Source organism: Podarcis muralis, chromosome 14, assembly GCF_964188315.1.
Source record: "Podarcis muralis chromosome 14, rPodMur119.hap1.1, whole genome shotgun sequence".
NCBI lineage: Eukaryota > Metazoa > Chordata > Lepidosauria > Squamata > Lacertidae > Podarcis > Podarcis muralis.
The window spans coordinates 6,877,697-6,949,540 of NC_135668.1; the positions used below are offsets into that span (position 1 = coordinate 6,877,697).

The window sequence follows — 71,844 nt, forward strand, 5'->3', positions numbered from 1 at the left end:
CTGGCCCAAGAAGACCGACCTGCGGGCGACATTGTATTTTGCCAGTCAGAGGGACCTCCATGACAGGACGGCCCGGGAAGAGTTCAGAGAGAGTCCGCATCGCTGTGGGCTCGTTCCTGAGCCGCTTGCCGCCCCCTTTGAAAGGCTGGTGGAGGAATCAGGAGCTCAGGCATGGCTGGTCTCTCCACGTCAAATGCGGGGGACAGAACGAGCCTTGCTTGCAGTTTTTCAGCCAGCAAGGGAAAATAGGTTCCGGGGCTATTTCTCCTTGTTGTTGTTGTTTAGATTAATATTAAGTGGCAACAGTGTGTAGCAATACACACACACACACACACACACTTCCCCCTTGTTAGCCAGCAATACTATACCAAAGGGTCAACGAAAGGAAATTCTTAATTACAGCAGTTTATTATTATTATTATTCATTAAATTTGCATACCGCCCTTGACCCTAAGGTCCCAGGGCGGTTCACAACAGAAAGATACAAAATGAGAATACAAAATACATAACAAAACAATAACCCCCCAGCCACAAACAAATTTCAAAAGCAATAGAATGTTAATCTTATGACGATTCCCTATGAAGACATCCACGAAGAAAGCTGTCAGGAAAAGTATTGGTGTCTTCTAGTCTGAATGGTCTGGTTTGTATGCGTCTGTCCGTCGCTTACAGAGAGACATTATTCATGACGTCACAAGCAGCAGATCAGCCTTGAAAACCAGGCTCCGTTTACTGTCACGCGCTGCTGCTGCTGCTGTTGCCACTTAGGGAGAGAACTGAGGGTAGAAGGACTCCATGCTGCGATTCCTCACTTCCCAGCTTCAACAGTTGCAAATCAGGTGCTATATTATATTATATTATATTATATTATATTATATTATATTATATTATATTATATTATATTAGCACGTGCCATCACAACAAATAATAATAATAACAACAACAACAAATAATAATAATAATTTATTTATACCCCGCCCATCTGGCTGGGCTTCCCCAGCCACTCTGGGCGGCTTCCAACAAAATATTAAAATACAGTGATGCATCAAACATTAAAAGCTTCCCTAAACAGAATCTTTTGTCTCGTAAAGGCTGGGCGAGCGCTGGGCTTCCAGCAACCAGGAAACTAAGACGAGAAGCCAGAAGACCACCACTCCTACCACTGTGCTGGCTGGAGTGGTGGTCTTCTGGCTTCTCGTCTTGTGTGGAAGACGGGGGGGGGGGGCAGCAGCATTCTGCCAGAGCCACGTGGCCTCTGCTCACTGAGAGAGACAGGTGAGATGCGGTACAAAAAGGAGTCCCTTGGCCGCCCAGCTGCTACTCATCAGCTCTGCTGAGACAGCCACATCGCTTGCTCTTTGTCTCCTGCGAGGATTGTACTCTGGTTTTGGTCAGAAAGGGGCTTACCTCCTGTTGCTTGGAAACCTCAATATGTGGTGCACATGATGCACTTCAAGAAAGGAGACATGGTCATGTCGCCCAATCATTCATCCTGGTTGCTTCTAGTGATGTTTTAAAAACAGACTCAGCAGCTGGATCCTAGTACAGTGGTCCCTCTAGTTACAAACTTAATTCATTCCAGAGGTCCGTTCTTAACCTGAAACCGTTCTTAACTTGGGGTACCACTTTAGCTAATGGGGCCTCCCTCTGCCACCTGCACATGATTTCTGTTCTCATCCTGAGGAAAAGTTCTTAACCTGAGGTACTACTTCTGGGTTAGCGGAGTCTGTAACCCGAAGTGTTTGTAACCCGAGGTTACTGTACTTGTCTCCCAATTGCTAGGTCACTGGGCCCCCTTTTGTCTGGAGGAATCCAATGTAGGGCTAAGTTAAAGTTGCTTCTTCTCTTCCTCACTCTTCCGGTGAAAAGTTTTGCGCCAGTGGAACATTGTTGCACAATAGAATGCAGAAGCAGGTTGCTATTAATGTTTGTTGCACAACAGATTTAGCCCTTGTGCCACGAGTTCTATTAGCACAACTGTTGCGCTGGATACCTCTTGCATTGGAGTCCTTCGGCTTGTAGACACAGAGCACTGGATTCAGCCTATAGTAACTAACAAATATCAGCCATACCTAGCTAGCTAGCATTTTCTGTGTCTGTGTTTCTGCTTTTAAAATAACTTGATTAAGTGCACCTTTTGCCATGAAAGCAATCACCCTCTGCCTCCTAAGCTTTAAGACACCACCAGTGTCATGCTACTAGACAGTTCCATGGTACTGAAGGAGGTGGCTTATCTTCAGGCTGACAATGCCTGGTAACAGAATTAGACCCTTGAAACCCAAATGTGTGGGAGAAATATGAGAGTAAACAGGCTGTGAAACCTTTTTAGCAGCGTAAAAACACGTATATGCTTTTGCAGCTTACTGGAAGCTAGTATTTAGGCAATTCCTTAAAAATTTATTCTTGTTTGTGGCCTGCTGACCTCCCCTTCTTTGTCCCCATTGCTAAGAAGGAACCACACATTTTAGTATGATAAACAAAAGAGTTTACTTACATTTAAGTGCAGGCAGCAAATACATCAGAGTAGTAGTATGCAGGTAAAATTACTTCTTAGTTATAAAATACAAAAGGCGTTTGCAAAATGGAGTCTGGGCTCTGAGCAGAGCCCAGGCATGTGTGTCTGCTCCCATTGCTGGCTTGAAAGAAGAGAGAAAGAGCTCAGACAGGGAGGAAGTACATAAGATTATCTCCTTTGTTAGAAATTCCCACCAAAGCACTAAGGAAGTGACCACATACAGTCCCTTCTCTGAGCGTCAGCCCCTCCTCTGCCTGTCTGGCAATCATGCATTTGTGATTTTGACTGGAGACCCCACACTTTTCAGCATGGCTGGTGTTCAAGTCCCACTGCAAGGGAAGGTCACAGCTGATTCAAGTGGGGCATGAAGGGCACTGCTGGTCAGATGGTTGGCGCTGTGGACTTTAAGCCCTACTTTTGGCAGGAGTCAGCTCCCCTTGGCAGCACCCATTAAGACTGAAACCTAACCCTAATGGGGCTTGCTTTTGGTACCAAGTATAAAAAGTGCCGAGGACAAGCCCCACTTTTCAGGGACCCACTGAGGACCTTGTCTTTACTTGCTTCACACAAGATATCATAAATGATTTCATATGTATGCATGGCTTGGGGGAAATGGCCTAATGGACCAAATTAATATCTCTGCCGGACCTCATTTTGCTGGGCATTTTCCATCACTGCTCCAAGGCTTGCATGGTTAGGAGAAAGAATGAGCTCAACCTTGTTGGTCACTGGCCAGTTGTCTGCACTCATTGCTACATGTGTCAAATGTGGGTACCCTTCCCCCCCCATTTGTTCCAGCCTCATAAAGCTCCCATTTCTGCCCCTGACCATTTCCCCTCCTCCTCCTCCTCAATGGGGGAAAGTGTCAGCAGTGCTAATCTCCTTCTGGCATCCGTTGGCTTTTGGAGTCTTCAAGCTTCACCTTTGACATATCCTTCTTTGCAAAGGGAAACAACCTCTATCTACTGACCACAGCAAGCTGTCGCTATCCCAAGCACAGCAAAGAAGCCTTTTATCAGCTGTGAATAAATAGCCCTTGCAAAACCCAGAGGCTGGAAAGGCCCGCTGATTTCGGAGAATTGCACAATACCCAGGCTTCACTTCCATTGAACTGACTTGCCTTGCCCTCCACTACCCCTTTGTCTTTGCACTGTTTGACCCTCCTTCACACACACACACACACACACACACACAGAGAGAGAGAGAGAGAGAGAGAGAGAGAGAGAGAGAGAGAGAGAGAGAGAGAGAGATTTTCTGTCTCCCCTGTGCTGTGGTTGTAATAATAATAATGAATAATAACAACCTGGATGTTTTGTTTCCTTGCTGTTCTTTTAAGCCTGCCATCAATTGAAATTCACATAGCAACATTGATCAGTTTCAAATGGAGGAATTGCAGGCTCTGGCTGGTCACTCCACTTGGGTTTGGCAGCAGAGAAACTCAAAGCTTCTGCATTCAGGCTTAATCAGGTTCTTCTCAAAGCTGGTGATCAAAGAGACCCTCAAGCAAGGTAAGGGCATTCTATTAATTGTATTTCACTACTAAAATAGAAATTGGTCCAAGCAACCAAGTGAGAAGTTTGCGCTCTTTGATCAGTCCCATAAGAGACAGCATCAAGACTAAAATATTATGAAAGCACCATTTCTTCCCCAAATTAGCCTCACCATTGGGCAGCAGTCAAGAATACTACTAAGGAGCTTCAGCCTTGAACAATTTTCCTCAGCATGGATCACAGCTCCTTGCTTCCTTAACATGGAGGGTGAGAGAACAAATGGGTATCTCCAAGAACAGGTACCATGGCATGGGCACTATGGGGCCAGGACAAGAGACACGGAAGGGCACAATTCCAGCAGCTGTATCCTTTCACCAGTAAGGCCAGGGAAAGTCAATGGCTGAAGCTGTCCATTATCACCAGCCTCTTGCCTGGAGAGGATGGACCAACTACCTCCACCCACAGGAGCCTTTGTGTACGTACAAACAAACAAAGAAAGAAAGACATACACAACAGTTGGAGAGTGAAGGAGTTAGTTGAGGGAGGGGAGCACAATTAGTTTTTTCAGTGAAAGCAATTGTTTGTGGAAAACTAACCTGTAGAGAAACTTACTTGAAATGCAAATTGTATGAAAAATCCACTTTTAAAATAACATCGACTGCAAGAACCTCTTAAGGGTCTTTGCAGATGTTCTGCGTGTGCTCATGATGGTGCCTGCTTTCCTACATGTGTATGTGATTTATTATCTATTGATCAGGTTTTATAGCTACAGAGCTCCACAATATACTCTTGTGGATTTTCCCATCTCTTCCTGAGGAAGAATCAGCTCAGCTTCAGTTACGGGGAAGCCCACCTCACCAACATTTCACAATTCTTGTTAAGTGTATCAGCAAACATTTAGATAGGGGATGATGATGATGATCTATTACCTGTCCTATACATTAAGGAAGGGTGGGTTACAATAATGTAAAAAGGCAATATTAAAATGTCGAAACAATTCATAATCAAAATACGTTGAGTTCTAAAATATCTCTCTCAGATGTCAAAGGGCAGAGAAGTGTGTCTTCAGCAAATGACAAAAACTATACAATGGAAGTGCAAGGTGTACATCTGCGAGGAGGTAATTCCATAGCAAATGCTCTCTCCTGAGCCCCCCCCCCCCAGCCACCAAGGGAGTTGGAATTACCATAAGGCCCCCTCTACTGATTTTTACACCTGAGGTGGTGTATAGAAAAGGAGCTGATCTATATTTGTGGTTTTAGGCGCTTAGGACTTTAAACACTAATGTGCGCAATTTGAATTGGCCCCCAAATAAACGGGTTCTAAAAGGAACCCCGGGGACGCGGGTGGTGCTGTGGGTAAAAGCCTCAGCGCCTAGGGCTTGCCGATCAAAAGGTTGGTGGTTCGAATCCCCGCGGCGGGGTGCGCTCCCATTGTTCGGTCCCAGCACCTGCCAACGTAGCAGTTCGAAAGCACCCCCGGGTGCAAGTAGGTAAATAGGGACCGCTTTCTAGCGGGAAGGTAAACAGCGTTTCCGTGTGCTGTGCTGGCTCGCCAGAGCAGCTTCGTCACGCTGGCCACATGACCCGGAAGTGTCTCCAGACAGCGCTGGCCCCCGGCCTCTTGAGTGAGATGGGCGCACAACCCTAGAGTCTGTCAAGACTGGCCCGTACGGGCAGGGGTACCTTTACCTTTACCTTAAAAGGAACCCCAGCCAGTAGCCTGCCTCCTGCATTGTTAGACCAGCTGGCATTTCTAAGTTGTCCAAGGGCTGTTCAGAGTTGAGTGTATTGCAATAATCCAATCTGAAAGTTACCAGATCATAGAGCACAGTGACCCAGTCACTTTCATTCAAAAGGTGCCACGAGTTCTCCACTTAAAATGTTGGTTCCAGGAGTGACCTAAACAACAGACCTGCTTCTTCTAGGGCAGTACAACCCCACGCAGAACAGGCATCTCCCCACCTCTTGGACCCAAGAACTTAGGAAGCATAACATCTTCATCTTATCAGGCTTCAGCTTCAGTTTATTGGCCCATATCTAGCCCATCACTGCTTCCAAGCACAGGTCTATCACCTGAGCCACCTCTCCTCACTCAGGTGGAACAGAGAGAGGGGGGGTGCTGGGTGTCATCTGTGGTGCCTCATTCCAAATTTCCTGATGACAATAGATGTTTAACCAGCATGAGGGACAAGATGGAATCCTGTTGGACACAACAGGACGACTCCCATGGTGCTGAGCAATAGCCCCCTATTCACTACTTTCTGGAAACACCCCCCGAAAGAACAGAAATATAACCACTGCCCCAAAACCCCCACCTCCTGGAGCCACCCTAGAAGGATAATGTGGTAAATGACATCAAAAGCTGCTGAGAGGTCAAGGAGAACAAGCAGACACACACACACACTTCTGACACAGATCATCAGCCAGGAGGACCAAGGCAATTTCAAAATGAAACTGAAATCTGTCCAGATAATTAGCTTCCTCCAAGCTTAACTGCAGGTGGGTCACCCCACACTCTTGAGCACCTTGCCCCCAAAGGGGATATTCACCACCAGGAGATCATTGTCAAGTGCTCTGAACTCTAATGAGGTGTTCTCTCTCTCTCTCTGATGAGGAAGAGGGCGCTGCCCAATTGTTTATTTATACATGTTAATTAATTTTACAATATGCAGCTCTAAATTTGCCGAGATTCAGAAGACAAATATTTAAAAATACTTAAAAGCCAGGACAGAATGCAATAAAGGTACACACAAAAATGTAGAAGTCATACCTAATTGTTCTGCTTGGTTTAATGCAGGGTCACATCTTAGTGTAAAATATGCAATCTAACAGAAGCACAGGGCAGAACAAGGGGGGGCGGATCTGCCCCAGGATAAAAATGAATTAATCTCAAGGGGTGATATTCAGCCCATGGAGTTCCGAAAATTCAGCCACGTCCTAACAGCTAATACACTTTCTTTCTTTCTTTCTTTCTTTCTTTCTTTCTTTCTTTCTTTCTTTCTTTCTTTCTTTCTTTCTTTCTTTCATGCCTTATTCTCACCTATCCCTGATGGAAGTGTTCACCTTATTTATTTATTTATTTATTTATTTATTTATTTATTTATTTTTAAATTAATAAATGTGCACCCGACCCCCAAGACTATTCCATTATAACTCTCCAACCTCCCAAAATTTTGAGACCTCTTGCGCTGGTTTAACCCCTTTCTGTTTTAACAACACAAATTCTACGAACACCCTCCATATTTCTTCAAAATAATTTCTCCTACATATTCCCCTTCTTACCTCAATGGCACATGCTAATTTATCATTAATCGCTATATCCCAAACAAACCTCTTTATACCATTCTTCCATTTTATATTCTGCTTGCCCCTTCCACTTCCTAGCTATCATAATTCGTGCAGCTGTCAATAATAACAAGGTTCTCTTAAGAAGGGGAGGCACCACTAGCTCCTTCAAGGTGGATGGTACCTCCCTGCCCCATTTTGGGGAGCTCTGGTGAACTAAGATGGACAAGGATACAGAGGGCAGGTGGTTGGCTGCACTCCTACAAGGAGTGAGTCTTCATCCTCAGGCTGCAATAACTGAAACTGATCCTGTACAGATGGAACAGGCAATGCTCTGGATGTCTCTGTAGGACTTACTTTAACTGTGGCATCCATTTCTCCCTGAATCTGAACAACCTTTTTCCTAAAGCAGGCATATCCAAAGTCTGTTTTGGGGGCCTAATCCAGCTCGCCAGTTGGTTTGATCCAGCCCCTGTGGCAGTTTATTTCCTGGGGTAAAATCCTAAAAAAACCTCAACAACTTCGATCCTAAGAAAAAGGTCAACAACCTTGGTTGGCCCTTTGGTCGGCCCTCATGGCCCTTCACTTCATCAAATCTGGCCCTCTTTGAAGAAAGTTTGGACACCAGTGCCCTAAAGTGCTTTGCAAAATTGTCATAGCAAGCTTCAGTAGGGAGCCAGAGCAATGCTTTCCCAATCAGATGGCAAAATCCCATTCTTCACTTGAAACAGCTCTGCCAGATACAATGGTGGTGAAAAAGTAAGCTTTCTTCACCACCACCAACATAGTTATGAGCTATAATGTGCTCTCATCCATCTTCGGTCAGCTTCAGATGGGCATTTATGTGGGAAATTGCAGTCAAACTAAACAAATGCATACCCTTGCTAGTTAGTAAGTTTAAGGGCAAACAACCAGAGCAGCTTGATTGGCAGACTCAGACCATAGGAATGTAACTGATGGAGAGAGAGCTCTGTGTGATGTCATTTCCCCTGTTTCTAGTAATGGGAAGAAACAGGAGATATAAACCCTTTTCCTGTTGTTCTCTCTCTCTGTGTCTTCTTTTCACCATGATTCTGATGCTGATTGGACATGTTCCTGGGATCCAGGCACAAAGACGGACTTTAGAAACTAACCTCTGTATTGTTGTAATTAAGAATGCTGTACCTGCGTATTTTTTACTGCTGCCTTTGCTGTGAACCAATGCAAGAACATTAAGTAAGAAAACACTATTTTTAAGACTTACTTCATAAGTTGTTGCCTGATTCTTTGTTATGCAAGGTAAAAAAAGGAAAGCTAGCTGATTTCATCAGCTGCAATTGCTCAGAATAAAAGGAGGCTTTGCGGCTTATTTTCCTAAGATTTCATGCTGTCAAGGATGGGATTTTAAAAACTTGGTTTAAACCCACACACCTGGGAGACTGGAGGGATAAATTGTAATTATTATAGCCACTCCAACCTAACAAAAACCCCATTCCACAACTTACACCAATTTTGCAGCCATTGGCCCTCCTGTTTCATCAGATACAAGTCACTCCAATGTGCTCTGCATGCTCCAATGCAACAGGGATTGCACTCAGGAGCAACTGAATCAATGGTCCTATGCATCTCACCATTCCATAGTGAGACAATAGTCTCAACAGAAATGCCAGCCACGTCAACTGGAAAATCCCCCAAAGAAATCAGGAATCCATCAGATGCCATAAGTCTCTGTGGTACAGAGCATGGAGAGTGGTCCCCTTGAAACATTCAATCCAAATGTCACCAGGGAGTGATCCATCCATGACAACAGACAATAGTATCCATTCAATATTTGGATTTTGCAAATGGTTTTGAGGAAGCCTCTCACCAACTGCTCCTAAGAGAAACCACAAGGCTCTCTTATGGATCAGTAACAGCTTAAATTGTACAGTGCAGCAGCAAAAATTAAACCGACTGTTTTCCTAATAGAAGGGAGTGTGGTATTCAACTCATGCATACATGACATGGAATTCAAAGCTGATGGCAAAGAACACCAACTTGGCCACTGTGGGAAGGACATTGCAAGACAATAGTCAATGCAAATAAGTGCAAGATGATGCAGGCAAAATAAACAAGCCCATACTTCACATTATGCTGATGGGGTCTGGACTGCCTGTCTATGCAGGAAATCGGTCTTGTGTTTCTGAAGGGAGGATCACTGAAAACAATGCAATACAGCACAGCAGTGAAAAAATAGAAAACTGAGGCTTTCATAGAGGACACAGGGCCAGCCCAACCAAGAGGCAAACTGAGGCGACTGTGATTGCCTCAGGCAGCTGGATCCACTGGGGCAGCAGATCCCCAATGACTACCCTTTTTACCCCTTTGTCCCAATGTAGATTTACCCTCACCCCTTCTTCTCTGGCAGGGAGGAGGCACCATTTTGGGGTCCATCTCAGGTTCTCTTTGGCCATCCCTGGGATAACAGGTCTAGCACAGCCATTGGCCATGACCCTTAACTGACTTGGAACCCCCCATCCACACCAAATGCTCTTATTGTCCAACTGAAAACCTTGTGCTCTCAAAATTTCCTGGTTGCCCCATTGTTGTGCTCATAAAATAAATGTGTTCCACATGTGGAATGTCCCCTTTTTGCTGTGGCAAAAGGAAAAGTGCTATGGATGCCACATGGCAGCATCACACACCCCACATACACTGGTGCCGATGCAGCGGAGACTGGCCCAGTAAGGAGAATGGGGGCACTGACCCACCAGCCTCAATTTGCCCTCAGCCAGCCCCCTTCCACCTTCCTGCCTTCCTACAATCAGCCCAGGAGGTGGTCCTGGCTGGCAGCTTCCTCCTCCTCCTCAGTCTGAGTCTTGCCCATGCAATGGATTGGGTTGGCTCCCCACTCCGAATGTGCCTGCTCCCTGGGAGACTAGCAGCCAAACTTAATAAATGCACATTCTTGCTAGTTAGCATGAGAAGGGGCCAGGTCCACAGAGCAGTTTTACTGATAGGCACTCAGACCATAGAAATGCAATTGGTAGAGAGGGCTCTGTGTGACGCCATTTCTCCTCCTGGAAAGGAATAAGCATATAGCAGTTCCTGTTCCTCGCTCTCCCTCCCTTTGATCAGCACTGGATGCAGACATTCCTCTGCTTGCTCCAGCTTCAAGGCATCTGGCTGAAGCTGGTTATACTGCAAATATAAGTGTTTTGCCTGCACAGTTTTTAATGCTATTCTTGCTGTAAACCAAAGTAAGTAAATCTTATTTTTAACCTCACTTCACAAGTTATTGCCTGATTCTTTGTTAAGTGGGGTAAGAATGGGGAAGCCAGCTTACTTCATAGATGGACTTACTCAAAACAAGGTTTTACAGCCTGATTCCTATGCTTTAAATTTTGCTGCCAATGAAGGGAATTTTGAAACTCTGTTCAACCCACACATGTGGACACCTGGAGGAATGAATTGCAGTTAATATATCCTCTCCTACCCATTAAAGCCCATCCCACATGTTCCTCCACCACAACTGAAGCACCCTTGCAAAGAGGACTACACTTCCCAGGATTCCCTGGGGGGAAAGTCATGTGTTTCAAAGTTGGCTGAAAACTCTTTAAACATGTAAGGTGGAGGCAACAAAGGCTCATTCCTCCAACCTGGCGCTCTGAATCAAAAAACGTTTCCCATACTGTTACGAGTTTGTCTGGGAGGAAGTGCGCTGTGCAAGGTCCTTTCAAAGCTAGGTAAGCCCCTGGAAGCCCTGATATCTCGCACCGCTTGGTTTAGAGAGAGGTTGGTGGACTCAGGAAGCGTGGGCGGGAAGCCACTCGAGGAAGCTTCGATGACTTCTTTTCAGTGCTCTTTCTAGTGACAGAAAGGGGCAGAGACCAACCACAAGCCGCCCGCGTGAGATGGAGGAGTGGATGTCTGGACGCTTGTGAGCCGGTTCCAGCCCCAAGCCTACCCCATGGGGTTGTTGTGAAAATAAAGCAGGGGAGGGGCGGCAGGTACCCCCGCACTCTTTGGAAGGAGATGCCAGAGAGAGGAGGGACACCAGCCTGAAGGGGAGGGGGAGGGCCCTGTGGCTCACACGGGCGTAGCCAGGGGAGTGCAGGGGGGCAGCTGCCCCCCTAAATCAAGCAAATATATAAAAATATTTATCTAACTGACCAATTGCGTCGCAGATAACTCGGTTTTGCTCCACCTTAACATAAAGCCTGCCCCCCTAAAATAAATCCTGGCTACGCCCATGGTGGCTCAGTGGGAGGAGCGCCTGCTGTGCGTCCCAGGTACAATTCTCGCCGGAATCTCCTGCGGAGGCCCCCTGGACCCTGCCTGAACCTCTGGACAGCCGCTGCTGCCAGTCAGTGTTGGTAATACGGTGCTAAATAAAAGGGTTGCCAAAGAAAGCTACCCTTCCCCCGCCTACTGACTTCTAGGGGGACCTCCTCCCAGGTAAATGTGTGGCACGGGATGGCAGCCTTCTTGAAGGCGAAGGAGGGACCAGGGGGCGCCTCTGACTCCCTCTTCCCGGCTTCGTCTGCCTTCGTCCCCGCCCATTCTTGGTTCTTCGGCGCTCCTGCTCGGCCGGCAACAGCGGAGACTGCGACCCGCTCCGAACCGGCGCTCTCCAGGCGTGAAAAACCCGCGAGGGGGTCTTCCCATCCGCCGCCCGGAGCTGCGCGCAGCTTCTCTGCTAGAGAAGTGGCCGAGGGGATGGAGCACCCAGCGGCGCCGGAGGGAGACGCTGCCTTCTCGTGGAGCTCAGGGCAAGATGAGCCACGACCCACGGGAAGTTGGGGACAGTCCCAAGCCTGGGACGGGCGGGGGGAGAATAAGGGCCGGCCTTTCCGGGGGTCCTCCTCCATGGACACACCCCGACACACATTCTTGGTCAGTGCCTGGCACTCTCAGCCTCCGACGCGAGCGCGCAGCAGCCCAGAGTAAGCTGGGCTAGCCGGTCTTGCGGGCGCGCCAGCAGCAGGCACGTGTGAGTGTGTGGGTCCTGGCGCGCGCGCGCGCAGGTGGCCGGGGGGGGGGGGCGGAGAGAGGGAGAGAAGGGGGAGGCGCTGCGTGAGTCCCCAGCGCGCATGTCCGCATTCTCCCAACCCCGGCAGCTGCAACCGCGGAGCCCGTCACCAAAGCCACTGAAACAGTAAGCGGGAGAGCTGGCGATGGCGAGGGAGGCGCACGGAGCCCGACTGGCGGCGCGGCTGAGGCTGTTGTAGGGAGACCGGCGGGGAGGCATTTGCCGGGAGCTCATTCCCAACACCAAAGGAAGCCCTCCCCCCAGCCGCGTCTCCCTCCTGGAATAAAACCCAAATTCTAGCCAGCAACATCCCAGGCCGGGCGAGCCAGCCAGCGAGCGAGCTTCGGAGCGGCCTCGGGGGCAGGGAAGGTGCCGGCGTTGCAGGCGAGCCGGCAAAGGGAAGCGCTTCCTCGGTGCCTCGCGGGCCACCCCAAGCCAGATAGATGTGCGCGCCGCCCGCCCGCCCACGCGGCCACCATGAACACCCAACTGGCGATGGAGACTCTGGGCGACCTCCACGGGGTGAGCCATGAGCCGGGCCCCGACCTGCTCCGGAGCGCCCACCCCCGCGGCGGCGGCGGCGGCCAGAGCAACCCCTTGGCCCACGGCGCCCGCCCGCTGGGCATGGCCGCCCTCCTGGACGGAGGGGACTACGCGCACCACCGGAGCGGCGCGGAGCACCCTTTGGGCGGCCCTCTGCACCCCACCATCACCATGGCTTGCGAGACCCCGCCTGGCCTGAGCATGAGCAGCACTTACACCACCCTGACGCCCCTGCAGCCGCTCCCGCCCATCTCCACCGTGGCGGACAAATTCCCCCACCATCACCATCACCCCCACCACCCCCACCACCCGTCTCAGCACCCTCATCATCCTCACCAGCGGCTGTCGGGCAACGTGAGCGGGAGCTTCACCCTCATGCGGGACGAAAGGAGCCTGGCCGCGTCCATGAACAACCTGTACTCGCCCTACCACGCCAAAGACGTCCCCGGCATGGGGCAGCGCCTCTCTCCGCTCTCCGGCTCCGGCCTGGGCGGGCTGCACGGCTCCCAGCAAGGGCTCCCCCACTACGCTCACCCGGGAGCCGCCGCCGCCGCCGCCGAGAAGATGCTGGCCCCCAACGGCTACGAAGCGCATCACCCTGCCCTGCTGGCCAGGCACGGCGAGCAGCACCTGACACCGACCTCGGCTCCCGGCATGGGGCCTCTCCACGGGATCCCGCACCACCCCCACGCCCACCTGAGCGCGCCGGGCCACGGGCAGATCCTGGGTGCCGGACCCCGGGAAGCCCACCCGGGGGCGGCGGCGGCGGGAGCGGCGGCGGCGGCCTCCGGGCAGGTCAACGGCGGCGGGAGCGGCTCGGGGCAGATGGAGGAGATCAACACCAAAGAAGTCGCCCAGAGGATCACCACCGAGCTCAAGCGCTACAGCATCCCGCAAGCCATCTTCGCCCAGCGCGTCCTCTGCCGCTCCCAGGGGACGCTTTCGGACCTGCTGAGGAACCCCAAGCCCTGGAGCAAGCTCAAGTCCGGCAGAGAGACTTTCCGCAGGATGTGGAAGTGGCTACAGGAGCCCGAATTCCAGAGGATGTCCGCGCTCAGGCTGGCAGGTGAGCGGTGGGGATGGGGTGGGAGGGAGGCAGCAGCGGGCCGAGGCGAGGTGGGGGGCTGCACACGCAAGGGGCTCTCTCGGCTTTGTTCCCCTTCGGCCAGCTCGGCCAAAACGCCCCCTGCACCGTTCCCAAACAAAGGCCCACCAGCCCGAAGATTGAGGATGGAGTGGGTGGGTGGGTGGCCACTGGGGGAGAGGGGTGTGTAGTGTCGTTGCGGTGCCTTCAGGAGCGAGGGAGGGACCTCTCCGCGCAGCCTTTTTTTCTTGTCGCTCCCTGGCCGCGGATCCGGCTGGTCTTCCGAGGCGCAGAGCTGGCCTACAGCGCTTCGTGGCGCGTCAGGATGGGGTAGGAATCGGGGCCACGTGGAAAGCCCCCCCTCCAGCCGAAAGCGTTTTCCACGCGCTCTCCTCGCGCCCGGAGCCGCACGGTTGTGCCAAGGGGCTGCGGCAGACACACACACACACACACACACGTGTGGCCACTGCAAGAGGCGGCGGCCGGTGGCTGCAGCTCTGGCGTTTTCACCTAAACGTCCTCGGTCCTCCTGCTGCCCTGCTCCTTCTCGCGTGGAGGCCTCCTCTTCACGCGTGCGCCGCGGAGTGTCTTCCAGTCTGTCCGGATTAATGTCCAAGCTGGTGGCTGCAGGTCCCTTTGGATCGCGTTCAGTGCACCATTCCTTGCAAACAGAGCTCGTTACTGTGTTGATATTTGGACCTCCCGCCCGCCTCTTGCTTTAGGCGTGTTCTTTTGCTTTGCTTTTCAGCAAATACAGTAATAGCCAACGGTTTGCCCACAAAATTTTCCAGAAGCCAAAGTCGGGAGCTTCCCTAGCTGGCACCTCCGAGGGCGAGGAGGGTCAGGCGAAAGGCTGGCCTGGGAAGGGGCTTCTTCCGCCTCCTTGACCCCGCAGGTCTCTGTTACGCAGGAGAGGCGTTGGGCACAGCTGGCTCTCTCTCTGCAGGGTCTCTCGCCTGTGTGGATGGAAAGAGAAACGAGGCGAGCTGTTCGGGCTGAACTCCCTGGTGAAAGGCTGGCCTGGCGCGGTGGTGGAGGAGCGCGCAGGTCCCGCGCAGGTGGCGCCTTTGCGCTTCAGAGCAGCGGCGCCTGGAAGAGCCGAGGAAGTTTCTGGCTTTTGGAGGCGCTGGCTTCTCGCCCTGGAAGACAGTTCTTGTTTCCCTCCGGGCTCGGCCTGCTGCCTGCAACCCGGCAAAAGCTTTTAACAGCCCGCAAAACTGAGGCTGGCGAAATGACCCTTTGACTGGGGGAAGTCCAAGCCGCCGAGGAGACCCGAGCAGTCGAGGCTCACAAGCAAGAACAGCGCTTGCCGGGAAAAGTCGTGGAAGGATGCGGCAAAAGTTGCGCAAAGCGCAAAGCATCACCCACGGCTCCGTCCTGCCTTTCAGGAGTGCCCGGCTGGAGGCACTTTGGACGGCTCTCCTGCTGCCAAGAGGCTGCTTCTGTGAGGAGGGCGGCTGGGCGGAGAGAGAAGAGATTCCCCTTCGATTATTGGGAGGGGATTTGCATAGATCGATACTGGAAGGAAACAACCCTTGATCTCGGAATCACTCGATACGCCCTTTCCTCGAGAGGGAAGTCGGTGCGCGCGCGCAAAGCAATCCTCGTGGCTGGAACTGGGAGGTTGCATGTATTTTTGTAATGCAGTTATGAAATACATTTCGTTATTTTTATTATATAATAATTATGAGTCCATCCTATATGTTACAGCCGAGGCTGTATAAGACTACGGGATTTCCTACCCCGCTTCTCCCCTGATCATTCTGCGGGGAACGGACGACGAGTGAGGAGCCTGAAGCTCCCTGCTTGGCCATTTTTGCTCCACCAGCCCCGGGCAGCTCCAGGGCGGATTGTGGCCACGAGGCGGTGACACCCCCGAGACGCAGCAGAGAAGGTGCCTGCGGCGTCCGAGGAGGCTTCCCCGCGGTGCCGGCGGCCCAGAGGTCTGTCTTCGAGGAAGGCTTTCTCCTTCCTCCCCGGTGGCTCCTCGGGGAGGGCCGGGCAGGTTCTGGACCGCCTTCCCTCGCCCCGCCGCCGCTTTTCCTGGCTTCGAGCAGAGAGCCAAGCCAAGCAATCTGCGGCAAATGCACCCACGATCGATTTTATTTTGTGCAGGTTTTAAAGGCGAGATGATCTTCCTAAGTGGCAAAAATCTGCGCCGATTGATATTGATGTATGAACATCAGTTCGAAACGTCGTAAATTACTCCAGGCAATGCAAATTAAATTTCGCCTCCGGATTATAACTCGCTCTCCGGCATTTAAGGGAAGAATTATCGGGCCGATTAAGATCCCGCAGCAGCAGCAGCAGCAACTCGCCCCTTCGCTTCCCTCATTTCCACCTCTCGGCTTTTTCCAGTGGTCCGAAGCACGTGGCATCTGCCGAGGTCTCTCTCTCTCTCTCCCCCCCCCCCCGCAACCGCCCCTCCAAGCTGCTCTCAGCGCCCTGCCAGGCAGCCCAGGTGGCCCAGAATGACAAGGAGGCGGCTTCCAGCGCCCATCCAGCGTCTCCCAGCCCGCCATCTCCTAGGCTTAGCTGTGGCTTAACTGCCCGGAGAAAGGCCCAGGGAGGGGGGCTGGGCCGGGCAGGTGATGAAAAGTTTGGCCAAGTTGCCCTTTCCCGGAGAGAGCCTGGCAAACCGAAAGGAAGAAATGGCTATCCCCAACTGACTAGGAGGGGGGCACAACAAGAAAGGGTCCCTTGGGGGATAATGGGGGGGGGGGGGAGCGAGCAAGAACATCGGGGTTTCTCCTCCTCCTCCTCCTCCTCCTTCTTCTTCCCCTTCCCTGGAAAAGTTTCACTGGGCAGCGAATGGGGCGGAATCCTTGAAATAGGAATAAAGACCGAGGATCCTATCTGCGCATTTCGCAAGCATTTAAATTCGTGTCTCCTCTTGGTCTTTCCAGACAATTGCACTAAACGGGGTCTATTTCTTTCGGTTGCGCTATAAAAGAAACCTGGACTGGGTGCGGAGGTGCGGCTTTGCGTTTTTGTTCCTGGCAAGGTTTCCCCGGTGACGTTGAACGCGCCCCTCCCCCTCCCCCAGGCAGCTTCTTCAGAGAAAGGCGAAATCCTGCCGCTGCTTTCCGCTGGGTCTGCTCCGACTTCCACTCAAGCCAGGAACTGCAGAAGCTTCCGCAGCAAAGGGTGGGTTTTTCCAGGGCCTCTGCCCTCGCCTCCTTCAGCTGGGTTTCAGGGCTCCCTGCCTGCTCAGTAACAGAGCATCTCCTTCGCAGGCACAAGGTCCAAGTGTCAGTCCGGGTACCTCCAGGCAGGGCTGCCAGATAACCCTGCCGGAAACCACTCACTGCCCATGCTGAGCTAGGTAAATCAATGGCTTGACTAAGTGCCTAGGAGCCAGCTTCTAGGGGCCGAGGTCCCTCCCTGAAGGAGCGTCTCCACCTCCATCGTCCAGCTTGAACACTGAGGTCCACCGCCGAGGGCCTTCTGGCGGTTCCCTCACTGCGAGAAGCAAAGCTACAGGTAACCAGGCAGAGGGCCTTCTCGGTAGTGGCGCCCGCCTTGTGGAACACCCTCCCACCAGATGTCAAAGAGAAAATAACTACAAAACTTTTAGAAGACATCTGAAGGCAGCCCTGTTTAGGGAAGCTTTTAATGTTTAATAGGTTGTTGTATTTTAGAGTGGCTGGGGAAACCCAGCCAGATGGGCGGGGTATAAATAATAAATTATTATTATTATTATTTGGCCCCCCCCATAAATATTTGAGGGGGTGGCCCCCCAGTTAATGGGCATTGACATTAAAATGATGTGCATGCACCAGGTCATTCGATCTATTATGTGGGGTGGGGCTTACCTGGGTCCTCAATATTTTATTCAAGTTGGCACCCCTGACTCACTGTATTGATGCTCCTAAGTCCACCTGGCTGGCTGCCTAGCCTTTCTATTGCACAGGTGCCAGCACGGGCTGAGTATAGGGGGCAGGTCCTTCAGGTGGAGAAGGTCCTCTTCATCATGGGTAGGCAAACTAAGGCCCAATTGCCTTCTCAATCCGGCCCACGGATGGTCCGGGAATCAGCATGTTTTTACATGAGTAGAAAGTGTCCTTTTATTTAAAATGCATCTCTGGGTTATTTGTGGGGCATAGGAATTGGTTCTTTCTTTTCCAAAATATAGTCCAGCCCCCCACAAGGTCTGAGGGACAGTGGACCAGCCCCCTGCTGGAAAAGTTTGCTGACCCTTGGTCTTCGTCTTCCGCTGGAAAAAGGCCCAGTGCTGGAGGAATTAAGATGAAGAGAGAAAAGCTTCCTATTTTCACCTGGGATGAAGGAAAGGAGATAGAGAGAGGAAGGGAATGTAAGTGGAAAGGAGAGGAGATGTGAAATAAACTGGCAATGGGTGGTGGAGTAGTAGTAATAATAGTAATAATAATTATATTATTTATACACCGCCCATCTGAGTAGAGTATAGCTCACATGTGAGAGGAGAAGGAGAGGGGGGAAATCACAGTGGACTAATAAAAACACATTGAGAGGCATGGAGAGGGGGAATGTAAAACATGGACTTTCCTACTTAGATCCTCTGGATCAGCAAATTCTGTCTTAAATGAGGAGGCTGTGTCGCCATCCCTCCAGAGCCCAATGTCTGTACTTAGCTCAGGGAACACTGAACTATGGAACTCCATGCCACAAGGAAATCACGGTGACAAGAATTTAGCCTTTCCAATGGAAATGCTAACTGACTACGCATCTCCACCTCCACCTGCCACCATTTGGGGTCTGACCTCACCTCTGCAATGCCAGTGGTCAGAGGTGGTTGCAGTCCAGCACCTTCTGGAGGGTCACCAGTTCCCCATGCCTTGCTGTAGAACAAGCAGAGGGAGCCAACCCCTCAGCCCCTTTTCTGACAGGAGCCTTGATCTGCAAAACTGAGCGGGGTGTGCATTGGGCTAAGAGGTGATGCCGAGGGAGGGAGGGCTGGAGGTGTAAATGAGTATCAGACTTTGAAAAGCTGGCTGGTGTCGCTCAATCAAGTCCATCAGTTTTGTTCAATTAATTAAACAAAATACTTTTAATTGGATTTTGAATAAATGTGCAATTAATCGTTGCTGTTACTTAGTGGGTTGGGTAAACCACAATTCTGAATACAGTGGTACCTCTGGATGTGAACGGGATCCGTTCCAGAGCCCCATTCGCATCCAGAGCAGAATGCAACCCACGTCTGCACGTGTGTGGGTTGCAATTCGCCACTTCTCTGCATGCGTGTGACGTCATTTTGAGCATCTGAGCATGCGTGAGCGGCGAAACCCGGAAATAGCGGGTTCCGCTACTTCCGGGTCACCGCAGAGCGCAACCCGAAAGCACTCAACCCAAAGCTACTTTAACCCGAGGTATGACTGTAATGTTTTTATAGGTTTGGGGGCACTGGGGAGCAAAGGGGGGTGGCTGCATATCCTTTAAATTAGGATGGTTCCCACCACCTTCCTCCCTCTTGGGCTGCTCAACCTGGAACTGCCAAGATAGTGGCCTAGTGTAGGAAGAGAAGACCAGGATTCTGGTCTGGCATAGATTTTTTAGTTTTTTAAATATACTTTGATTTACATTCTCACTGTATCTCCACATTTCTCTGTTTTCTATACAGTACTCTGTTCAAAACTGCTGAATTTCTGGGCTGTCCTGGGCTGATTGTTCCCTGACCCATTGCTTGGACCATTGGAGTCATGCCACTGGTGGTGGTCCAAGCACCGTCGAAAGCACAAGGGGAGATGGGTTGGGGTTGCCAGGCAGGAGACTAGGAATTCAGCTGGCTGTTTTCCTACTCCTAAGGAGGCCAATGTAAGGTAGTGGGGACTCTGAGCCCCATATGCCCTCAGTGCCCTATACATGGGTGGTGGCAAGCACAGAGAGGGCAACAGAATGGGGTGCCTGTTGCTACCAGTGGTACTGCACAGAGTTGGTGGTGGAGGAGATGGTCTCCTCGTAGGCTATGAAGAGTGAAGGGTAAAACCAGCAGCCTGGGCAGGGCCTGGTAGTAAACCACCTGGCAGGATAATTGAGGTGGGTGCGGGAGCTGGCCTGCTTTGCTGAAAAGCCTGCTCTGGTTTTCTAATTTCCTGCTGTAGCAGCTTCTGCTAATCCCACATAACTATGGAACATGAGAAATGGACTAGAGGAGGTGACTTCAGCAGCTTGGCCATTAATCTCAGCCCCAAAGGAAAATGCCCTTGAATCAAGAACTGGGGGCGATGCGCTGTTCCAAGTCAGTGTCGTCTTCCTTAGCTATGTGAGCATTTGTGAGGATAAAGGACCGTTCTTCTATGGATTTTTAAAAATTAAAGGGCGTTTAGAAACTTGTTTGGGCATGAAAGCAAGGAAGGGAGATGCTCAACACTAGCATTATCCAATGGGTTACGATAATGAAAATGCACATTTAGGGCTGGTCATTGGAATTTCTCAGGCCAAGGTCCAGTTTTTCCACATCATCACATGGAAAGCAAAGGAAACCTGCAGAACTAGTTTCTGCATTGGAATGAATCTGAGAGGGAATAATAATAATAATAATAATAATAATAATAATAATAATAATAATAATAAAATAATAAAAATAAAATTTATTACTTATACTCTGCCCATCTGGCTGTGTTTCCCCAGCCACTCTGGGCAGCTCCGAACAGAAAATTAAAAATACAATAAAACATCACACATTAAAAACTTCCCTAAACAGGGAATCCTCTTTAACACTGTCTTACAGCGCAAACTTCACACATGACCCTCAAAGCAGTTCCTCCAGTTAGCCTGTTATGCAAATGTAAAGCTTGACATTTAGGTTTCTTTCCTGCATTAATCCTGCACTGATGCCACCAAAAAGGCTCAAAAGGTATTTTAGGCTCCATTTCTCAGCTGAAGTTCAAACCAGGTAGATTCTGGACCCCTTCGGACAACCTACTGAACATTTGTTCTGATTTGCTTATTTCATTTATTTGAATATTATTCACTCTTTCTTAGGGTATAGCTACCTGGCTTACAACATATAAACTGGAACAAAATAAGTTTACAAGTATTTGCAAAACATAATAAAAAACATTAATAGATAGGGCGATTTTCAGCATTTTGCTGGCCCACAGCTTACGTGGAGGTTAGGCCATCTTTATTGAGCATTTGTTCAGATTTTTTTACTGGATGGTTATATGGCAGAGAGCATTCATCCTAATTTGCCTGCGGGGTGCTGACACACCTTCCTTCTAGCCACTAATTCACCTCATGGTTTTCAATGCTGTTGTCCATCCTTTCCCAACTACAAAAAGGTCCAGGGCTTTTTTAAAAAAGTGGATTTGTCACTCTTGGCTGAGGAGCCCTTTAGTAAAGGTAAAGGGACCCCTGACCATTAGGTCCAGTCGTGGCCTTTAATCCATTTTAAATGCCTCTTTTGCATTTGTTGTTCTATGGTATGGGTGTCATTAGAGAGAAATGCAGGTTTCCACACATGTCTGGTGAAATCCCGATTGCCTCCTGTGTGTTCTCCTCTCCAACTTGATGTTTTAGAGCATCTCTAAGCCAGCACACATTTTTGCTACAGCACACTGCAGCCTTCTATCTGCTCAAATATTTTTTTTAAATCTTGAACCATTTCTTTGGGCTTCTGCCCTCATTTGGAAAGTTCAGAATATCTTTCAGCACCCTTTAATGCCCCCTCAATGAGCAAGTTGAGAGCCAGTGTGGTGCAGTGGTTAAGAGCAGTAGATTCATAATCTGGGGAACTGGGTTCGATTCCCCACTCCTCCACATGCAGCTGCTGGGTGACCTTGGGCCAGTCACACTTCTTTGAAGTCTCTCAGCCCCACTTACCTCACAGTGTGTTTGTTGTGGGGGGTGAAGGGAAAGGAGAATGTTAGCAGCTTCGAGACTCCTTCGGGTAGTGATAAAGCGGGATATCAAATCCAAACGCTGTTTCTTCTTCAAGTTGCAAGAAGAGGTCAAATGAGGACCTAGGTTCCCCTTCAGCCACTTTGGGGTTCACACCAAGGCTCTGACAATGTTCTAAGGCAGCCTTTGGGGAAAGAGAGAGATGGGCGTCACCAGTGGCGTAGCATGGGTTGTCAGCACCCGGGGCAAGGCAAGTAATTTGCGTCCCCTAACCCGTGGATTTGCGCCCCCAACCCATGGATTTGCGCACCCTAACCCTAACCCCCAGATGTTGCGCCTGGTGTGGCCGCCCCCCCTGCACCCCCCACACTACGCCACTGGGCGTCACCACCCTGTTCCCTCGCTGGCCTATGGAGAAGGCTTGTGCTGACATTTGTATTTTAGTAACAAGTTAGGAAATGAATGCCACTGCAGCTTGAAATATTCCCAGCCTTGGACAGGTAATTAAAGCAATACGTTAAAGGCAACAATCAATCACCGCTCTCAAAAATGATAGCAGAATTCACTTTTGCTGCCAAGAGCCGGTCTTGTACTGCTTCCAGGAGGAAGGGGTGCTGGGAATGGGGGAGGCTTCCTGCCTTGCCCCACTCTGTGCCATGGTGATGCAAGGAGGAGATGCCAAGACTGCATTCGGCCAGCTGGGACTCTCTGTACCTCCTCTGACTTGCACGGTGCCTCTGCTTCCAGGGTCTCTCAGCCAGCGCCCGTTCCCTGGTCTTCTTCAACTAGACTGGCCAAGAATCTGCTGCAATATAAAGGGGCGGGTCTGCCGCACCCTCAGGTGAATTGTGAGAGGGCTTAGGAAGGGTGGGGTACATTGTCCCTCCTCTCTGTCATTTCCGCATGCTCTCCTCCAAATACACTCTCTCCCCCAAAGTCACTTTTTCCTGGCAGATTATCTGGCATCAGCCCAGCAAGAATAATAATAAAAAAAAGCTGCAATCAAAGCTTGGGGACACTGGATGGAATCACTGATCATCAGACATTGTACCATAAATATGTTTTATGACCTAGGATGAAACTGTAATGTGGTGCAGTGGATCCTGTTATTATTGCATAATTAATTTGATCGTCTGCGCCCGCCAATGATTTCAGTCAGGTGCAACATTGCCTTCTGCTTAAGCTCTGTAGCAGAATGTCTGCGGGAGACTGCTCCCCTTATGCAGTGCAGGGATTTTATTGTACAGCAGTACCTCGGATTACAGGGGACGCAGGTGGCGCTGTGGGTAAAAGCCTCAGCGCCTAGGGCTTGCCGATCGCATGGTCAGCAGTTCGAATCCCCGCGGTGGGGTGCACTCCCGTCGTTCGGTCCCAGCGCCTGCCAACCTAGCAGTTCGAAAGCACCCCCGGGTGCAAGTAGATAAATAGGGACCACTTACTAGCGGGAAGGTAAACGGCATTCCGTGTGCTGCGCTGGCTCGCCAGATGCAGCTTGTCACGCTGGCCACGTGACCCGGAAGTGTCTTTGGACAGCGCTGGCTCCCGGCCTATAGAGTGAGATGAGCGCACAACCCTAGAGTCTGTCAAGACTGGCCCGTACGGGCAGGGGTACCTTTACCTTTACCTCAGGTTACAGGCGCTTCAGGTTACATACACTTCAGTTTACAGACTCCGCTAACCCAGAAATAGTACCTCAGGTTAAGAACTTTGCTTCAGGATGAGAACAGAAATCGTGCTCTGACGGCGCGGCAGCAGCAGGAGGCCCCATTAGCTAAAGTGGTGCTTCAGGTTAAGAACAGTTTCAGGTTAAGAATGGACCTCTGAAACAAATTAAGTACTTAACCTGAGGTACCACTGTATGAAGAGTGGGTACCCACAAGTTACTAGCCTCCCCACCAGCACCACATACTTACTCCAGCCCTTTGGGGTACATTAAGAAATAAGGAAAGGAAAATGGCACTCCAAATACTTCTTCACCCGAGTGCCTGGCTGTAGGCACCTATTGGCAGAACAGAAAGAGGGACTGGATCTCTTCCATGCCTTCAGATTTTGATGGACCCATGAGGCTTTTTAACCCCAGCATCAGTTTGTTTCCAACTTTCTACTTTTAACGAATGCTCTTCCCCTTTGTCTTATCCAGTGAGGGGGAGGGGGATACATGCCACTTTGTGTGGGATTCTGGAGCATCTTGTAGGGCACATAGCCAGCTCATCTCACAGAGCCCCAGTTACCCTCATGGATGACCTTTACTGGGAGAGACAGATGGGGAGTGAAGCCATGTCACTGTTGCTTGACCTCTCAGTGGCGTTGAATACTGCTGATCATGGTACCCTGATTCTGTGGGGTGGCTGTCCAAGATGCCATCCTTCTGTGATTCTGCTTTTACTTATGGATGCAGTTTCAGAGAGTGGCATTGGGTGGCTGCTGTGGGCAGGATTTCTGCATACCAGGGATCACCCTCAGGGTCCCTTCCAACACTACAGTTCTATCATTCTCGGACAACTGAGCTGTGGGGTGCTGCAAATTATCTTCTGGTCCCCAATGCTCAGCCCCAAGTTGTTTAGAGTTCAGTATTCTAACTGCGGAACCTTAAACTTGGCGTAGCAAACCGACAACCGTTGTTCTAGCTAATGCACCAGGTATTACCATTCTTGGGTTAAGTGTCAGGGACTGGGAAGAGGAGGAATGGTGGAGACCGCCTCCCCAGCCTGTGTCGGAACTTGTGTATGACCGAGCTGAAATGGCTCTCCTCCACATCGTACTTCAGAATCCATCGAGGCTCTGCTCTGACGGTGATTAATGACCTAAGCCTTTAATGAGGCTTCAGGCACACTCCCATTATGCAGAGTATCCAAACAGCAGCAGAAGGAGCCAAAAATATGTGCTACATCACTATGTTTATTTCTAACTATGCAGGACAGAAAGAACATGCATCTGCTCTCTGTGAGAGTCAGTGAACAACTGGAAGGAAGAAACAGGAAACCAGTAACATCAACATCTGTCTCCCGTCTCCCGTGAGACTTCCAACAGTCTGGAATGTAAACAGAGTCTTGTGACTCCAAAAACTGCACAGTGGCATAACAGAAATCTAACAGCCTTCCAGAGGAGAAGAAGATAGTTCAGAATTACAACAGGGGTTTGAGGGAGGTCACAGCTCAGAGGAAGATGAGGGGAAAGGTTGAGAAATAATGGGAGAGGGGGAGGAATAAGCACCAGAGGGGGGACAGCTGATGGGATGCAGTGTCTTTAAAAAGCATTCCAGACCCCCCACTCCTTCCCAGAACCTGGCAAGCATTGAAAGTAGGAGAGCAGAGAGCTCAGAGGCAGAGGACACATCTCAGCACCCATAGTGATGACACATGAAGGGAGAGAGGGAGGGGGTAGAGACTCACTCGGGGCAATGCTATTATTCCAAGAGGCTGCATTTCCAAGCCTCTCTCTGTGAATATTGAATAAAAAGCAGTTGGTAAGAACTTTTCCTTGTCTTATCCATTCCTGGCGACCTGCCATGAGGGTTGGGTCCACTGCCGCCTGACATTAAGACAGCTTGACCAGAGTGATTCAGGCACTGCACTAGTACAATACACTCTGTGTGGGGCTGCCCATAAGGTCATGAGGCCATCACTGAAGCTGCTGGAGCTTCTACAAGAGTGGGGTCTTTAGCGCAGAGGCACCCACTGTATGGCACATCCCCCCCCCCCCCGCTGATATTAGATATGTGCTGATGATTTTCAGTTTGCAACGTTTGTTAAAGACCTTTTTGGTTTGTGGGGAGAGGAGGAGGGGTATTTTATCCAACGCTTCCTCCTCTCACCACCCACTCCTTAGAAAACCACATGCAGGCCTCCTTCGATGCTTTAATGGCAACTGCGCTGATGCCAGAAGGGACTCTGCAGTTGCTTTTTGGCAGCGTCCTTGTGGCTGATTGATTTATAACCTCCTCTCTTTGGGCTCATTTATTCTTTGTTAATGTTTGTCTACAAGTGAGGTTGGACGGTTGTTGCCCAGTAGTGGGAACAAGTCACCGGGGCCCTAATTCGGAACTTAGATAAGCATCAGTGGCAAATAAAACCCAAACCGCCAAATTCTGAGTGGTGGTGAAAAGAGACACTTCTGCTCCCACCAGGCTGCAAAAGGACCCCCAAAGAGGCTCCTCGGTTGCATGTGACTCCCCAAAAGACCACTTTGGAAACTGCTGCCAGATGTGTTGCTTGCAGCCAAATGCCATGCGTCTCACCGTTTCTTACTTTGTTGGGGGAATGAGGGGGCGCAGACACACCTTCATTCCAGGCAACGATCCAAAATGTTCCTTCTCCATCTTGCATTTGCCAGAGTCTGGGATGCCCATATGGCTATGCTTGACCTCTGAAAACCTGTTGCTGGGAATGGCAAGTGGGGAAGAGGACTTTGGGCAGAGGTTATTGTTATTACAGTGGTGCCTCGCAAGACGAAATTAATCCGTTCCACGAGTCTCTTCGTCTTGCGGTTTTTTCATCTTGCGAAGCACGGCTATTAACGGCTTAGCTGCTATTAACGGCTTAGCGGCTTAGCGGCTATTAACGGCTTAGCGGCTTTAAGAAAAAGGAAACAAACTCGCAAGAACTCGCAAGACGTTTCGTCTTGCGAAGCAAGCCCATAGGGAAATTCGTCTTGCGGAACGACTCAAAAAACGGAAAACCCTTTCGTCTAGCGAGTTTTTCATCTTGCGAGGCATTCGTCTTGCGGGGCACCACTGTATTACGTCTTTTGTGTTTTTACCTTGTATTTTTATGCTGTGAACCACCTTGAGATCTATTGGTGAAGGGCAGTATACAGATTTAATAAGTAAAAATGGATGATACCAAGTGTTCCCCTGGCTGGCTACTGGGAGAACAGGGTGAGGGATTATGATGGGCTGCCTTCAGCTCAGCGGCAGAGCATGTCTCCAGGTCACCCAGGGGTGTGTGTGTGTGTGTGCATGCGTGCTTGCCTGCCCAGGCCCTCACCATGTTTTATTCTGCAAAGAGAGAGGCTGTTTCAGACCAGAAGCAGATCTAAAGGTAAAGGTAAAGGTACGGGCCAGTCGTGTCCGACTCTAGGGTTGTGCGCCCATCTCACTTAAGAGGCCGGGGCCAGCGCTGTCCGGAGACACTTCCGGGTCACGTGGCCAGCGTGACGAAGCTGCTCTGGCGAGCTGGCACCAGCGCAGCACACGGAAATGCCGTTTACCTTCCCGCTATAAAGTGGTACCTATTTATCTACTTGCACTTAAGAGTGCTTTCGAACTGCTAGGTGGGCAGGAGCTGGGACCGAACGACGGAAGCTCACCCCGCCGCAGGGATTCGAACCGCCGACTATGCGATCGCCAAGCCCTAAGCGCTGAGGTTTTACCCACAGTGCCACCAGAAGCAGATCTACACCTGGTCAAATATTGTAAGTGACACGCAGGTGCATGGAGGAAACAGGGGAGAGAGTTGGTCCCCAAAATGGAAAGAAAACAGGTGATTGGCCATTGTGGGAGGAAGCAGGAATTCTGGGAAGAAAATGATCTCTACTGCCACCATCCGTGGTTTCTTCAAAGCTGTTCCAGAATACCTAGCAATGCTCAGCAACGGTTCAGGTGCAACATCTCTAACCTTGAATCTGCACCACATGACAAAGTTTTCATTTCATCAAGCTTGAAATCAGGTCAACTCAAAATATTTGAGCCTTTGTTGTTGTTGAAAAGAGGAACTTTTATGCTCCTCCCTCGGTGCATCAGTAACCATTCAGAGTTATTGGAGGTCAGTCGTTTATCTCGGTTCAACCGAAAGAGGCAGATTGTAGTGACATTGTCAGTATTTCTACTTCCTCTTACCTGGTAGAGTATGCCAGCCAGCTCCATTACCTTTTGGCAGAAGTTTCGATTCCATTAAATTGTTTGCCTATTTTCCGCTTGCCACATTGCCGGTGTTTCAGAACAGAGCTCAGAGAAGGCAACTTTGCCAGCAGCTATTACGAGGAAATGATTCGTTTAGCACATGGGTAGGCAAACTAAGGCCCAAGGGCCAGATCCAGCCCAATCACCTTCTCAATCCGGCCCATGGGCGGTCCGGGAATCAGTGTGTTTTTACATGAGTAGAATGTGTGCTTTTATTTAAAACGCACCTCTGGGTTATTTGTGGGGCCTGCCTGGTGTTTTTACATGAGTAGAATGTGTGCTGGATTATTTGTCAGGCATAGGAATTCATTCTCCCCCCCCCAAAAAAAAATATAGTCCGGCTCCCCACAATGTCTTAGGGACAGTGGACCGGCTCCCTGCTGAAAAGGTTTGCTGACCCCTGGTTTAGCATTTCCTACTTCTGGCACTAGGGACGCAGGTGGCGCTGTGGGTTAAAGCCTCAGCACCTAGGACTTGCCGATCGAAAGGTCAGCGGTTTGAATCCCTGCGGCGGGGTGCGCTCCTGTCGTTCGGTCCCAGCGCCTGCCAACCTAGCAGTTCGAAAGCACCTTCGGGTGCAAGTAGATAAATAGGGACCGCTTTCTAGCAGGAAGGTAAACAGTGTTCCGTGTGCTGCCCTGGCTTGCCAGAGCAGCGATGTCACGCTGGCCACGTGACCCGGAAGTGTCTGCGGACAGCACTGGCTCCCGGCCTATAGAGTGAGATGAGCGCACAACCCTAGAGTCTGGCAAGACTGGCCCGTACGGGCAGGGGTACCTTTACCTTTACCTTGACTTCTGGCACTAAGTTGGCCTCATTCCTACTTCTGGCACTAAGTTGGCACACTTCACTAGAGAAAAAGAGGCACATGCCATTACTCTTTACATCTGTTTGTATGTATAAGGCCTTTTAAACTGTGGGTTTTTTATTGTTTAGTTTGTTATTATGTTATGTATTTTTGTGTTTTTGTACTGTAAACCACCCTGTGATGCTCAGATGAACGGCGGTATAATGATGATGATGATATGCAGAGGGCTGCTAGAATATTGCTGTTCTGACACCTCCAACATCTACTGAAATGGGAATAGATGAGTCACATTGAGCAGATGCCTCACTTTCCCTCTTTTGTTTGGCTGTGCTCCTCCTTTTATGCAGAGAGTGTGTTCCATCTAGTGGACGACAGCAGCTAGCACAGGAAGCCAGAGCCTTTCATGCAAAGCTGTTTATTCTCTAAGCACTTGAGATGTTGCAAGCAAAATTTTGCATGCTGGTTCCTGACATCAAGGACCATGTTTTTGTCTATGCCTGGATAAAATCAGACATCATTTCGAATCAAGAAGGCAGACTGAATCTTTCAAAAGTGCACTGATTCTGACCACTGATTTCAAGGCTGCACAGAATTTTTTGGGTTTCTTATAATTCCCAAGCAATGCTAGATAGGAGGCTGCTAGTGCTGTCATACATTTGGTTTATTGATTACCTTGACTGCTTTGTGCAAACAGGTGGGGAGAAATATACATGAAACTGATGTATTTTGGCTCAAAATTTGACCCAAAACACCCTAAATGAAGGTGAAAAGATAGCTGTAGATTTGCAATTGTAGATGGATGTCATTATCCCAATATGTGGCTCATGCACTGCTGTCTATAACTGGCTCTGCTCTATTTCCCAAACCATGATTTTGTCTCTGGTTTCCATGGGGAGGGGAGCGGTACTAAAAAACCCCCAAAACCCTCTAAGCATCCTAAAGTCTGCTCTGCCTCCATGGCCAGTGGTGGTCATGTCCTTGTGCTCAGCTCCTGCTTACTGGCTTCTCACTGTGCAAACAGGATGCTGGACTCAGTGGGCCCCTGGCCTGATCCAGCAAGCTCTTCTTACTTTCTTATGCCCCATAGACGAATGAAGCTGTTCCTCCATTCATGCAAGGGCCTGAAGGGCCTTTTCCGTGGTGGCTCCGACCTGGTGGAATGCTCTGTCCCAAGAGACTAGGGCCCTTCAGGATTTAACCTTCTTCCGTCAGGCCTGTAAGACAGAGCTATTTCGCCTGGCCTTTAATTTGAATTCAGCCTGATCTTTTATTTCCCTTCTCTTCCCTCCCCTTCCCCTTTTATGAAGATTACCTGCTCTGAGACCCCACAGCTAATTTTTCCCTGGCCTCCTCGCTGGCCCAAGTAGGACCAATTCAGCCAACTAGCCCTGGTGATTATCTAATGCTTATTAGATGGATTTCCCCTAAATTGATTTCTGAACTTTGAATTTTATTGTTATTCATGTTTTTATACTGTATTTTATGCTGCTTTTACAACTGTTATAAATTTGTTGTTAGCTGCCCGGAGCCCGGATTTTGAACCAGGAAGGGCGGGGTATAATTTTATTTTTATTTATTATTATTATTATTATTATTATTATTATTATTATTATTATTATGCAAGCTGCTTGGTTCCTATATGGAGCTGCATCGAGCCGTGATCAAAAATGCAGGAAGAGAAAAAATTATTTACTTGTTCCTCACAATGTTTTTAAACAGAACAAACTTTGCATGTCTAGAATCTGTACTTATGTTAGGGAATCCTCTGGCCTCCAAGGAAGACGCTGTCCACTGCTGCTTTGGCAGGGACAGTGACAACACACTCCTTGGAGACCAGATCTGCCACCTCCTTGACAGCCTTCTCCCCAAATGCCATCTCCACAGCAGCGCTACTGGTCTCCTTCCACCCCAGGGAGGTGGGGTGCCCTCCGGGGGTCTCCAGGTTTCTGCACCCACCCCTGAAACGGCCTTTTATTCACACTTCAACCATTGCGCAAGGTTGATTTGACTCCCTCACTTGCTCCTGAAGTAGATCTTGACACCCCTCTGGTCCCTGATGTAGGTCTCCATTCACGCCTTCTTCCCTAGAAGTGGGGTGGCATTTTGTGTTTTCGCCTCAGGTACCAAAATGTCTTGGGCTGGGCCAGGGTTTGCGGGGGCAGAGCCTGCCAGTACAATCAGGTGGAGCTGAATGCTCCTACTCTACTTAAATATTCTTCATCCATGAGAACAAGGCCACCACCTAGTGACCACCAAAGGGAACAATCATGCAAAATTATGGGAGCAGCTGGCTAAGCATGTTTATCATATTTATGCTGTCTAAAAATCATTCCTGGCCCCAGAAATCGTATGGAGACTGGGTGGAATGGGGAGGGGGAGTCTACACTTCATAAAGGTAAGGGGTAAAGGGACCCCTGACCATTAGGTCCAGTTATGGCCGACTCTGGGGTTGTGGCACTCATCTCGCTTTATTGGCCGAAGGAGCCAGCGTATAGCTTCCAGGTCATGTGGCCAGCATGACTAAGCCGCTTCTGGCGAACCAGAGCAGCGCATGGAAACACCGTTTACCTTCCTGCCGAAGTGGTACCTATTTATCTACTTGCACTTTGACGTGCTTTCGAACTGCTAGGTGGGCAGGAGCAGGGACCAAGCAATGGGAGCTCACCCCGTAGTGGGGATTTGAACCGCCAATCTTCTGATCGGCAAGTCCTAGGCTCTGTGGTTTCACCCACAGCGCCACCTGCATCCCTACACTTCATGACCACTTCCTAATCCTGCCAAGTCTGCACCAGCCAAGGCAGAGGGTGGGGTGCTTCCCCCCTTTTGTAGATCACTCCAATGGGAGGGCAAACCGCCATACTAGCTCCTGGGGTGGGTGTGGTTTTTCTCCCCAGTCTGGTAGATCTCTGAGGAATAGCAGGGAGAGCTTTAGCTGTTGTGGATCTAAGGCCTCCCTGATCTGCCCTCTGCACAGCAGGCCACAACTACTCAGCCACAACATCAGAGAACAACTGAAGACCTCCTGAGGCATTTATCTTCCACCAGCCTGAAGGCTGGGCCATAGATACCAGGAGCACAAGAGTTTGGTAAACTGCTTGGGCCCACCCCCTTACAATCAAGCTATATATAAATTTTATGGGGTGGGGAAAACAAATCTTGATCCTAAAATATCAAGAACTATTGCAAATGTCAGCAGCTACCACATTGCCGACATTTACTGTGGGAGACAGGGATTGAGAAATTTAAACCTCCTATCCCACATGTGTGGGAGAAATAAAGAAAGTAAATGGGCTGTGAAGCCTTTTGAGCAGAGTAAAGCAGTTATACATTTTGCAGTTTACTAAAGCTGAGGAATAAGGCAATTACACCATTTTATCCCTTTTATTTGTGGTCTGTTGACCTCCCCTTCTTCACCTCCGTTGCAGAGAATGAACCACATGTTTTTAGTAAGATAAGCAAAAAAGAGAATGAACCACATGTTTTTAGTAAGATAAGCAAAAAAGATTTACAGTGGTACCTCTAGTTATGAACTCAATTCATTCCAGAGGTCCGTTCTTAACCTGAAACTGTTCTTATCTAGAGGCATGCTTTCGCTAATGGGGCCTCTTGCTGCCGCTGCACCGCCAGCACACGATTTCCGTTCTCATCCTGGGGCAAAGTTCTCAACTCGAGGTAACTCTTCCAGGTTAGCGGAGTTTGTAACCTGAAGTGTTTTTAACCCGAGGTGTTTGTAACTCGAAGTACCACTGTACTTACATTTCAATGCAGACAGCAAATGCAGTACAGGTAAGAAGTATCAAAGATTATCTCTTTGTTACAGAATTCCTGCCCAGAGCAGGTAGGGGAAGTGACCACATAGAGAGTCCTCTCTAGGAAGTTCAAGAACTCTCTGTGTACTGGCCCTGTGCCTGTCTAGCAAAACATGCATTTGTGACTTGGCTGCAAACCCCACATTTTGCACAGAATTCAAGCCATAGTGTTGTGTTCTTTTTCATTTCAGCTTGCAAACGGAAAGAACAAGAGCATGGGAAGGACAAAAGTAACACCCCCAAGAAGCCCAGGTTGGTCTTTACGGACGTCCAGCGCCGGACTCTACATGCAATATTCAAGGAAAACAAGCGCCCTTCCAAAGATTTGCAAATCACCATTTCACAGCAGTTGGGTCTGGAGCTCAGCACGGTCAGTAACTTTTTCATGAACGCGCGACGGAGGAGCCTGGATAAGTGGCAGGAGGAGGGCGGCTCCAGTTCAGGCAACTCATCTTCTTCATCAAGCACTTGTACCAAAGCGTAAAGAATTGACCACAAACTAATCTTCGGTGGAAAAGCTTTAAAAATAACTGAACAGGACTTCAAGAAAGCAGGTTTATACTTCAACTCTTTTTAAAAAATGTTATTTATAAGCCCCAAAGAAACCAAAGACTTAACTTCACCTGATGATGACTTGGCTAGAAGAAACACACTTTAGTGGGATGATGGCTTGCAAAATGAAGAGACTGGGAAAAGAGGGCAGGCTGCTGGCTTTACACCTTTACACCATGATCTCTTCTGCCCTATGTGGCCGGTTAGTGATCTGGAGGGCAGCCAGTGATGAGGATGCTCTCGGATACGGCTCTTTGTTTCTACGGCAACACCATGGAGGTGAAAGATGTACATAGGATTCCGGGTGCCCACCAGCAGCGAGGAACATAGCCAGAGCTGGTCTCAGAAAGTACAACCATAACAGCATTGAGTCACATGAGTTCGTTTTAAAAAGTAGTGTGATTTTGCTCTTTTAATTGTTTGAACTTTTTCCAGTTCAATACCTGGATACAAGTTCAGATAAGGCAAAGAAATTTGAATGCTTCCTGAACCAATTGCATTCTCTTTGTTTGTTAAGGGATGTGTCCATTTAAAAAAAACCAAACAAACCAACAAACCAAAACAACCCCACAATTTCATTGTAAAACTATCAGGTAGGTACCAAAGAACACATTTCTAATTATATTGCAGGTATTTTGTTGCAATGCTTTTAATACACCAAAGCTATTTTTACACAAAATTCTATGTAGAGGTGTAAGGGTAAACACCTCATTGTTGTCAGGCACCCAGCTTTAAGCAAGACAAACCGTTGTTCCAACTGTGGCAATTTCCTCTGCACACAAGTGATACAAGACAGTAGTGTAGAGCCAATAGGATGGTAAACTACACTTTGTGGAGGACCCTGCATTTGTTGATGTGCAAACCCAGGGCTCCAGTAGGAATACTTGATAGGCTCCCCAAGTCAGAAAAGAGGCGTATACTACAGAAATTCAGGTTGCCCATGTGTGTCAAACTACCTTTTTTATTACTAGAAATTCTAGGCAAACAGCTGCTATGTCTTGCTTCTAGACAGTGTGCATTTTATTTACATATATATTTATGCTCGTAAAATTTAAAGTATAATTGTTTAAAATACAGGCAACAACTTTTCCGCACAAGCTAAAGTGAGCCACAAGGCAACCCAGAGTTGTTGGGGCTCCTGCTACCTCAGGGTAGAATCCTAGCCCATGACCTTAAACCAATGGAAGGAAGTTATTTTGAAGTCTGTGCAGATATTTTTTAAGAAGATATGGTTAAAACTAGGGAGGAATTCTAATGATATTGAAAGTAAATGAAGAAACCTCTGTTGCTTCCCTTAGGAAGCAGGCCTCACAATGTGTTTTTTTAGGATGGCAGGGGCAGAGGCAGTTTGGAGTGCCACCAGTTGTATGAAAGCTTAAACCAAATTTAACTTAAACCCGCTTGACCTTTTGCTCAAGATAAGCAACCCAGTGTCAACAGCACCATGACATTTCCCTAGTGTTGCAGGGATGACAGGATGGCATCGCAGTAAGCTCAGGATTTCATCACTGGCTGAAATACAGAATCTTCTGGGCTATGAATCAGATGGTGTATTTGTACTGAAGCCCATATAAGCTGGTCATTTGGGAATTATAGAGACCAAGAGCAAACCTCTTTTAGGCACCGCGAACAACTGAATCTGGCCCATTCCTCTCTTGGCACTTACTAGGTTGTTCCCTGGGTGCAGGGTTTTGTTTTTGTTTTGCACATCTCTTATTTATTTATTTATTTATTTATTTATTTATTTATTTATTTATTTATGAATGAGAGTTCTATACAGATAAGATTTAACAGGCACATTGTTTTGTGAATGAAAAGTTTTGAATGCATGGTTGCAAGTAATTGTTCGCCCATCTAATGAAAACTTCCATTTTACATGTAATGGAAGCAGCAGTGTTTACATTTGGTGACTTGGCTTGTCTTACACTTATTTATCTATTTATTTATCAAATTTGTATTTGTCCACAGATCTCAGGGCCATCCACAACATAAAAAATACAAGATAAAAACACAAAATGAATAGGACAATAGATATATAAATGTGCACGTATATCTCTTAGATCCTGGGATATTGATATGAAACACTTTCTTTTAGTAAATCAGGGTTGGAGTTAGAGGATCAAGTTACAAAAACTGTCATGTTAAATCCATATCCCCCCAGCCCCAGCCCCCCCCCCAAGGTAAACTCCTATGAAAGGAGTGTGGTGAGGCCTACAGGGTGCAATGCAACAGGGCCAGACTTTGACCATACAGGTCATACCTTGGGTTAAATGTGCTTCAGGTTGAGCGTTTTCAGGTTACGCTCCGCGGCAACCTGGAAGTAACAGAGCGCATTACTTCCGGGTTTCGCCGCTCACGCATGCGCAGACATTCAAAATGACGTCCCACACATGCGCGGAAGTGGCAAATCGCCACGCGCACACGCGCAGACACAGGTTCCATTCGCTTCAGGATGCAAATGGGGCTCCGGAACGGATCCCGTTCGCATCCAGAGGTACCACTGTAAAATAAGCTTGGGGTGACTCTACAGAGACCAAGGAACACGTGAATATTTTGAAAACTCTTGACTGTGGGAAACTGTACCAAATTCTCCACTGCAAACCTTTTCTCCCTAAAGAGGCTACTTACTGGCAGCACTTAGTATAACTTATTTTGAAAACAGGGCTTACACTTTGTTCCAGAGCATCAGGGTTGCTCACTGAGTATCTGAAAGAAGCAGATTGAGGGTTTCATCTTAATCCGAAGAAGTTGCAGTTCTGCATTGCAGGGAGTTGTCCCTTCCAAGTCTATGATTCTGTGATTCTATGAGTGTTGAGACCTGCAGTCAGGTCTTTAAGACTGCAGTCCCATGTACTCTGACCAGTCATACTGATCAGATGTGCACAGATTTCTGTCTCCAAATATGCTTTCAAAATATATTATGCAACAGAGACTGCGCACATTTCAGGGTATGGAATAAACTAAAAGTTAAGTAACTGAATCTCAACTTAGCTTGATATTTCTGTCTGCCCCGCCCCACCCCCGTTGGGTTCATTAAAAAAAAAATAGACAAGCCAGTTTTAACTTGCAATATGATTTGTGACTATTTCACTTTATGATTTTAAAATTTAGGAAAATGTTGCTTTTGTTAAACCTCGAAAATTCAGAAATGGAGGGATATTTAAACTACATTACCACAGGCTAGTGTTATTTCCTCTGTTATGCGGGACGCGGGTGGCGCTGTGGGTTAAACCACAGAGCCTAGAACTTGTCGATCAGAAGGTCGGCGGTTCGAATCCCCGCGACGGGGTGAGCTCCCGTTGTTCAGTCCCTGCTCCTGCCCACCTAGCAGTTCGAAAACACATCAAAGTGCAAGTAGATAAATAGGTACCACTCTGGGAAGGTAAACGGCGTTTCCGTGCGCTGCTCTGGTTCTCCAGAAGCGGCTTAGTCATGCTGGCCACATGACCTGGAAGCTGTACGCCAGCTCCCTCGGCCAATAAAGCGAGATGAGCGCCGCAACCCCAGAGTCAGCCACGACTGGACCTAATGGTCAGGGGTCCCTTTACCTTTACCTTTACCACAGGCTAGTGTTATTTCCTGTGTTATGTATTTTGAGACAACATGCTAAAACCAAAGAGAATAATACCAGCATACGCTTTTTACCCAATTATGCAATTTCAGTATCTCTTGCTAGATGTTTATATTTAGAATTCATTGACTTTCACAAGCGATCATTTGATTCGCCCCAAATGCTCTGTTCAAGATACAGGCCATCCTCTTTGGACAAATGTAATATGTGAACTGGGCAGTTGTGGATGCAGCCGTCAGCAATTTGTACCTTCGTAACAACTGGAAAAGGATCACAATGCCAGAGATTGCTGCCATACAGCTTATCTCTGTATCCATGTACACTCAGAACTGCCAGCTGAGGTCTGGGCTGCTTGTATGTATAAGAAAATGTATTTTGGAGAAACACCCCATATATTTTATAGACTTTCTCACACAAGTAGGTCTTAGTTATTCCTTTGGGAGCTGGCTCCCCTAGGTATGTCCTTCTGGGTGGCAAATGGCTTGTGCAATTGGGTTCTGCATGCATCATTCCCCAACGTCATTGACGTCATCTGCTGCGAGAATCTGCTCTTGCAACTTGCTTCCCCTCCTGCCAATCAATGCACTTCCCAGGTCTATGCAGGCACATTGGTCGGATCAGGCCCATAATGTTGTACTTTCCCAAACCCCGCTTCTCATGTTGCCCAAGGCAATTTGCCACCGTGCAATTTGAATGGCCATGTTTGCTCTTTAGTCTTTCAGGTCAGCCAAGGGTCTTTAGTAAAGCCAAACCAGGAACCAGAATTTAACCCCTGATACTTGAAGTGGGCCATTAAGTGGCGCAGGCTGGTTATCTCATTTTACTCTTGCAGAAACCTTTACAGCCAGCCTCTTATAGGCTGCTCCCACCCCCCACAATCCTTATAAGCCCCTATAATGTTGTACCTCCAAATTCTTATCATCTTGGGGGTTCTGTGAAGACACATGCCACCAACACCAAAACATCTAAATGGGTTAAAGTTGAGGTAGGTGGTCACTTTAAACGCATCAATATGCTTCTGAATACCACTTGATGGGGGAGCAACAAGAACTTCAGTTTTCTTATGTGATAACTTTGCTGAAATCATAAACAATGTAGAAATTGACTAGTCACACTCCAGCTGCAGTAAAGGGTTTAATTTACTGCTCACCAAAGTGTTAAAAGTTTGTTTTGAACTCAAATTATATCTCAACCCACACAAAAATGCTTTAAAAAATATATACCCCAAACATTGCAGCAAGGACAGGCTTTCATTTTTCTACATGCATGAAGCAAAACAGCAGAATTTCTTCTTTATTTTTAAGTTGCCTCCCTAGCTCTGTATCTCAGGCGTCGGCCCACGCAGCACATTGCCTTAACCACATGAATGGCCCCACTAATGGCAAAGGGAACTTTCATGACGTTCAATTCTATTGGGTGTGTGAGGTGTTTATATACTGTCAGGTGTCAGTTGGACTGGCCTTAAAGATTGCAGAATCTGGTCCAAGTCCACATGAACATTTTGCCCAAATGGACTGAAAGTCCATTGCTGGCTTTGCTTATACCAAAGAGTCCTAAGACACAGTTCTTCACCAGAGTTGAACAAACCTGTTCCTCACAAAGGGACAGACCCATCTCCTCATTTTTTCTTCCTTTGGATGTGAACACTATGCATTTAATGAACAAAGAGAAAGCAACAAGCTATCTAACTGTGTTTGGGATGCATTCAATGGCCCTAGAGGCCAATTGGGAGTCTTTCTTTGGCTTTATGGGTTATTTATTGTGGGTTAGTTTTACAATGCATTTTGTAACTATTTCCTTTAAACAAAGAAGCAGAAAGGAAGGAATACTTACACTACAATTTAAAAAATGAAAAGAAGAGGAAAAAGTGTGTTAAAGCTCTACTATTTATAGTGTGAACCAAAGATGCTACCTCACTCAATTTCCACTGGTGATTTTGATCGCATTGATGAAACCAAAGAATACCAAAGATTTTTCATGCACGGCCTGAGTCTGAAAAGGGAACTCATTCTGCTAAATCTTCCGTTTCCATTTACTTAGTGTGTAAATTTGTCTTCATTCATATCTGTAATAACCACACTGGCTTATCACAACCATGATGGCAACCGTGACAATAGAGCTCTAGGCAACCGTGTTGCAAACTTTATAAACTAGGATGAGTGCCTTGCTTGAACCAAAGTGTTAAACCGCTCTTGACCTCTTTATATCTCACCTTTGAATACCTCAGCCTAATAGAAAGGCCACTGATTAAAAATAAACGGAATAATTCTTCACCGTGGTGCTTTTTGCCATGCTATCATGCAATGAAACTTTCTTTGATACCAAAGGAAAAATACTTGTTTTGATTTCCACTTCCTTGCTGACAAACCAAAGGTTTCTTCTTTCCCCTTGCAAGTAGCTTGAGTCCTCTACCTAGACAGGCCGTGCCTTACTTTTATCAATTCCTCCAAATACCTCATATAATAATAAATCATTAGGGTTGTGTTGTATAAAGAATCTATGTGCTAAGGCAGAAGTTACTCGTTTGCTAATTGTCAAGGTTGTTTTGAAGGTTTTGTCTTATTTATTTGGGAAGTTTGATTTCTTTGTATGGATTATTTTGCTTGAGCTGGGGTTTTCATTCCTCCGTCTGTTTTGCCAGAACTGCTCAATAACCCAACAAAGATCTTTCTTCAAAATGGGTTTGGGATGTTGAGGCTGTTGTTGTTGAATAGTTTAAGAAAGGGATTCCTCACCCCCCCCCCCAGTGGTTTGAAGACTTTTTGTTGACTTGTCAATGTCCTTTTTACAGGGTGCAAACACAGACGTGTTCCTATTTTTTCTAATATTGTATGCTTTTAATTGAAATTATGATTTATATATGTTTATTAAACCAGAGCAGCTTATGACAAACTTGTATATAATAACCAATATTTTATGTTATAATATTTTGTGTTTCTGATGTTATGACCATCTGATGTTAAGTTCCATGTGCTTCACAAGACTGTTTTTCCCCAACTGGATCTTCAGCACAGTTTTAGCTTCAATGTGCATTATTCTGAACACTGCCAGGTTCCCCTCCCTTCCTCCAAGATAACTTGTACATGCCAAAATGAGTGTTTCAAGGTAGTACTTTTGCCACATAGAATGCAGAACAGCACTCGTAATGAAGTTTCCCCTCCCTTTAATTTATTTGCATTTTCCGTTAAAGTTTATTTTGTGGGCAAGACCTGCCCATCCAAAGAGCTTGACATTTGTTCCATTTTTAAAAGCACACGCATTTGTGAGAGACTTTGCTTTTTGTTGTTGCTGTGATGGTGGTGGTGGTTGTGTTCTTCTTCATTCATATAGATAAGAATAGCAGAATGCAGGAAACTAAGCCAACGTGAAATTGGATCTAGCCTTCAGTAGATGAGCAACAGCAAACATCTTTAACAGGGCAAAGGCAACGCACTCAGATTTTCTCTGGCTGGGGCCAGTGGTGGGTGGAGTGGGAGAGACAACATGGATTCCAGGAAATGCAGCCCACTTGCTATTACTAGATGGGTATCCCAGAATGAGGGAGAACATTCTTTCCCTTTCATCAGCTTGTAGGAATGTCCTGGAAGAATAATATATCACAAACTAGCATGCAAAAAATGCTGCAATATTTTGCATGCTGGTGGTGGGGTGTCCACAATGTCCTCTGGGATTTACATTCTGCCTGTGGGCTGTGTGCAAGCTCACATCTAGGGTGTGCCCCAGCTGCATATACAAGATGCACTTAGATCCCTCCTGGTGCCCATGCCAGGCCCGTGATCTCTGTCTCCTGGGTGCTGCTACACTGGAGGAGGAGGCTGAAGCCTGTATAGTCCCCTTAAGCCAACTCCTTTATGCTGAATACACCATGGCTGGACTCTGGCCTTTCAAGGGAGAAAAATTCTCCCAGGCTCAAATAAGGCTAAGGATTAGGTGCTCCCGCCCTTCTGGGGAACAGACAGCTCATTTCCCTCCATTTACTATTTAATCACAGAAGAAGGCAGGACAATGAACACTGCACAGCAGGGTACATTTTCATGAAAGTTTTCAAGAATCGGCTTGGAATGAAGTACAGGGATTTCAGAACTTGCCTCAAGTGGGGCAAAACTAATATAGACTGTAATTCATTTAAGATTTTGGGCATTTGGGAATACTGTGGGGGTGTACTACACCCTCCCAAAGACTGTCTCCAGGCAAGTTTCTGCTGGATTGTGGCGCAAGGGATGATGACCACTATAGCTGGGCTGTCAGGGATAACATCCCCTCTGTCTCCTTTCTGGCACTGAATGCACTGTGGATAAATGTCCCTTTAAAGAACATGCCAAACTACCATGGAATACAAAGATTTACTTAGCTGGGGTGAATTCAGCTTTAAAAAGTTTGAATGCCTATATAGAAGGTGAGAGACTTGGTTGCAAAGAACAGGTGGGAAATAAACAATCACTTCCTTGCCTCTGATCAAGGAGTTATGTTTATTTGTATATTCTGTTGTCACCGTTCTAAAGTTTGCATTACCTATACAGTTTTAGGACTATAAAGGCTGATTGCTTTTAAAGAGCTGGTCTTGATCATTCTAAGGTATAAATTGAGTAAACATGCTTCCATTAAAAGGTCGTATATCAACATAATATGAAATTCACATAATTAGTGTTCTTTCCCAGTGCATTTCACACAATATATTGCTTGAATTAAACGGTGGTATGACTGGAACAGGATTGCAGCCTTAAATGAAGATATTACACTACAGTTAGTGAAATGGAGCAATAATGTGGCTCTGACATTCATTACCCTAGAGTAATCTCATTGTTTTGTTTAATCCTTAAATGAACTCTGTGCAATGAGCTCGCTGTGGGTGAAAAAGTTTTAGAGTGCAAGCCTATGCACACTTATGTGGGAAGAGGTCAGACTGAACTCGGTGGAACTTACTTCTGAGTAGACATGCATAGAATCAAGTAGCCAGTCCACTAGTCCAGGATTAGAACTGTACAAAGTAAAATACTGGCTGTGTTCCTGCTCCTTCCATGTACAGAGAGCCCAAGTCTGGATCAGCTCCTTATATCGTGCAACTCTCTTTTCCATTCTGCCCTTATGCCAAGGTGCCAGATTGCCAAAGGGGGGCACCAAAGGACTTCAGGCAGCAGCAGAGCGAAGAGCAAATGCTTTCAGTTTGCTCTTGTGGTTGGTGCAGGCAGAGAGAAGCGGCCGAATGTTTGCTTGGGCTCTCCTGCGAGCGAAAGGAGTTGTGCATCAATGTGGAAATGAGAGCAACCCCCAGCCACCCAGCTACCAGCAGCCCTGCCTTGAGGCCCTCAAGTGGTTGAGGGCACACTTCACAACCCGGCAATACACCATTGGCATAAATAGGCTGAGTGAAAATGATGTGCTTTACTGAAAAGATTAACTCAGCCAGTTCTGCAGCCAGCACAAAATTCTGGCAACTGGCTCAGAAGTATAAAATAATAGAACAAAACAAAACAAAATACAGCAGCATGGTTTGATTTTCCTGATTGTTTGGCACAGTAGAAGCAACATTGATGCCATAGGAAGGCCAGGACGTAGACAGATTCACGCAGTCATGGAGAGGCATTCAGAACTAGCAAGGAAGGGCGATGTGCAGTGACTCCTTCTGCTGTTACTGGCAGCTGCTGCAGCAGCTGAGCTACAAGTCATGCAGGACTGAGGCCTCTTTCCACGTGTTACTATAAAAAACTACATTCTGCACCAATGCACAGCCATTTTAGGTCCATTATCCTAACCCACAGAACTCAATGGGACTTATTTCAGAATAGGCCTATCTGAGATTGCTCTGTAAAAGAATAAACATTGTCCTTGCAAGTTGGGGTTGCATTTGTTCATCACTTTTGTGTTTTGTGTCCAGCCAAAAGACATCCATCCGTCCATCCGTCCATCCATCCTTCTGCCTTCAAAAGCTTGGATTTTGATATTCTCTTGTAACTTCATTGCATTTTCTGTCTTCAACAGCCTTTTTCTTTTCTATTTGTTTCTCTACCCGTCAATTTCCATGCTCAAGTTAGTTTGATTGTTTGAAATGTATAGGAAGCCAAAAGACAATCAACAGATATAGTATCAGTCAACCCAAGGGGATTTCCCTGAATTAGAGAATGTTCTTCCATAGCAGTGAAAAACAGGAGGAAGTTTTTAAAAAATAAAAAAGAATAAGTTGTCTCTTTTCTTTATAGAAAACAACTGTCATTTATGAATTGCTGCTGCATTTCAGTTTCAAAAGATACGGCTCTTGTCCCCAATTATTGAGTTTTCCCTCTTTGCCAAGCATTTGTTCCTGTACTTCCATGTGCATCAGGAAGAAAAAGATAATGTACTAGGCATTGTTTTGAATTGTTTCCGTGTACCTCCTGCACTGTTTTCAGATTTATTTTTGTTCCTTTTTAAGCTTTGCTACTGATTTCACTTTATGACTTACAATATCATTGGCGGTGTTTGCTAAGCAAAAAAAGAAAGAAAGAACAAAAGCAAATGATGTCATTATGCTTTTCAGTGTTAAAAAAAGATGTTTCAGCATTTATGTAGTCACAAAAATGTAGTAAATAAAAGGTTGGAATTTCCAGCACTTTACATTTAGTGGACTCTTGCGTTCTTCTGTTTGCCCAGGACTGGAGCACCTATGGCCACTTCTATGGTCAATGACGATAAAGGGTTGGGAGAAAAGTGACTCAACCCCCGTTAACAGAGGGATGGTGGAACTAACCACCCGGAATCTGCAACTTTTTCCTACCCTGCAGGGATGCTCCCCTTAGAAAACACTCTCGTCAATGGCATTCGTGACCGAAGATCTGTAAATGAAAAGAGGCTGCTCGCATTTGCCTGAGTCCTCCAAAATTCAGGGAGAAACAGGTGTGAGTGTGAACAGTGCCTGATTTACGTATAAGCTAAACAAGCTATAGTTTAGGGCCCCACTCTCTTGGGGCCCCCCAAAAAACTAAAGAAAAAAATCCTGGATGTACATTTCCAAGATATAAGATAAAAAACAAATAAAATAAAACCTACATACAGTTAAAGCTTAAAAATTATTTCACTATTAATATACTTCTTCTTAATTGATGTTTGCTATTAATATACTTCTTAATTGTATTTCAGTTCAACAATTACTTTGATAAAATACAAATTTTGTTATGTGCAAATGGCTTTAGATACCTATTAGGTCCATAAATTACCATATAGCATATATCCAACACAAAAAACAGCGACAATTTGTTGCTGACAAATGACAGCTGGACATATAAAGGGCCCCATTACCTTCAGTAGCTTAGGGCCTCATCAAACCTAAATCCGGCCCTGGGTGCAAAAATGACAGACCTGACCCAAATGCATTCCCAGTGAGACACGGGAACAGAAACACAAGCTGAAATGACTCAAGTCATCACAAATTCAACAGAAAGGCTAAATTAGACGAATGAATTGTGTGAGGTGCCCCCTTAGAACTTGGACCGCCTACATGTCTTCGGACCGCTAGGTGGGTAGTGTGGACCCTGGATGCAGAATCTCGGGGGTGGGGGAGAGAGAACCAGGTGCCCCCTGAATTCACCTGGTGCACGACCCCCCACCTGTAAAAGTGGGGGGGGGGGTTTCAAGGGAAAGGGGAAAGTGAAAGTGAGAGTCACCTTCCCCTTCAATCTCACTCTCACCCTCCCTTTCACCCTCACCACGGTCTCTATCACGATACCCCTACTTCTGTTTGCCCTTCAGCTGAACACAATCTGGCTTCCCACCCCCTGCCAGTGGCCCAGATGTTTCTAACTACAGTGGTACCTCTGGATGCGAACGGGATCTGTTCCGGAGCCCCGTTCACATCCTGAAGCGAACACAACCCGCGTCCTCACATCTGCGTGTGTGTGGGTCGCGATTCACCGCTTCCGCACATGCGTGTGACGTCATTTTGAGCATCTGCGCATGCGTGAGCAGTGAAACCCAGAAGTAATGCGCTCCGTTACTTCCAGGTAAGAGCCAGTGTGGTGTAGTGGTTAAGAGCGGTAGTCATGTAATCTGGGTAACCGGGTTCGCGTCTCCGCTCCTCCACATGCAGCTGCTGGGTGACCTTGGGCCAGTCACATTTCTTTGAAGTCTCTCAGCCCCACTCACCTCACAGAGTGTTTGTTGTGGGGGAGGAAGGGAAAGGAGATTGTTAGCCGCTTTGAGACTCCTGAAGGGGAGTGAAAGGCGGGATATCAAATCCAAACTCTTCTTCAGGTCGCTGCAGAGCGCAACCTGAAAAGGCTTAACCTGAAGCGACTTCAACCCGAGGTATGACTGTCAGTGGCGTAGCGTGGGGGGTGCAGAGGGGGCCGGCCGCACCGGGCGCAACATCTGGGGTTAGGGCAAATCCACAGGTTAGGGGGCGCAAATCCACGGGTTAGGGGGCGCAAATTACTTGCCTTGCCCCGGGTGCTGACAACCCACGCTACGCCACTGATGACTGTACAGTGGTACCTCTAGTTACGAACCTAATTTGTTCCGGAGGTCTGTTCTTAACCTGAAACTGATCTTAACTAGAGGCGTGCTTTCGCTAATGGGGCCTCTTGCTGCCCCTGCGCCGCCGGCACACAATTTCTGTTCTCATCCTGGGGCAAAGTTCTCAACTTAAGGTAACTCTTCCAGGTTAGTGGAGTTTGTAACCTGAAGTGTTTGTAACTTGAAGTACCACTGTTATTCACAGAAGGCCAAGGTGGAGCTAGCCTCTTCCTTGCCAAGTGATTTGATTTGCCTGGGAACTAAATGATGGAGATCTAACTAGCTGAGGGCTGGCTCAAGACATTTTGCTGCCAGAGGCAGAGTAGCAAACGGTAACCATTTCTCCAACTCATGGTGCACACTGCCAATGTCTGGTCAAGTTATTTGGCGTCAGAGACTGAAAAAGCCCACAAGGCTGGCTCAAAATGCGGTGTGTTTGTACATCAAAGTCACTTGTCTTAACAAATGAAACTGATCTGTAGAAAATGTAACTTGAAAAAAGAGACTTTTGTAAACCAATAAATCTTTAATAAAAATACATTTATTTATTTTTTAAAGTCACTGTTCTGACCATGTATACCTGTATGCAATGTTATAAAGAATTAAGCAAAAATAGATTGTTAATGGGCCAAAGTGGAAAATTTAAGGTTAGATTGTGTTAAGATAAATTATAGAACACAAACTGAGAAAGATGGAAAGGATTTGCTGAAATAGCTAATTTGAACTAGAATACAGAAAAGGGAGGTGTGAGGTCGATGAAACAAGTAAATGAAAGGTAAAGATACGGAATATTGGATGTGTTTTTAAATGTTTTTGTTTTCCTTGTTGTTTTGCTGTATTGCTTTTTGTTTTTATTTTTATTTTTGATGTATTGTAAGGTATTGTTTTGTTTTGTTTAACTTTTTATTGTTTCTTTTTTTCTTTTTTTTGGGTAACTATTAAACCTCTAATAAATATCATTTTAAAAAAATAAAAAATGTATACCTGTATGCATACTAACAGTAAACTTGGGGCATGGGAAAATGACAGAATAGGGAGCTGAGCTATTGTGACTCTTTCTGCTGATTTGACTTGATGGTGTAGAGACAACTCAAGTAAGGTTGGATTGGAGGAGAAACAGCAGCCTCCGAGCCCCTCCAGACTGTTGTGGTTGCGGCTACTACTGCTGTTTGCAGGTATATTCCACATCCTTGATGTGACAGCAATGCACTAATTATGGTGGATTTATACTGGCCTCCCCACTCATCATTCGACTTCCTTAGTCATTCCCCCAGTGTTACTGCATTTTTTGCTGTCTGGAGGGGCAGGCTGGCACTTTAACACAACCAAAAGAGGATGAAAAGGAAAGCAGAGCACTTGTGAGATGAAAAGTTACGGGATTTCAGCCGGAAGTTGCAGGGTGTGAACCGACTGGAAGCAAAGCTGTTTGCCTGCCCTGAAACCTTTGTAGGCAGAAATATCACTGCAAGTGGAATTGTGTACAACCATCCCGATAACATCGTGAGCACAAATCATCAAGAATGCACATCTGAAGGGGGGCCCAGTCTCTTTCTCTTCTTACTTTTCTGAAGGCATTATGGACAAGCTCATTTCCAAGGTCAACTCATAAAGGATGAGAATGGCCTCTAGGTGGAGCACTGAGAAAACAAATGAAAAGTAAGATGGATTGGGGGCGGGGCGGAGGGGGGGGAATGAAACATGAATAAAACATGTGGTTTCACAGGAGATACTAAGGATAGCTGTAAATCGCAATTGCATCACTTCTGAATGTTGTCCATGTAATTTACAAAGTGCAATTAAAAACTGAACATCCGCTCTGATCAATGTTTAAAAACTTTCCTTTTGTTGGAAATGCCAAGACTGTGCAACAAATGCCAGAAGGCTGTATCTTTGTTAGACTGTTGCAATAAGAACAACAACATATTTCATTGCCCTCAGTTCACAGATTATCTGGGTTTTTTATGCACACATGCGCGCACACACACACACACATTCCAAATTTTATTAGGACCAACTGACAGGTCACAATATAGTGAGCCGGCTTTCAAGTTTTCCAATCTATATCAGGCTAGAAGTTATACAAAGCAGGTGATAAGGGGAAGAGGAGAAACCTCCCCCACCCCTAAAAATTGTGTTGATGTTGTAATGTGGACATGGCAGACTTGATTAGATTAGCTTTTGTGCTACAAGTCTCATGATACACCTAAGAGTCTGGGGCAAAGAGGCAATGGCTGACCTACATTTTTAGAAGTTTACCAGTTACACAGATGTGTCTCCCGCCTTAAACAAATGATAGATTCCTTGTTATTTTGCTAGCAGAAATCAAGAGCACCAGTCTTTATAGTCGCAAACCTGGAGATGAGTTTAACGAATTTTTAGTTGAAAGAAAGGGGTAGTATAAGGCAATGACCATCAACTTTGGGGGCCCCCAATATTGGGGTGGCCAAAGGGGCCTTGGCCTCTAGGAGCTGGCTCCTGTTGGAGAGGATGGGGATTCAATTCAGTTTGCATTTAAAGGTGAACTTGTCTACCTCAAAGAGGTAACCTCCAGGTCTGTCTGGCCTCAGGACTCCTGAACCACACCCCTCATGAGCCCAGCGTTGCAGCCTCCTTGAGTGCTTTGGGCTGGCTAGGGAAAGCCCCCCAAGTCTGCTAATGCTTCTTGCTTGCCTGGATGAAGGAAATGAGCTGACTGCACATAAGTACAATTTACATTTATGGCTCTGTTCACTTTTGCCTCTAGCCCCGTCCTCCAGTGGAAGCCTGCTCAGAAGGAAACGTGTCTCTCCACCAGAAAAATATTCCCTGCCCTGGTCTATCCTAAAAGCTGGCCTGCAAATCAACCAACTGATCAAGAATATTAGTGACTGCCACAGCTTTGTGCAAATGCTCAGAGGTCAGCTCACACTGACAGCAAAACAGGGAGTGAGGGCTGGGTGGGCACAGCAGAATAATGGGGGTGGGGTGGAGGGCCATGGCCCCATGCACATTTTTTGAGTGGGCGCGATGAGGTGCCACCACAACAAGCTCCCTTATTGAAGCCTGAATCGGCTCATCAAGCCTAACCCTCAGCAAGCCTGTCGCGTGGATGGAGAGAGGAGAGTCGCAGCAATGCTGCTGCCCACTTTCCTTAGCTGTGGCACACCGACCACAGCAGTTCCATTCCTGGGTCAGGCTTGACCTGGGAGGGGGGGCACAGCGGGCTTCCTCCATGCCCTGTGCCCCTTGGGAGCCAGGGCATGGAGCCAGTGTGGTGTAGTGGTTAAGAGTGGTAGTCTCGTAATCTGGTGAACCGGGTTCGTGTCTCCACTCCTCCACATGCAGCTGCTGGGTGACCTTGGGCCAGTCACACTTCTCTGAAGTCTCTCAGCCCCACTCACCTCACAGAGTGTTTGTTGTGGGGGAGGAAGGGAAAGGAGGATGTTAGCCGCTTTGAGACTCCTTCGGGTAGTGATAAAGAGGGATATCAAATCCAAACTCGGGGACATGCCCCACATGCCCACCCAAGTATCTCCTGCAGAGAAGCCTCACGGTTGCATCATCCTCCACGTATGACACAAGAGGCAGAAAGGAAACACAAAGGTTAAGAAGTCTTCGGCCTCCATGTGCCACTCTCGTTGGTTCTTGACATCTCTTGAGCCAATGTCTTCCAAACAATCATTTTCAGTTTAGATAATGGAACAGGGAAGTCAACAAAACACAGATAGCCTTCAAGCACAAAAATCACAGGAGTCATCACGGACAAGGTCAAAACATGTAATTCAATAATGGCTTTAACCTGTTCTCTGCCCAGATACCTGAAGGGTTCCGCATCCTTTTGCCTCTAAGGCCTTTGCATTCCTTGAGCAACTGACAGGCTAGCTTACGCGATGATAAATCTCCCTGTGTGACCCACTGGCCTCACTTTACACACAGTGCTCAAGGTGGAATGGAAGCCCTGCTTTCAGTTTACCTTTCTGGACATTCCAACTTTGCTAAATTACATGCAGGTGTCAAAATCAGAACACAGTGCATCCTTTCCCAACCTGGGAATTCCCCAAATGTTTTGGACCACAGGTACTATCAGCCCTAAGGAAATGATGATGTGAGTTGCCAGGGGAAGACTGTGGTTCAATGATAGAGACTCTGCTTTGCATCTGGAAGGTCCCAGGTTCATTTACTGGCACTGCCAGGATTATAGACCTTTATCTGAAATCTTGGAGTGCTGTTGCCAGCCTGGGTGGATAACACTGAGCTAGGTAAACCAAGGATATGACTTGCCATAAGACAGTTTCCTAACTCTGACATGGAATGAAGCATGATGGGCAACATTCACTCAATTCATTCACCTTCCACTTTTCCTCCAAGGATCTCAAGGTAGCATACATGGTGAGGCAGTTTAGGCTGAGAGATAGTGATGGGCTCAAAGTCACCCTGCAGACTTCATGGCTGAGTGGGGAATTCTCTGTGGGTCTCCCCAGTACCAATCCTACACTGAATGCCAGGCCTGTAGCCCTCCAGATACTGCTGAACTACATCTCCCATCAGCCATGGCCATTGATCATGTTTGCTGATGGGAAGGTGGAAGATCCCCCAGATCTCCTCTAGGCATTGAATCATGGGAGCCACCATTGGCCATTGAGTGCCAGAGTTCAACTTTCGCATTCTGCTGTGGCTCATTTGGGTGTGATCGCTAAGCAAAGGCTTTCTCATGATGCCAATGCCTTGTGTCATCACTGGTGTCAGCTCTGGTGTGATGGGCGAGGCTCACCCTGGCTTCAGACCTAAGCCCTTCATTAGGGCAGCTCTAAGGCCCTGAGCACCAGTCTTTTTGGCAAAGGAAAATGCTGAAGATGGATGGGGCAATCCCGAGAACACTCTTCGAAAGCCACACCCCATTCCCTTATGAATGCCACCTTTCATCACTATTATGCAATTATTATGACAACCACTCTTTGTCAAGAACCAAACGGTGAGCGGAAGTGCCTTTCTAGGAGAAATGACTGTGTATGTCATGGGAAGCCTACTGTGGTTGGACCATTTGTGGGGTTCTGTAAATGTCTATGTGAAAGTTGTGGCAGTTTTGGTTGTGTTTTTTTTTAAGAGGCCACATTCACACCAGTAATCCACTTTAACAATCACAGCTTAAAATATTTTTAAGCAACTGCATGGAACATTTTTGTTTAGGCAAGCCTATCCCAACACATAGATGTTGTTGTTGTTGTTGTTGTCATTCATTTCATTTCTATACAGTGGTACCTTGGGTTACATACGCTTCAGGTTACATACGCTTCAGGTTACAGACTCCGCTAACCCAGAAATTGTGCTTCAGGTTAAGAACTTTGCTTCAGGATGAGAACAGAAATCGGGCTCCGGCGGCGCGGCAGCAGCAGGAGGCCCCATTAGCTAAAGTGGTGCTTCAGGTTAAGTACAGTTTCAGGTTAAGTACAGACCTCCAGAACGACTTAAGTACTTAACCCGAGGTACCACCGTACTGCTTTATATTTTAAAGAAAAATCTCAAAGTAGTTTACAACCTACATTACAACATCAAACAAAACAATCCTAAAGAAAACACTAGAGAAGAAAATTGGATATGAAGCATATATCCAAAGTGACACAATTAACAGGAGACTAAAATATTACCTTAAGAGATTCCAAAATAAGCACATTTAATACAACAAAATTAACAAAAAAGCCCCCTATCTTTAACATTTCAAAATAAAACGTAACTAAAGGACGTCAAATATAAAATGCACATTTAAGACAGCATAATGAGCAAGAGAATAAAACATTATCTTAAACATAGAACGCATTTGTTGCTGTTCATGGCAGTGGCAACTGTGGAAGCTCAGACTCAGAGACCTGGGTCTGCACTAAGAGACCTGGTGCCAGACAGAGGCGCACAGGGACTTCAAGGTCACTTGGTCTTGTATACCTGAAAGAGTGTCTCCATCCCCATCATCCAGCCTGGAAACTGAGGTCCAGCTCCGAGGGCCTTCTGGCAGTTCCCTCACTGTGAGAAGTGAGGTTACAGGGAACCAGACAGAGGGCCTTCTCGGTAGTGGCACCTGCCCTGTGGAACGCCCTCCCATCAGATGTCAAGGAAATAAACAACTATTTTACTTTTAAAAGACACCTGAAGGCGGCCCTGTTTAGGGAAGTTTTAAATGTCTGACGCTGTATTGTTTTTGATATTTGGTTGGAAGCCGCCCAGAGTGGCTGGGGAAGCTCAGCCAAATGGGCGGGGTATAAATAAATTATTATTATTATTATTATTATTATTATTATTGGCACGTGGCTTCCACAGATACATCTCTTACTTCAACAACTCTCCATATTTTCCCTCCCTATTCAACCATACGGCATCTGCTCCTGGTTTTACTGGTAATTCTAATTGTTTTTAAATGTTTTCAATTCTTTGAAACTGTTTTTACTGCTAAAAAACATTAAGAAGAGCCTGCTGGGTCAGGCCAATGGCCCATCTTGTCCAGTGTCCTGTTCTCACAGTGGCCAGCCAAATTCCTGTGGGAAACATGCAAGCGGGACCTAAGCACAAGACTCCCCCCTTCTTTGTTGTTGTTCTTTTAATTTTAATTTTTATTGGAAATTTTATTTACAACATAAAATAACCCCACCCCCCCAATACAGAAATACAATAACCAAATACAAACAACCAAATGAAAGGCTTCCTTTATCCTGTATCTGGCCTCCTTATTTACTTCTTATAAGCTGTTTCCTTTATGAATAATTGTTAAGATTTTTCTAATTATAACTTAAATATCCACAAAGTCTCCTGCAGACATTAATCAAAACAAGTCCAGGTATGTATTTTAGGGCATTGTGAAGTATTCTCTGCATTTCCCCCATGATTTTTGAAACTCTTGTCTAGTGTGATTTCTAATTGCCTCAATTTCTTTCCCCCCAGTTTTTAGCAATTAGGATCCTTGCCACTCCTGTGGCATAGAGGAGTCCTCTATGACTCTCCCCTTCTTTGGTCCCAGAAACCAAAGTGTTGCTACCTCTAATTGTGGAGGCAGAGCAAAACCAAGGTGGCTACTAGCCACAGATAATCCTGCCCAATCCATTTTTGAAGCCATCTAAGCTGGTTGCCATCACTGCCTCTTGCAAGAGCAAGTTCCAGAGTTTAATTATGTGCTGTGTGAAGAATAACTTTCCTTTATCGGTCCTGAATCTTCCATCTCCCATATGATATGTGACGATCAATTGAGACAACCTCCCCAGACCCATGGAAACACCTCAAGAGACCTATTGGATTTGTCTTTAATATGCATTATAAACTGGTTCTAAGTAGTGATTCCAACTTTAGGCAGCTGTTATGCCCTTTTCGAAGAAAGGACGGACTAGCTGCTATTGTTGTTGTTCACTGCATTTTATGTTTATTACATGCGAAAAGGCATAAACATACATTTTCATTTTTAAAAAAGATCTTCTGATATTCAGCTCCAGCACGATGGGAGAGAGAAACTTTTCTGTATCTACATTCTCTTTGACATGCATTATTTTATCAACTTCTATCATGGCAGCTCTTACTCACCTGAAACACCCCAAGTCCCTCAGAGGGGGAGTAACTTACATCCTCTTATTCATTTCAGATGTCCTTTTCCACATCTACAATATTATTTCTGCATAGATGTAGCTTTAGAAAGAATTAAAGGTAAAGGTACCCCTGCCCGCATGGGCCAGTCTTGACAGACTCTAGGGTTGTGCGCCCATCTCACTTAAGAGGCCGGGGGCCAGCGCTGTCCGCAGACACTTCTGGGTCACGTGGCCAGCGTGACGAAGCTGCTCCAGCAAACCGGCACCAGAGCAGCACACGGAAACGCCGTTTACCTTCCCGTTAGTAAGCGGTCCCTATTTATCTACTTGCACCCAGGGGTGCTTTCGAACTGCTAGGTTGGCAGGCACTGGGACCGAGCAACGGGAGCGCACCCCGCTGTGGGGATTCGAACCACCGACCATGCGATCGGCAAGTCCTAGGTGCTGAGGTTTAACCCACAGCGCCACCCGCGTCACTTTAGAAAGAATTACTATCATTTAAATAGAAACACAATGCATCCCAGTGTAGTGGGAAAGATTGTGGGATTGGGCAAACTGTTTGCCTGCCCTGCCCTGCTGTCTAGATGCAAACTGTTGATGGGCAACTTCAAAGTCTCTCCTGCTAGGAAATGATATACAATGAATTGAAAAGGATGTTCAAAATAACTTTTATTTTAAAAACCAGAAGCTTTTCTTTTGGGAATTATAGAGACAGAACAACCTAAATTGTACAGAAATTTATCTATTTATGCTACTACAGCAGCAAGAATGCTACTTGCCCCCAAAGTGGAAAGAAGCAAAGGCCCTTGTAAAGGAAGAATGCATATAAAAACTTGTGGAATTTTGCAGAAATGGCAAAACTTACCGGAAGAATAAGAAATCAAGGTAACAAACGTTTTATAAAAGAATGGAAATGGTTTATTGAATATTTACAGATAAATTGCAAACAGAAAAACATTAGCAGGATTATTGTAATTCTCTGCAGTTTTATAAGAGTATATATTTAAAGTAGATAATTAAATGAGCAAATTAAATGAATTTGGATGTGCAGAAGATTAAAAAATATATCTTAAGAAACCACAGAAAGAGGGAGAAGGAAGTCAAATTTTGAAATGTAAAACTAATGAAATGTATAAACTTGAAAAGTATAAATAAAATCTTTTTTCTTTTTTTTTTAAAAAGGCTCTTCTGCTCTGCTTTCTTAGGGTTCTTTCTCTTCAAACTGGACTTGGACTGAATAGAGAACTGCCCTCTGCAAATTAGGGCACAATGTAATTCTTCCTCTTCCATTTCTATCTGATGAATTCCAGAACAGAGCAATCATGTTCATTATTTCATCCCTAGGTGCATGACCTATTGACTTCTCATTTTGTAATATTGAATTCCATTCTATTTGTTATTTTATTGCATGAGTTCACCTTGTTCCTCACAGTTAGGTTCCTGATGCCTATCTTTATTTGCAATGCCTCTCAATTTCAATAGCAAATTTCATCACATCCCTTCTCCACAGCCACTAATGAAAATATCAGCTGTAACAAGGGCTGTCAACCGGTTAAGCTGACAGGTTTAGCCAATTTAAGAATTTCCATGTTGATGAAGACCCTGGCTTAAAAAAATTCTTTCATGTTTGTCGGCTACAGCTATTTTATCATTGGTCTTGATTCCCCTGGCACCCTCCATATGTTTTAGGCCATGGGTAGGCAAACTAAGGCCCAGGGGCCGGATCCAGCCCAATCGCCTTCTAAATCTGCCCCGTGGATAGTCCAGGAATCAGCATGTTTTTACACGAGTAGAATGTTGTCCTTTTATTTAAAATGCATCTCTGGGTTATTTGTAGGGCCTGCCTGGTGTTTTTACATCAGTAGAATGTGTGCTTTTATTTAAAATGCATCTCTGGGTTATTTCTGAGGCATAGGAATTCGTTCATTTTTATTTTTATTTTCAAAAAAATATAGTCCGGCCCTCCACAAGGTCTGAGGGACAGTGGACCGGCCCCCTGCTGAAAAAGTTTGCTGACCCCTGTATGGGCTCCTCCAGAGAGGTGTTGTATTGAGGATGTATTCTGCAGCATGCGTTTGACACAAAATAGTGCATTAGGGACAAAATAGTGCATTAGGAATGCGGGTGGCGCTGTGGGTTAAACCACAGAGCCTAGGACTTGCCAATCAGAAGGTCGGCGGTTCGAATCCCCGAGACAGGGTGAGCTCCCGTTGCTCAGTCCCAGCTCCTGCCAACCTAGCAGTTCGAAAGCACATCAAAGTACAAGTAAATAAATAGGTACAGCTCCAGCAGGAAGGTAAACGGCGTTTCCATGCGCTGCTCTGGTTCGCCAGAAGTGGCTTAGTCATGCTGGCCACATGACCCGGAAGCTGTACGCCAGCTCCCTCGGCCAATAAAGCGAGATGAGCGCCGCAACCCCAGAATCGGCCACGACTGGGCCTAATGGTCAGGGGTCCTTTACCTTTTACCCAGTGCATTAGTGGTAGATTTATTCTGCTTTAGCTTCTTCTGAGATTCTCCCCCAGGGCTGCCACCTTATTGGTGTCTGGAGGGGCTATTGCACAACAAAAGCGGGACAAAAATAAACCAGAACATTTGTGGAATAAAAAGTTGGGAAATTTCAGCAGGAAGTTGCAGCCCATGCACTGACTGGAAATGAAGCAGTGCGACCATCCCCAAATATTTTTTTACATCATTTCTGTTTGTAACAAAATATGTTTCAATTTATTTTCTGTACTAATAGTTTTCTTAGTCTTTGTTTTTTTAATGAGTTTGTTTAATTAATAGATTTCCTGTGTGGGTTTCTGTTATGTACTGAAGTTCTCACCCTGGGCCAGCAGGGGGATACTGTAGATCGTTCAGGTCCACATATGCAAATAAGGGATCGAAAGTGACGTTCAGTGATTGGCTGGTTACAGAAAATGGTTACTGTTGCGTTCTAGTGGAGCTCTATATAAGCAGGCTGGCTGAACCCTTCAGTTCAGTTCTGTTCTGGCCTGTGAATAAACAAGAGCTGTTTGAAGAATTGCTGTGTCGTCTGATATGTTCACCCACAACTTAACAGTTTCCCTTTCCTCTTCCTCCTCCTCTCTTAATGGGTAATGTGTGACTAATTGTTAAATTGTGTGGATAGATTGGATATGTGGCAAGTTGGATACAATGATGATTAACTAGAGAGGTTCAGCGAGTCACGTAGTCACAGTTTGAGTGGCATAACTGACTAATTAATAACTAGCTGTGTAAATCGTCAGACTTAAATGAACATTATGCTTGTGAGCAGCTGCTATTTTTAACATTTGCCTTTCTCCTTCCACTTAGTTCTTAAAAAAAATGAAAATTAATTTTTATTAAGCTTTTCAAACAGAATTCAAATGATATAATATAAACATCAAAGCATGAAATATCAGCTGCAAACAGAGTACATTAACTGAGGACATATTTTCTATATTTTCTTTTTCTTTTTAAAATAACATTTATTAAGTTTTCCAATTTAACAATCCAACAAAAGCCACATTAAAAACATTCCAAATTATAAAATAATCAAACAATCCGAATAATATGCCAAATTATAAATCTTTGTTTTGCTTCCCATGCTCTAAGGTTGGGGGGTGGAGATCATCCCAAATTTGTTCTGCTTCAGCCCCCGCCATGGCAAGCCAAACCAGAATTTGTTGACTAAGGACATCTTTTCACTAGCACTGGTTACAATCTGTTTTATTCCTAGGCATTGATATTGGTTTATTGTATAGTTTATGCCAGGGACGCGGGTGGCGCTGTGGGTAAAAGCCTCAGCACCTAGGACTTGCCGATCGAAAGGTCGGCGGTTTGAATCCCCGCGGTGGGGTGCGCTCCCGCTGCTCGGTCCCAGCGCCTGCCAACCTAGCAGTTCGAAAGCACCCCCGGGTGCAAGTAGATAAATAGGGACCGCTTACTGGCAGGAAGGTAAACGGCGTTTCCGTGTGCTGCGCTGGCTCGCCAGATGCAGCTTTGTCATGCTGGCCACGTGACCCGGAAGTGTCTCCGGACAGCGCTGGCCCCCGGCCTCTTGAGTGAGATGGGCACACAACCCCAGAGTCTGTCAAGACTGGCCCGTACGGGCAGGGGTACCTTTACCTTTACTTATAGTTTATGCACCATTGAAAACTATATCTCAAGAATAATTAAAACCTGCACCAAGGCTTGTTGGCATTCTGGAAGGTCCAGTGTTACGAATTGCTTTGATTCTTAGTGAGCACCGGTTGCTTCACTCGACCGTGGTTTATTGTGAAAGCCACTATAATTTCAGACACCAAAAGGAAACTCGTTGCTAGGTTTGAATGCCTGCTGGACGGAAATGTCATCTTTCAACTTTGCCTTCTTCAAATATGGTGATGTATGAAAGGAGTTGGCCATTGTGCAAGAGCAAACCTTGGCTATATATAGACCACGCTTTTTGAGGAACAACGCATGCCATACTCTTGCATTCGTATCTAACACTATGCCAGAAATTAAAGGTAAAGGTACCCCTGCCCGTACGGGCCAGTCTTGCCAGACTCTAGGGTTGTGCGCTCATCTCACTCTATAGGCCGGGAGCCAGAAATTGGGTGGGTTCTTTTCTTCTCTCCCAGCGTAAGTAAGTAAAGATAAAGGTAAAGGTAAAGGGACCCCTGACCATTAGGTCCAGTCATGACCGACTCTGGGGTTGCGGTGTTCATCTTGCTTTACTGGCTGAGGGAGCTGGCGTACAGCTTCCGGGTCATGTAGCCAGCATGACTAAGCCGCTTTCTGGTGAACCAGAGCAGCACACGGAAATGTCATTTACCTTCCCACCAGAGCGGTACCTATTTATCTACTTGCACTTTGACGTGCTTTCGAACTGCTAGGTTGGCAGGAGCAGGGACCGAGCAACAGGAGCTCACCCCCTCGCGGGGATTCGAACTGCCGACCTTCTGATTGGCAAGTCCTAGGCTCTATGGTTTAACCCACAGTGCCACCCGCGTCCCAAAACATTCGTAGTAAACCATAAAGTCTGGCTTACCATGGTTTGTGAATGAAGCTAATGTGTTTCAAGAAGGATAAGGCTATCAATGTCTACTAGCCACAAGGCCTATGGTCTGTCTCCATTGTCAGAGGCAGCAGGGCTTTGCATAACAGTTGCTGGGAATAATAATAATAATAATAATAATAATAATAATAATAATAATAATAATAATTTATTATTTGTACCCCGCCCATCTAGCTGGGTTTCCCCAGCCACTCTGGGCGGCTTCCACAAAGACAAAAAATACACTAAGATGTCAACATTAAAAACTTCCCTGAACAGGGCTGCCTTCAGATGTCTTCTGAATGTCAGGTAGTTGTTTATCTCTTTGACATCTGGTGGGAGGGCGTTCCACAGGCTGGATGCCACTACCAAGAAGGCCCTCTGCCTGGTTCCCTGTAGCTTTGCTTCTCGCAATGAGGGAACCGCCAGAAGGCCCTTGGTGCTGGACCTCAGCGTCCGGGCAGAACAATGGGGGTGGAGACGCTCCTTCAGCTATACTGGGCCGACGCCATTTAGGGCTTTAAAGGTCAACACCAGCACTTTGAATTGTGCTCAGAAACGTACTGGGAGCCAATGTAGGTCTTTCAAGACCGGTGTTATATGGTCTTGGCGGCCGCTCCCAGTCACCAGTCTAGCTGCCGCATTCTGGATTAGTTGTAGTTTCCGAGTCACCTTCAAAAGTAGCCCCACGTAGCGCGCATTGCAGTAGTCCAAGCGGGAGATAACTAGAGCATGCACCACTCTGGCGAGACAGTCCGCGGGCAGGTAGGGTCTCAGCCTGCGTACCAGGTGGAGTTGGTAGACAGCTGCCCGGGATACAGAATTGACCTGTGCCTCCATGGACAGCTGTGAGTCCAAAATGACTCCCAGGCTGTGCACCTGGTCCTTCAGGGGCACAGTTACCCTATTCAGGACCAGGGAGTCCTCCACACCAGCCCGCCCCCTTTAAGCTTTAAAGCCTTCTCTCTCTGTTGCAGTCGGAATCCCCCACTCCATGCCTGCTATTTGCAAAGCGAAGAAAGCACCCACTGGGGGCAGTAGAAACAGGATGCAAATGTACTGATGTGTGTATATGAGAAATACTAACACGATGAAAGTGGAAAGTTAACATCGTCCGTTGATTATGATTGCTTGTTTCCTTTATTACGTTTAAATCCCATTCTTCCTCCCAAAGGCACTCAAGGCTCCAAACACATCCGCAATAAAAACACAATTAAAAATTTAAAAAGTATTGAAAACATTTAAGAAATGTCAAAAACATCTAAAAGCAATAACATATCTAAAACAAATTTGAGAACAGATGCCACCAAGTCATGTGTCTGGATAAGCCTGCCAAAACAGAAACATTTTCAGCAGACCTCTAAAGCCTAATATCTATAGGCAGGGAGTTCCACAGTACAGGTGCAGCCACTCTAAAGGAATGTCTCATTTCAAATGCAGAATGGACATGGTGTAACGCTTGTTGAGTGCAAGTTCCATGGTACACATTTAGATTTGGTTGGGGCTCACTGATCGGTTGGCAAGGACTCACTGTACCATATGAAATGCCAAACCACAATGGCATTTTTCCAAAAAAATAAATGGTGGGGTTTCTGGACAGTGAAACCTATGACGCCATCATTGGCTCCTACATCATATCTAGATATGGTTCTTTTGAGGGGTGATTATTCAGTGACAAACATTGAATAGGGAACACGGCAGACAATACAAGCCAACTTAGTTTAAATATATGTCTATTTGGTCACTGATCACTTAGTAAAGACCTGATGTGCAATCTTTTTAAAAGCAAGCAAAGCACTGTGGCATACTTTTTCTGGGTGGAGCACCCAGACAACTGTACCTGTTAAGTAAACTTGTACATTAGTACTGCGTCCTGTATCTTTTGCTGTTTAGTTTGCTAACGGGAACACTTCTATTTACAAATTATCTCACACTGCAATTTAAACATTGCTACAAGCCAACAGAGCAGACTCAGGTGGCGCTGTGTGTTAAACCACAGAGCCTAGAACTTGCCGATCAGAAGGTCGGCGGTTCAAATCTCCGCGATGGGGTGAGCTCCCGTTGCTCGGTCCCTGCTCTTGCCAACCTAGCAGTTCGAAAGCACATCAAAGTGCAAGTAGATAAATAGGTACCGCTCCAGCGGGAAGGTAAACAGCGTTTCTGTGTGCTGTTCTGGTTCGCCAGAAGCGGCTTAGTCATGCTGGCCACATGACCCAGAGGTTGTACGCTGGCTCCATTGGCCAACAAAGCGAGATGAGCGCCGCAACCCCAGAGTCGTCCGTGACTGGACCTAATGGTTGGGGTCCCTTTACCTTTACAAGCCAACAGGGGCTGGGCCCACAGGACAAGTTTAAGGGCCCTGCGAGCATCCATTTATCAGTTCCACAGGGCCCCAAGTGAGAAGTACAGTGGTACCTCGGGTTACAGACGCTTCTGGTTACAGACTCTTCAGGTTACAGATTCTGCTAACCCAGAAATAGTCCCTCGGGTTAAGAACTTTGCTTCAGGATGAGAACAAAAATTGAGCAGCGGCAGTGTGAGGCCCCATTAGCTAAAGTGGTACCTCTGGTTAAGAACAGTTTCAGGTTAAGAATGGACCTCCGGAGCGAATTAAGTTCTTAACCCGAGGTACCACTGTACAAGGCCAGGAATTCCAAGATTAGAGGTGGATGATGGTTAGTGAAAATGCACACACTGGTGTAAAGTGTGCATATATTTCTAAAAACGACATGCAAATATGAATTATACTAGAGAACTGCTTTGTCAAAATGTTTAAATTAGGCAAAATTGCATACAAAAACAGGTATATTAGGAGAAATATGCTGTAAATTGCAGATGAATTTTCACAAGAACTCGTTTAAAAAAATGTGGGAAACTGAATTTAAGATTGGAAAAATAAGAAATGGCGAGAAACCAAAATGGACAGATCTGACCATCCCTAAATAGAGGCAGGACGCCAAGTTGTGTAATCAGGAGCTGAAGTTGAAAGGGCCAGAAAACAAGAGTAATTGAAAGCAGGCAGGCCCCTAATCCTAGGACAGCACTGGACTGTGCTCAGAATGAAAGCTCAAGTTTACAACCAGACCGCTCCATCCTGTTAGCTGACAAGTGTTTGTTGAAGAACTGGCCTTTGGCGTTGCAGATTAGACAGTGCCGTTGAGGCACACAGGCAGAGCTGCAACCCAGATAAGTCAGAGTCCTTCGTGAATGTAAGGCAGCAGAACAAGTCAAAGCTTGCCTCCCACCCAAGACCTTTGCAATGAAAGCTATTCCCTAGGAAAGGAAACAAAGGTTTGCTAGGGCCACAAATGCCTAACTACCAGAACTTGTGTGCCTGCCGGTGAAATCAGTCAGGCTGGTGAGCACATGGCCTTCTCGGTGGTGACCCCACAGATATGGAACTCTCTTTCCGTTCAGTGTCATTTGGCCCCATCAGTTCTGGTATTCCAGAAGGCCTTTAAAAAACTACACCTTTTTCATTACTGGATTTCCTTAAGAAAAATGTCGATGGTCCATTGTTATATTAGAACCCAGAGACATATAATGAAGTTGAATATTGGAAAAAGGACAAAAAAGAACAGTACTTCTTCACACAGCGCAGTCGAACTATGGAATTTGCTCCCACAAGTGGTAATGGCCACCAACTTGGATGGCTATAAGAGAAGATTAGGCAAATTCATGGTGGATAAGGCAATCAATGGTTATGTTCTACCTCCACTGCCAAATAGATGTAAAAATTGGGGTTTGGCTTTTGCTGCCCAACTCCCCATGGGACTCTGAGTCCCCTAAGTCCATGACTGGTCAGAAAAGAATGGATGGAGGCAGGATCCAGTGGAAAGCAAGGCAGATATTTACTTTTCTGTTGCAACAGAGTTCCCTCCCCTCCTTCCCAAGAGGGAGAGACCCTGAACAAGAGTGTGCAGGAACCTTTAAAGACTTTTGACATTGCCCAACCTCTTTTGCCAAGGCAGACCCCAAAATCATCATACATACATCATAGGAGGCAGTCTACAGCAGAAGTCCTGTCTGCCAGGATACCTGATAATGGTCGCTGATTGCATTGCCTCAGCAGTCTGGCCATTCTTTCGTGATGGTTGAATTCTTTAGTTCCTGAATTCAGGTCACAGGCTGTTATGTACTGAGTTGAATATGATCCAAAATGCAGCAGTCTGATTGGTCCTAGAACAATAGGATTCAGAATGCAGCAGTCTGATTGGTCCTAGAAAAATAGGATCCAGAATGCAGCAGTCTGATTGGTCCGCAGGAGCCACCCAATCCAACTCCAGGTGGAAGTGAAGCCGCAACTTGATTGACCTACAGGAGAACCCCAAAATTAGCCAATCATGTGGGGCCCATTGTGTAAATAATGTATATAAAGCAGAAATTTGGGGGGACTTCCATTCCTCGCTACTATGAGCTGAATAAATAGCATGAAATCCACACTTGACTCTGAGTATATTTCACAGGCTCACCCTATTCATACCCAAATACACCCTTAAGACAGGATTTGTAAGCGAAAAGACAATGGGAAGGCTGTCCCCATTTGCCTCCCTTACTGCAGAAGAATATCTGAGGTCACTGGGAGAGTCAACATGGCTTTAGGATGGCTCTCCTGTACTATTTCAGACACATGGTTTATATATTTAGATATGTGTGCATTTGGGGAGTCCCAAGCAGGGAGAGTGCATTTGGGTCCCGCTTGATGTTATCCCATAGGCATCTTGTTGTACCACAAAGGATGTTGGATTAGGTGGGCCTTTGGCTTGATCCAGCAGAACTGTTATATCAGCGACTGAGACTTAACTTTTTTGGGCATGCAGAGCAGGTGCTCTATGGCTCTTTGTAGAGACAGGCAATCCTGTGCCCATAAAACAAGAAGGGACTTGAGTGGTCGTGAAGTGCAACCACTAGAGAAACAGACAGATCATGAGAGATTAATATAGTGTACAAAATGGATATAGCCTATGATAGGTAATCTGCAAAATTATAGCATACGGTACAAAGGCTATAAATTGGATCATAAAATATTACTCATAACATGCACACAGTCCCCAATTGATATTCTACAGCAGGTAGTCTACAAGAGGGCCCCTCCAACAAAATGTTGCAGTGTACAGCCGGCTCCCTCGGCCAATAAAGCGAGATGAGCGCCGCAGCCCCAGAGTCGGTCACGACTGGACCTAATGGTCAGGGGTTCCTTTACCTTTACCCCTAATGTGCATGTGTTACCTGAGCCTGTGGTTGAAAAATAAAGTATCAAAGACAGGAGGTTCTAATTCATGGTGTAGAGCACTCCCAGATTAGGATTCCAGCTGCTCTATACAGGAAGTTCTAATTCTAATATTAATCCTCCCTGCTTGCTTTCAGTTTTCCCCCTCTGAACATTCCACCGCCTTAAGTTCCCAAAGATTCATTGTGCTTTTGCAAACATTGGAGTTCCCTTGAATCTGCTGTTTCCCCCACCAATGTGCATGTGTTTTAGCTTACTTTAAGTGTGAGCACCCAAATACGAGAGATCAGTTAACTGTATAGACAAGCGTGACTTGTGATTAAACGATGAAATGTGTTCTTTTCTTCAGTTAAGCCATTCCCCGTCCCCCCAAAAGGGCTCCATTCCACTGCCTGCTCCCCCTCCCCATCGGTATTTCATGACCACTGCGAATCCATCTATATCTCATATCTATTTTGTATTAAAATTATATCAGATATCTACAAAAACAAATTATATCAGGTATCCATAAAGTCTCTGTTGCACTATAACTAGGTCAGCTACACATTATAGGTCAACTGCAGATCCCAGGATTATTTGGGAGAGCGTGCTACAAATGTATTAGAGCTTATTGCATATATAAAATGTGCAGTCCTTAGTGGGCTTTGAGGGAGGGGGCCCCCTTAGGATTTCCACAGACACCCGTCCCCCACATATGTTTTGTGCTTCTGTAAAGCTTGCAGTTTCTCTCAATAGGACAATGCTATATTGGCTTCAAAAGGACAGACACTTGGATAATTGAAATCACCCTTAGTATAAATGATGATAGTACAGTATATGATAGTCTATACTTTTATAAGATTATCTGATAATAATAATAATAATAATAATTTATTATTTATACCCCGCCCATCTGGCTGGGCCTCCCCAGCCACTCTGGGCGGCTTCCATAAAAACCACAAATACAGTAAAATATCACACGTTAAAAACTTCCCTGAACAGGGCTGCCTTAAGATGCCTTCTGAATGTCAGGTAGTTGTTTATCGCTTTGACATCTGCTGGAAGGGCGTTCCACAGGGCGGGCGCCACTACCGAGAAGGCCCTCTGCCTGGTTCCCTGTAGCTTTGCTTCTCGCAATGAGGGAACCGCCAGAAGGCCCTCAGCGCTGGACCTCAGCGTCCGGGCAGAATGATGGGGGTGGAGACGCTCCTTCAGGTATACTGGACCGAGGCCGTTTAGGGCTTTAAAGGTCAGCACCAACACTTTGAATTGTGCTCGGAAACGTACTGGGAGCCAATGTAGGTCCTTCAAGACCGGTGTTATATGGTCTCGGCAGCCGCCCCCAGTCACCAGTCTAGCTGCCGCATTCTGGATTAGTTGTAGTTTCCGAGTCACCTTCAAAGGTAGCCCCACGTAGAGTGCATTGCAGTAGTCCAAGCGCTATGTTATATAGATTTTAGATATTATTTATTAAAATTGTATACCGCCCTTCATTCATTCAGTTATAGTGCAGCAGACTTTATGAAACTCTGTAAGATACCCAATATAATTTTTTTAATTGTTACCGGGAAATTGGAAGGTGGGCCGAGACCTTCTGCCCCCCCCCCCAAAGCCTTGCCTCTCCATGCTATGAGGCAAAGATCACATTACCAGATATAGCAATTTACTGATAAACCTATCAATGTAAAGGCTCAATGGGAAAACTTTAGAAATTCATAAGAAATCACATTTTGGTATCAATCTTCTCAGTTCCAATGGCATTTAGGACCCAGGAAAGTGAGGTGTAAGGGGAGAGGTGAGCGAGGCCACCATAATCTCAGAGATGTACAGTCAAGTCCAGGGGTGATATTCTGCCCCAAGTGTCAAACAAATGACCATCTCAATCACAATGCCTACCCACCCCATAGTGGGACAAAGCCCAAACAAGACAAAGGGGGATATTTGACTTGTCTCAGGGACCATGGAACTATATATGCTTTCCTTTGTACTCTGATGGAGTATATTTGAGTGACAGGGCCATGCCTGGATCTCAGGTTCTACCTGAGACCACAACTTTTTCTGTGACATATCTGTGATGTCTTGATGCTTCTGGAAATTTATTCTGAGAAACTTTGAGAAACCTTAAAAATACGGATGTAACCATTGTTCAGGACTTCTCTCTGCTTCTTCTATGTGGTAGTTTAGATCAGGACCACTGGCCACTGTTTTGATTCTACAGTGGTGCCTCGCAAGACGAAATTAATTCGTTCCGCGAGTTTTGTCGTCTTGCGATTTTTTTCGTCTTGCGAAGCACGGTGTTGGGAAAGTTTTGGGAAAGCTTCAAAAATCACCAAAGTCTTTAAAAACCTGAAAAAAGGCTACCACACCGAGTTCTATGAGTTGCTCCTCGAAGTCAAGTCGCAACTGTATTAACGGTGTTAAGAAAAAGGAAACAAACTTGCAAGACGTTTCTGTCTTGCGAAGCAAGCCCATAGGGAAAATCGTCTTGCGAAGCAGCTCAAAAAACAAAAAACCCTTTCGTCTAGCGAGTTTTTTGTCTTGCGAGGCATTCGTCTTGCGAGGTACCACTCTATCTCCTGGCTGAAGTCTCTTGCTTGTAACCCCCAACCTGAACCTAAGGGAGCAAAGGTTAGGCAATTGTGGGGTTGCTCCAAGGACTCCCTTATACAAAATCGACCCATAAGAGGAAGATACACACAGGGTTGGGAGCCTCAGATCTGCAAAAGCACACATACAAAATCCCTAAGGGTGGTGGGGTAAATCTCACCCACCAAAAAAAGAGAGGACTCAGCTTGTTCAGCAGCCAGGGAATTACTGACTGAACGCTGCAGGCGGCTGGTGAAAACAATGCAAGAAGAGGGATTGCTTGGAGCCGCACAGAGGAGTAAAGTCTTCTCCCAGCCTAAAGATTTTGCCGTTTACAAAAATTAATGCATTGTCTCTTTTTCAAGTTGTGTTTGCTCCAGATCAGTTTCTTTTGTTGTGAGTCATTAGGTGTTGCATGCAGTATTAGGTTAGGAAGAAAAGATGGGGAAAGAGGAATGGTGAGTGGGGTGGGGTGATGCTTCTATTCTTCCAAGAATGGAATATTATTTTATTCTTCTGTGTGGGGTTTTGTGTGAGGACCCCCTTTTGCGTAAGCAAACAACACGCCCAACACACAGTAGGCAACGTGCCCTAGATAAGCACCACGAGGATAGCGCATGCAGGCCTCACAGGTAGAGAGAGGGGCAAGGCGGCGTCGCGCCACAGCTCCCCGCTCCACTGAGCCGAGGCCCGGCCGCGGGGGGCGAAGTCCGAGCTCTCCCGCTCCTCGCCGGCCGCCGAGGACAAAGTTCCCCGACCAAACAGAGGGCGGCGAGAAGCGGCCGGCTGCTGAGGAGCCGAAGCGGCTGCAGCAGCGGCGACATTTGGAGGCGCGTCACCTCAGCGGACGGCGAAGCGCGCGGCGATGGCAGCTCCCGACGGCGCGAACCTGTCGGTGGTGGTGCACAAGGCCGGCGACTTGCGCCTGGTACGGCCCCGCTGGACTTTAACGTGCCGTTTTCCCTCGGGGAGAAGCGGCCTGCGACCTCGGGCGGGGCGGGGGCGCGCGGGCGTTGCATGGCGGCCTCCAATTCGGGGAGGGGGGCGGCTGGGCGCGGTTTATTTTTGCCCGGGGCTGCAGCCTCAGCCGCCTTCATGCATGCACGCTGCAAAAACGCCTTGCAAAAAGGCCGGGCCTTTGGGCTTTGCTCGGTTTTTCCTTTCGAGCCGTGCCTGCGTGTGCCGCCCGGTTGCAAACTTGCCCCCAGCTCGCCCTTGAAGCGAGAGCGGAGCAGCCGTGGCCTTATTTAAACGCCGCTTTCCCCTCAAGGGACTCTGGGTAGTGTAGTTTGCCCCTCAAGGGACTCTCAATCGCTTTGCGAGGCTGCACGAACTACAGTGCCCAGAATGCTTTGAGAAAGGACTGTGCGCGCTTACCAGGGAGTAAGCCCCATTGAGCACAGCGAGGCTGACATTCGAGTAGACAGGTGTATGCTTGCAGCATCAGGAAGCAATCCTGCCCTTGGGAGGCCCCTTGAATTCAGCAGAACGTTTTATTTCTGAGTCGGCATGAGTAGGATAGGGCTTTAAAAAAATACTCAAATGTAGGATTATTGGTCTGTTTGGATTGTCTCCATTGACGCAGCAGCTGTCCGTGTCTTCAGAAGGGGGTCTTTCCCACTCCTTCCTTGAGGTTTCACCAAGGACTACCAGTATTTCCATTCAAAACATGTGCTTGTAGCACTGAGTGACAGCTTCTCCTAGAGAATGACCCCATCTAATGCTGTGGGTCTTACTTCTGAATAAATGTGCATAGAATTGGGCATTCCATGCCACTTGCAAAAATGGAGCATTTACTCATAAGTGAGTCCTGTGCTGTTTAGTGGCATTTGATCCCAGGTACCGTATTTTTCGCTCTATAGGACGCACCGGATGATAAGGCGCACCTAGTTTTGGGGGGAGGAAGCAAGAAGAAAAAAATTCTGAACCACAGAAGCCAGAACAGCAAGAGGGATCTGGCTTCTGGGATAGCCTCTTGCTGTTCTGCCTTTGGGGACAGCCTGTGAAGCCTCCACAGGGCAGTGGGGTGAAGGCACCCCGCTGCCCTGTGGAGGCTTTGTGCAGCTAACCCCAAGCTAGAACAGCGAGACGGAGCGCTGCACATACTCCGTCTCCCTGTTTTCGCTTTGGGCTTAGCCGCGCATCCTGCATTCGCTCCATAAGACGCACACACATTTCCCCTTTTTAGAATGGGAAAGTGCATCTTATAGAGCAAAAAATACAGTAAGTGTGCCTAGGATAATATAGCTGCAAAAACTCGTTTGCATTTCAGGGCAAGGGAGTTCCTTGATGCATAACAGTTTAATGGGCACACTGCATTGACATTCTGCCTTTACCCGGCTTGTGAACACTGATCTTTTTCTCTCTTTATGGGTACATAGCATGTGCTCATTAGTTACGTAGTATGACCCAAACCTTAATAGCTCCAGTGTGTGACACATGAGGCCACCATCTTGCTGAAGCTAAGCAGGTCTGGGTCCGGTTAGTGCCTGGGAACCACATGGATGTCGCCTTGGGTTCCATGTTGGGAGCAAGGTGGTATATAAATGCATGCAGATAAATAAATCTTGTGCTGTTGATCAACTTGAGATGGAACATGAGCACCTAGCTGGATCAAAATGAAGGTCAATTTGGTCCAGAATCTTTCACCCCATAGAAGTTGACTAGATGACTCTGGGAAGCCATGAACAGGGAATGAAGACAGTTGCCACCAACCACTATTGCTCTAAGGGTATGTCCACATCCAGTGTATTCTCACGGCTCAATCTTGAAGCTACGTACATACATTAGTCACAATTCATAGCAATCCTGTAGTTTCGTGACAAAAACTTTTGGTTTATGTGGTTTTTTCTTCTTAAACCATCTACAGTCCAACTAGAAAACTTGAGCTGCATTCACTTTGTATTTAATAATGGTGTGCACATTTGAGACAAGTCATTGCACATGCGCAAATGAGCATGCATGCACATATGACAGCTTTATGAATGGGCAATCCGAAAGTGGGTGGGTTGCTGGGGCAGGGAAACAAAAAAGGTCATGCGCGTTGGGTTAATACATCCCTGACCCCTCTCTGATGTGTTCAGCACTGTGCAAATGTGGCTTGAAAGGTAGCAGGTGGGGAATGACCTTGCTGTGTTTTAAGCCACCGCTGTGAAGTATCCTAAGCTGTTGTACTGTTCTTTTCTCATTTCCCATGTGCTGCTTTCCTTGCGAGAACTTTGGCTGCTACTGTGGAATTTTAATCAACGTTAACCTCTCTGATGTCTTGAATTCTGATAAGAAAGGAAGATTTACCACTGGAGTATAGTCACAAGGCTGATAGTGAACTATTAGCATTTTCTCCGTAGTTATGGAATGTTGCTTTCCTCACAACAGATAGGTAATGATGAGTTTATGCACCATCCATTTAAAGCATATGTTGTCCCCCAAAGCATCCTGGGAACTTTAGTTTACCCCTCAGGATTCTTTGGGAGAAGCCATGTGCATAACAACTATGGTTGGATGTGACCTATTTGCAGTAAGGGCGCCATCTTGGTGCAAGCAAATGTTTCTGGTTTCTTAATGCTAGGATCACATTTTTTTAAGAGCAGGCTAAAATCAGATGATTAGCTATTTGGGTGGTAGCTCTAGCAAAAAGAACTTTTAGCTGTACAGTGGAACTTCCTCCCCCTCTCCCCTCCTCATGTGACCCCTCATTCTGTTCTAAAGGTTCATTTAACACCCCCCACCCCACCCAGAGCTGATTTACAGGGTGCGCAGGGAGATGAGCAGGCAGGTAGATTCCATCATGTAGCTAAAAGTCCTCGTGCCAGCTGAATTGTTAAGTTGGAAGCCACCAGTTGAGATTTTGTCATCTTGGACATGGATCCCTCACCCACAACCAATATTATGTTTGCTCACTGGCTAAACATTAAAGACTTACTTGCAGGCTCCACAGCATCTCTACAGCAGTTTTAGATATTTCATCACACTTTCCTTTTACTTATTACTCACTTTTCTTTAAATGGTGAAGACTGAGTTTGCAGTACTATGGAACTCTTGTTTAGTCGTGTCTGACTCTTTGTGACCCCATGGACCAGAGCATGCCAAGCACTCCTGTCTTTCACTGCCTCCCGCAGTTTGGTCAAACTCATGTTTGTAGCTTCGAGAACACTGTCCAACCATCTCGTCCTATGGAACTCACTGGGGCTTAATTCTGAATTGACATGCATAGGATTGCCCCGTGAGTGTACTTTCTCTGAAGCTTTTCAATTTGAACATTGCATTTAGAGTGTTCAAAAAGCTTGTTGCAACGAGGGCAGAAGGCAATCCTACTTGAGTCTTCATTGAAAGTGCTAAATTTTTGAACATTTCTTCTCAGAATTAAAGTGGTGCAGAATCAGAATTGACTTGGAAGGAAACATACAAACTTTCTGATCATATTTAAGAACTTTACCATTTTTTGCCTAGTGGAAAGAAGAGTTTTTATAGGTTTCGTTCTGATATATTGACGTATCTTATTTCCCTGTGTAAAAATTATTGGGAAGCAACTAGGCAAAATCTTACATCAGGCTAGGAAGATCAAGGTTGCAATCCGAATTAACCCACTAATCCTACCTTAATAGTTTTTTTTAAAAAAATCAGTTGAACTTGGTAGGATTTAATTCTGATTAGATTCAAGCTGGTGCAATGTAATAAGTTCATCCTCTTTGGATTCATTAGCACTACCCAGTCAATTCATCTAAGTTGTGTGCAAGCACAGTCCTTGTAGACTCAGCTTCACAGCAATTGGAAGAAGTTGCTCATATTTCGACCCACAAGTGGCTCAAATACCCCTGTTTGCTTTATTCCCAGTTTTCTACCTCTGAATAGTGTTCTTCCAGTATAAGCCAAGCACTGTTGGCCTTTAGGATGGTGAGAAATTTGCTATAGTAGGCGACCTGAACCAGCCTTCAATATAATCCTAGACCTAGAGGAAGCAACAGAAAGTTTTCAAGAAAGCTGAATGTTGTCTCCTTTGTTTCCTTGCAGGAAAACCGGCCAGTACCTGAACCAGGTCCCAACGGTAGGTCTGTTTAGGCTAGCTGTCATTCAGCTTGTGGGTTTTTTTTTAAACAAAACGTATTTTATACCTCTTGTCAGATGAATCATTACTATGTTGGTGCAAAATAAAGTCAGGCTCCTTGAGTATTCAGATTAAATCTTTCACCCTCCACTGAAGGCTAATTTATTGCCTTAGCAATACAGTTGGTTCAGTGAAAGGCATAATGGTAAGCATTTCAATTCTTAGCTAACTCTTCAAGGCATAAACAGTCATAATATTCAGGGGAAATGTGACCCCGCCCCCGCCCCCCACTCCAGTGCCAATTTTGTAAGTTCTTCTTTCTCTAAATTGACACATGAAAGATGGAGCTCTCAGAAGCTTGCAGTAGATATCTCTGGCTAGGAGGAGAAAGCACCTTGCGATTTCTGCAGCCAAAGAACCAGCTGTTGTATCTTTCACATGTCTCCATTTCACATATTCTGCTGCTTGTGCATTGGAATGAAGGTTCACCTGCCGCAGGGGTTAGTTAAAGTAAAGGTAAAGGGACCCCTGACCATTAGGTCCAGTCATGACCGACTCTGGGGTTGTGACGCTCATCTCGCTTTATTGGCTGAGGAAGCCGGCGTACAGCTTCCGGGTCATGTGGCGAGCATGACTAAGCCGCTTCTGGCAAACCAGAGCAGCGCACGGAAACGCCGTTTACCTTCCCACTGGAGCGGTACCTATTTATCTACTTGCACTTTGTTGTGCTTTTGAACTGCTAGGTTGGCAGGAGCAGGGACCGTCACGGGGATTCGAACCGCCGACCTTCTGATCGGCAAGTCCTAGGCTCTGTGGTTTAACCCACAGCGCCACCCACGTCCCTGCAGGGGTTAGTTAGATGCTGCCATTTCTGTACTGTCTCATGGGGGGGTGTGTGGAATGAGTGGCCTGAGTTATATACAGTGGTGCCTCGCAAGACGAAAAGAATCCGTTCCGCGAGTCTCTTCGTCTTGCGGTTTTTTCGTCTTGCGAAGCAAGCCCATTAGCGGATTACCACTCGTAACAGATACAAAATAGCAAGCAGGTAGATTGATGGGCATACATGAATCAGCAGGTAATGTGAGATGGAAAACAGGCTAGGCAACGGCTGCCAAACTCAACTGGCTATGACTCAAACCTGCCTGCACTAGATATTACATCTTTGAAACATTCTAGGAACCTTCTGGCAAGAAACCAGAAAAGAAATGTCAATATTCCAGGCATTTCCACTTAGAAAATAACTAGAAACACAAATATTGAAAAGCCAAGTGATTTCCAAGCCGTCCACTGTTTTCTTGATAGTGGTGTATTTGCATTGCGGATAAGAGATTTTCCCTGAGGAGATTTCACTCTCTGATTTGTCTCTTCTCCCCCAGAGGTGCTTTTGAAGATGCATTCTGTAGGGATTTGCGGCTCTGACGTCCATTATTGGACACATGGACGAATTGGGGATTTTGTTGTGAAGAACCCCATAGTGCTGGGCCACGAGGCTTCAGGAACAGTTGTCGAAGTGGGGTCCGCAGTGACCAAATTAAAGAAAGGTGAGCATGGGCCTTCATTTATTCATTCATTTTTATTTTATTTAAACATG

At 46.7% G+C, this 71,844-nt stretch overlaps 2 protein-coding genes across 3 annotated transcripts in view; both read left to right on the top strand.

The window, feature by feature from the left end:
* Positions 1-12,333: 12,333 nt before the first annotated feature.
* ONECUT1 (one cut homeobox 1) lies at positions 12,334-42,966 on the top strand. The gene is made up of 2 exons (XM_028706938.2): positions 12,334-13,891; positions 32,438-42,966. Exons 1-2 carry the CDS (start codon positions 12,760-12,762, stop codon positions 32,728-32,730), a joined length of 1,425 nt encoding a protein of 474 aa, XP_028562771.2. The 5' UTR covers positions 12,334-12,759; the 3' UTR covers positions 32,731-42,966.
* A 22,874-nt stretch (positions 42,967-65,840) lies between these two features.
* SORD (sorbitol dehydrogenase) overlaps positions 65,841-71,844 on the top strand; it is a 17,255-nt gene continuing 11,251 nt past the window's right edge. Inside the window, exons 1-3 of one of the 2 annotated variants that reach the window (XM_028706085.2) lie at positions 65,841-66,137; positions 70,220-70,253; positions 71,630-71,794. In XM_028706085.2, the coding sequence (XP_028561918.2) occupies positions 66,075-66,137; positions 70,220-70,253; positions 71,630-71,794 (262 nt within the window). In that variant the 5' untranslated portion in view covers positions 65,841-66,074. The remainder of the gene's footprint in view (positions 66,138-70,219; positions 70,254-71,629; positions 71,795-71,844) is intronic. The other variant, XM_028706088.2, reaches the window with a different exon arrangement.

Coding starts and splice junctions, on each gene's coding strand:
- ONECUT1 (XM_028706938.2), top strand. CDS start 12,760: ATGAACACCCAACTGGCGATGGAGACTCTGGGCGACCTCCACGGGGTG. Junction 13,892..32,437: donor GTCCGCGCTCAGGCTGGCAG/GTGAGCGGTGGG, acceptor TTTTCATTTCAG/CTTGCAAACGGAAAGAACAA.